At 39.3% G+C, this 72,089-nt stretch overlaps 1 long non-coding RNA gene and 1 pseudogene across 2 annotated transcripts; both read left to right on the top strand.

Moving 5' to 3' along the window:
• The first annotated feature begins 15,567 nt into the window (after positions 1 to 15,567).
• Positions 15,568 to 43,138, top strand: LOC311589991. Its single transcript, XR_014776713.1, has 4 exons — positions 15,568 to 15,651; positions 18,542 to 18,680; positions 20,673 to 20,875; positions 43,111 to 43,138. It is a non-coding gene; the product is annotated as an uncharacterized lncRNA (long non-coding RNA).
• Positions 43,139 to 48,349: 5,211 nt separating this feature from the next.
• On the top strand, positions 48,350 to 51,347 carry LOC311589989 (asparagine synthetase domain-containing protein 1-like; annotated as a pseudogene). Its single transcript has 2 exons — positions 48,350 to 49,035; positions 50,016 to 51,347. The product of its transcript is annotated as an asparagine synthetase domain-containing protein 1-like (transcript).
• The last annotated feature ends 20,742 nt before the right edge of the window (positions 51,348 to 72,089 follow it).

Below are 72,089 nucleotides of genomic sequence, written 5' to 3'. Positions count from 1 at the left end.
ACTTCAAAAACCAATGCAATTAAAATATACTGAACTAGACCATAGTGTCTAAAGTTTGTTGTAGAATTCTATTTGTCTACCATTGGTTACATCTTATAATATATTAGGAACAAATAAAAGTGCCAACTCTGAGCTAAACTAAGACATGCTAGAGTTTCACAGTGTGCATACCATGACTTTTGGTCTTATGTTTCTCATAGAGCATACCGTTTTTTTTTTTCTAAGCAGCAACCTACGTAAAAATGAAACTAAGCAAGTCCCAGAGAGTCACTAATAGTAACATCAGATACAGGTTGCTTCTAGGTAAGGAATGAGTGGCATCAGAAAGTAACTTGTTATAGAATCGAGCTGAGCTAATAGCACAGCTGACCACTATCGGCAGCTATCTATCACCAAGGTGCAACTTCATTTCATAAGGCATCCAGAAAGATTATCTTGTGCAACACAATAAAATGTAAAAGCATGAAATCGGTTTAGCTGGAAGCTATAAAATTGAACCATCCTCAGGGGCAAGCAAGGCAAGCTAGGCAAGCTCCTAACCAAAGCAGGACAGATCTTCTCTTTATCCTTAAGGATAAATAACGTGACAACACACTTCCAGTCCATACTGCTGAGGGTCTCTCACATCAGCTGAATCTGCTATGGTCGTTTTGTATTCCCCACATCTTCTTCTTCTTCACGTTGAGCTCCCATTTCTCAGTCTGAAGCTTTTCGTTTGCTCCCAATTTTTCTCCTTAGTCCCCTTGAAGGTACATCAAATAAATTTAACTTATCTCCTGTGAGAAAGTGCTTCAAATGTGTCACGTATTATGAATATCCTCTCTCCTTATCCCTTCCACATCTGTTAGAGTCATCTTCCCCAAGTTAAATATCCGTCATTCTGTCAAAGCTTTTCCATCTGAGTTGACCATGCACGTATCTAGTATGCAGAAAATGAGTTTCTAAACTTTGCCTTCAATGCAGTCTGAATTCAAAGTTGTAGATTCAGGAATTTTCTTTAAAATATACTGAATTTTTTTTTCAGTCAATATATTTTGGTCATGTATTTTTTTTTTCCTCTCCCAACTCCTCCCACCTCATTCCTACCTCCCCGCCCACACTCTACCCTTCTCTCTCTTCCTCTTCCCCTTCTTTTTCAACACAACAAGCAAGCCAAAAAGAAAACCCTCAATAAAACAAAACAAAAGACAGAACAAAAAGCCTTTCCCCACCAAACAACAAAAACAAACATGAAGTTTCTTTTATGTTAGTCAACTACTCTTAGGCATGGGTGTCTGCTCTGGAGTGTGGTTGATATGCCTAGGGATAGTTCACTGGCTAAAACTGGTTTTCCCTTTTCCAGCAGGTAGGGGAGTGAATATGGGGCCCTACATCTAGTCAAGAAGCTACTGGCAATTAGTTTTATTTTCTAAATTGTTGGTTTATTTATTTCTATTTACTTTGCCATGTCTAGGATAAAAGATTCTCCTATTTATTTTAGAGTTTCCTTTGAATACTAGTTTTTGTCATCTAACATTTAACTGTTACTATTGTCTCTATAAGTCACAGATTTTATTCAACTTTCTTTTCTATATTTGAGAGCTGTTGCTAAAAATGCTAAATAGGTAAACCAATAACAAAAGCCCTAGATAAATTATCATAGCACTAGACATTTTTCATTACACTTGGCAAGGATACATGCCCATTTCAAATAAGTTGTTAAAACTTGTAAGATGAAACTCTAATGTGCGTTATTAATTGACTTGATGTATATTTGTATGTGCTAGTAACTTTTCTAAAACTGTAAAAGTTAAACTGAATACAAATATCAAGATATTGTGCCATGGAAAAGTCTATTCGTGGTGTCATAAGTTAGAGAAGAAAAATGAACAACCACACATTTTATAGTTATAGAATTATAGTACTTGATACCCCTATTCCTGGCAGGCTATCTTTCACTCACTATATCAAAGAGAGCAGAATGCTTCTCCACTCTCACAAAGTTATTCCAGGAAACCTAATGTTTCTGTATTTCCCCAGATGATGTGAAGTAGTCTCTGCTGCTTGAATACTGTTGCTTGAACAGGGTCCTTAGTAAACACAGACTTACAGATAACTAATGGGGGGACTCTCCGATGAAGCACACTTTAGTTACTATTGACTGCAGAAGGCAGAATTCTTGGATGACTGCCCATGACCTGAGATCTTTAGTGTTAAGCTCTAGATTATCCCTTTCTTTCTCGAGTGTCTTGCTTCTGAGGACTTGATTACTGCAGGGATGATAAGCTCCCTATCCTTTGAGAGACTCCCATTACACAGCACAGTTAGTGGGATGTCACTTGCATAATGACACTGTGTCATACAAAATTCACCAGGTTGGCTTAAAAGACTTGATGCTTGTCTTAAGAAGGGACCAGTACTGTGGTGAGCTACCTTGGGTGACAGCTGTGTGCCAGAGAACTAGAGATAAATCCTCTAGGCTCTGAAAGTGGCCTCCAGTAAAAAGCCACGGACCTTAGGCATACACCTACAAATACACTCTTCTAAAGCTGTGAATGGGTTTGTTTCCAGCCAAGCCTACAGGTGCCAATGCAGGCTAGTGACTGCTTTCCATTTTTGTGAATACTCAACGTAAGAGCCAAGGATTTCTCTACAGAGTCTAGATTCCTGCCATATATTTGACTGATAACTTTCTATAAGATAAGAGAAAAATTATTTTGCTTTTGTTTCTTATATAAGCACACTATTTATTTCTTAGTCACAGAAACTACAATGCCAGAATGTCAATCTAGGTACCAGTAGATTCAGTGATGTCAAGTCTCATGATCATGTACTTATAAACCACGAAGTCTTGGCTAAACTGAGCCAATGATTAAGGACTTTAGAGATCAACATGGTCATGCATTAAGAAAAAGCATAATGGAGAGGAGACAGAGAGAACCACAGAGCAGGACAGAATAACACATGATAAGAAGCCCCTTGATTCTATTGACCTACTATTCACCAAGTGGTAGAAAAGTAAGGAAGATACAGAGCAATATGGGGAGTTTAGTGAACACTGACTGCCAACAGCACATTGTGTGGCCTCCTGCTGTGCACATCAGTAATGAACTCAGCATCTCATCCTCCTATGAAGAGTTAAAGATGGCACCTATAGGAATGTGCCTACTCAGAGGAGAGCCTAACTTTTCCTTCTAGCCTTGCAATCATAGTTCTATTTTAATCTGTATCTGATAACAGGTAAGCCAAAGTTCAACCTTGGTGTCTCTCTTAGGAAAAGCACTCTCTTTGTACCCTTCTTAGGTCTAGTGAAGTGGAAAATTAAGTTTTTGCCCTCTAAGTCCCTGATATAGGTCAGAACAGATATCAAACATTAGCTCGGAAGCACATTTAGCATGATGGCATTTAAATTTAAAATAAAAAATCCTGGGTTAAATTCTCCCTTGCTCTCCTGATTCTACTTCTAATCTCAATTTATGCCCATTTATATGCTCCAACATAGCACACAAGAGAGGGCTATACAAGGAGCACCATATTTTATAATCTTTTCTATTATAATAGCAGGATACCAGGTCTACTGGATTTAAGCAAAGAAAGGGATTTACTGCTTAATGTAATTGAAAATTTCAGATGTGGTAGCAGCTTCAGACACATGCTGTAAAGTAGGGCAGAGGATGTGGTCATGTTCTGTCTTTCTGTTCAGGAGCCCATTGTGTTGGCTGAGTTCCCACACAGGCCCTTCTCACCACACTGAAAAGACACGTAGTTTCATTTTGGTGTTGGCACCTCTCAGTTTTATTAATCCCAACAGAGAGCAGGCTCATGCCATGTATCCTGGTTGCTGTGACTCTCTTTGTCTGTTTGGTATTACTCACCCCTGGAACTGGGAATTCGAATCAAGCTTTCCTAAGCATGTGGGCTTAGAGACGGAGAGGGAGGACTCAAGACATTTAAACAGGAGTGCTTAGTCAATGAATGCACATTCATCAGGTCAGAAATAGTAGAGGCTACCATACTCACCCATGGGGAGGAACCATCTTCCCACATGTGAACACAACAGGCAGATAATTATTCGTGTATAATATCTGTGTATGTGTGTATGGAGGGTGTCTGTGTGGTGTATTTGCATGCGTTCATGAGTGCACATATTCATCCATGCCTGTGGGGGGGTCAGAGGAGCAGTGTACCTGCTCTATCATGCTCTTCCTTGTTCCTTTGAGGCAGGGTTTCTCCCTGAATCTGTAGCTACTGGCTGAGAGCCAGCCCTACCCTCCTTTCTGTCTCCATCACTTGACCCCTGGCATCCCCAGGTCTTGGATTATAGATGAGCACTTTACTTGTGTACGGAAGACTTGAACTCAGGGTATCATATGTGTGTTGCAAGCACTCTTATCCCTTAAGCTACAGTCTCAGCTCCACTCCACCTTTGTCATCTTTGTACATTTAGCTCTCTAAATGCTGAAGTCCAATCTCTTCCTCATATGTTTTCACTCTAGTTCCACTCCACAGATCACATTCTGCTCCTAGGCTAACTTTGGACTTTTATCTTGCATTATGAGTCCTGAAAAATAGCTCATATGATGAAATAGATAGTATTTTTTTTAACATGTCCAAAGTTGAATGAATCCAACGTAATGTAAGACTCCTGTATGGTTAGATATACTTAGTATATATATGCACATACCAGTAAAGCCGTCATGTGCTTAAATATCATAAGATGAAATGCACTTAAACTACCTAAGCAACCAAACACAGTAGCTTAATGTCACAGCATGCTACCTATAGGTGACTAACCTTGGTGCTCATATGGCAGCTATTGTGGCTCTCTGGCATGGCCCAGCACTCAAAGAGATCATTTCACCATGTGCTGCTCACCCAAGAAAGACTCAAATCCAAGCTGAATTTTTAATGAATACACATCACTTTCCTTTTATTAAACTTAAAAGAATCCTAAGTTAGGAGGTCAGTCCTTATATAATAGATTCTGCCTTCTGATAACATTTTGAGGACAAGAGCATCACCTACCTAACTGCACACTGTTGCACTGAGTAAAATTGGAATGCAGGGGTGTAGATGTCATAGGGTGGCCACAATCTCTGCCACAGGCCATCTTATTTATTTTCATACATGGTCATTAGGAGAAAAGTAAGGCTGACAGTGAGCAGCATTCCTGGCTAGCAGAAAATTTCACCCAGCTTTTAGCCTGGTTCGTTAAATACAGGCTAACTCTGAAAACCTAGTACAGTGGTAAGATATAAATGTAGTGAGAAAATTAAATTGGATATGATAAATACAGCTTCTAAGTCTATGATCAAATACAGTTTCCTGACAGTATGTTTTCTAAATCTGGCAATCAGAAGCCAGAGAAATGGAACCTGCTGCTCTTTCTATGAACCTGAATTATATTCCCAACATCCTTATGAGGCAGATCACTTGTAACTGCAGTTCCAGGGGATCCAGGAGAGCTTAGCTGTACTGCCATTTGCTCTCCCACAAGCCTAGAGAAGCCCCAGGGCATCTTTATCTCTCCATTTTTCCCCTGGGCATGTCCAAACTTGAGCTGAGAGAGATCCAATTGAAAACAATAGTGTTTGTCAGACACTTTTCCTCAGTCTTGCTTTTCCATTGAATTTAGTACCTGTGGCTGGGATAATTTCCACCATCCTGGGGTTCATATATAATGTTCCTTCTTAATTCTTATTATTTCATTTCTCTAGCACAGTGGTTTTCAACCCCGTGAGTTGAGATCTCTTTAGGAGATTGAATGACTCATCCACGGAATGTAAATATCTGATATTAGACCTTTGTCAGATATAGGGTTGGTGAAGATATTTTCCCGTTCTGTAGGCTGTCACTTTGTTCTGTTGACAGTGTCTTCTGCCTTACAGAAACTTCTTAGCCTCATGAGGTCCCATTTATTAATTGTTGATCTTAAGGCCTGGGCTGTTGGAGTTCTATTCAGGAACTTGTCTCTTGTTCCAATGTGTTCCATGCTCTTCCCTACTTTTTCTTCTAACAGATTTAGTGTCTCTGGTTTTATTTATGTTGAGGTCTTTAATCCACTTGGACTTGAGTTTTGTGCATGGTGATAAATATGGGTCTACTTACATTTCTCTACATGTAGACATCCAGTTCAACCAGCATCATTTGTTGAAGATGCTATCTTTTTCCATTGAATAGATTTGGCTTCTTTGTAAAAAATCAAGTGTCTAAATGTGTGTGGATTTATTTCTGGACCTTCAATTCTATTGTATTGGTCAGCCAGCCTGTTGCTATGCCAGTACCATGCTGTTTTAATTACTATTGCTCTATAGTACAGCTTGAGATCAGGAATGGGGATTCCTCTGGAGAATCTTTTATTGTACAGGATTTCTTTAGCTATTCTGGTTTTTTTTTGTTTTTGCATATGTAATTAAAAATTGAAAATTCAATGTCTTTAAAAATTGTGTAGGTATTTTGATAGGGATTGCATTGAATCTATAAATTGCCTTTGGTAAGATGGCCATTTTTACTATGTTAATTCTCTTGATCCATGAACAAGGGAGATCTTTTCACCTTCTGATGCTTTTTTCAATCTCCTTCAGAGATTTGAAGTTTTTTTTTCCGAACAAGTCTTTCACTTGCTTGGTTAGAGTTATTCCTAGATATCTTATACTGCCTGTGGCTATAGTGAAGGGTGTAGTTTCCCTAATTTCTTTCTCAGCATGTTTGTCATTTGTATACAGGAAGGCTATTGATTTTTTTGAGTTAATTTTTGTATCCAGCAACTTTGTTGAAGGTGTTTATCAGCTGTAGGTGTTCTCTGGTGGAATTTTGGGGGTCACTTATGTACACTATCGTATAATCTACCAATAGGGATAATTTGACTTCCTCCTTTACCATCTGTATCCCCTTGATCTCCTTTTGTTGTCTCATTGCTCTGGCTAGGACTTCAAGAATTATATTGAAGAGATATGGAGAAAGTAGGCAGCCTTGCCTGGTCCCTGATTTTAGAGGAATTTCCTTGAGTTTCTCTCCATTGAATTTGATGTTGGCTATTGGCTTGCTGTATATAGCCTTTATTATGTTGAAGTATGGAAGTATTGATTTTATTTAAAAGTTATACATTCACTTTATTTATTTATTCACTTTGCATTCTTATGGAAGTCCCCTCCTCCTCTTCCCCTGTTCCCACTCTCCCATCCTATTCCCTCCTTTCTCCCCTCCCTTTGTCCTCAACATCCTCTCAACATCCCATCCACCCCATCAAGTCACTTTAGGACTAATTGCACTCTCTTCCACTGAGGCCCAACAAGGCAGCCCAGATAGGGAAAAGTGATCCAAAAGCAGGCAACAGAGTCCATGGCTGAGACAACGCCCCTTTAATTGCTAGGAGATCCTCATGGAGACCAAACTGCCCATTATCTACATATGTGTAGGGGGTCTAGGCCCAGCCCATGCATGTTATTTGGTTGGGGGTTCAGTCTCTGTGAGTCACTATGGTCCCAGCTTCGTTTACTCTGTTAGTCTTCTTGTGGAGGTCTTGTCCCCTCTGGGTTCTCTTATCCTCCCCCAACTCTTCCACAAGACTCCCTGAGAGCTCTGCCCAATGTTTGGATTTGAGTTTCTGCATCTGTTTTGATCCGTTGCTGGGTAAAGACTCTCAAAGGACAGTTATGCTGCTCTCCTGTCTTCAAGCTTAGTAGAGTGTCATTAATAGTGTCAGGGGTTGGGGATCAGATTGAGGGAGAGTGGTGGTGAGAGAGTTGAGAGGATTGGGAGAGAGGAAAAAAAAAACAACGGATGGACATCTCTGGAACAAGCTGGAAACCAGAGATGCAGTAGGCTCTTGTGAGGATATTGGGGTGACTTTAACTGAGACTCCTAGCAGGAGAAGGTATGGAGACTAACATGGGTACGTCCTACAGCCAGGAAGGACTGCCAGGACCAAGTCACCCGCAGAAACTTTGACCCAAAATTTACCCTGCCCACAAGGTGTACAAGGATAAAGATAGAGCAGAGATTGAGGGAAGGGCCAAACAATGACTGGCCCAGCTTGAGACCAATGCCATGGGGAGAACCAAATTCCAGATTTTTATAATCTAAGACTGTTCACATATAGCCACCTTCTACAAAGATCAGCTTGTCTTGTGCCCTGTGCCATTCCTAATAAACACAATGACTTTCCAGGTTGCAGCCATGTAAGTGTGGCTTGCTACCAGAGCACATACATGGTCCCAGCTTTTCTCCTGTATTTCTGTGTCTGTTATTTCTTTAGTACCCAAATTCCTAGTAAGGTTTCCGAATCCAAGCTTTACGAGTCAGTGTAGCAGAACATCTCAGCAGAGGGGTGGGGGTGCATATGATAAGGACAGAGTCTTCAGGTTCCAGAAAAACTGCTATTTCCTAAAAGTCTATAGTGGCTTTTAATTAGCTACTCAGAATTTTAAAAATTGGGAGACTTTGGGGCTAGATCATTTGCTCATATTCAAAACCAGGCTTACAAAAACCAAGGCTGGGAACATCAGGATTCTAATTATTGGTCACAGGAATGGACTGAGTCACAGCTCTGCTCTGGGCAGGGGACATGACAGACATCCTGAACTGCCTAGAAGGCCATTAGTTGATAACTATCTAGACCAGGTTTCGGGAGCTTTAAGTGTTTTACAATTGCTGTAGAGCAAGAAGCTTCCCGATAAACAACAGGACAGGTCATTGTCCGTTCTGTAAGACTTCACCTGGATTTGAACGTTTCAGAGACATCACAGAGAGCATAAGGCCTTCTTATAAATGTAGGCTGGCACAAAGAGCTCTCTAATCTGGTCATGAGAGTGCCTTCCTTCTAGTGGCCCCTTCAATTGAGGCGAGCTCTTGAGAGTGGCTCACTTTGTTCTGTAATCAACCCTGTCCAACTTCTACACTGTGCTGTGCCTCATAGGAGTTTTTTGGATGGAGATCAGAAGGCTGAGGGAATCAAGAGAAATGTAGAGTGACACCATGTAATAAAGGCCATGTCGATCCTTTCTGTCTGATAAAGGTTCCTTGCCTTTGAACTATGCTAACAACTTTGCTGGTGCCTGGAGCTCAGAGTATGGCCATGACTTATGCTGAAGCCCAGATATAAGAGGAGATACTCTAAAATATCCCCACCCACCCCCGATCCTCAATCTTTGCAGAGGATCTTTTTCTCTGTCTACTGTTTGTGTTTCTTTCCCTCCAATAAATGCCTGTCTGATTCTGTCTACTGTTTTTTTTGTAGAGTTTGAGATTTCTCTGGTACTCCCTGTTGTGTTGGGTAATTTCCTTTCCTGTCTTTTTTTTTTTTAATGGGCAGAGAAAATGAACACAATCAAGACCCCTAGACTGTATCATTTTGTGCCTGCAATCCCAGAGCCAGAGAGATAGAGGCCAAAGGAGCCCTGAAATATCTGCTGAGCCATTTTATCTGAATCAGAGTTCCAGGTCCAGTGAGGAAGCTACCCAATCACACATGGGTACAAACACACACACACACACACACACACACACACAGACACACACACACACACGGGGGGGGGGGAGAGAGAGAGAGAGAGAGAGAGAGAGAGAGAGAGAGAGAGAGAGAGAGAGAGAGAGAGAGAGAGAGAGAGAGAGAGAGAGAGAGAGAGAGAGAGAGAGAGAGAGAGAGAGAGAGAGATCCAAGTATTAATAACATGATGTCTACAAAGGCCTTTCAGAATTGAGTTTATGGCCGTAGGTCACATTTACTATTTTGTTACCTTGGCATTGACATTGCAAACATCACATTTTAATGTGCTCCAGTCTTGCTTGGAAGGAGTCTAGTCCTGCAACAGACCTGAACTCATGCATGTATTATGAATTTATACTTACAATCCTAAACAAAGGGGGATACTGAGGTACAGGACGATTAACTACAAGGCACAGTTAAGGATGCAAATAGGGATTGGAAGGAGACAACATCCATGCAGAGTCCACACTAGGCTTATTGAGTTATGACACCTTGAGGCTCTTGTACTGATGAACAGAACAGAACAGCACACACAAGGAAAGGGGCAAAGAAGTTACTTTGTCAAGTGACTCTTGACAAAGAGTATGCATGTCAACTCGGTCACCCGTGCCTAACTTAATGTGCAGTAGCATGCACAGCTCCAGTTCCATTTGTAGTTCCAGTCCTTCTCAATAAATCTGTAGTCATTATTAGGAAATGCTACAGAACTTTCCAACTTCCTCTCAGGGTGTCACCTGTTTCACTGGAGGGAATGTTTGAAAAAGCTGATCTTCTCTTCTATTCCTGATATTGTTTTCATATATTATCCCTCTGTGTGGTTATGTGGACAGCTCTAAGAATGCCCAATGGATAATGTTGCACACTCATGTAACTCAGTGGAGAAATAAGCTCTAGAAGCTCAAATATAAATAAGAAGCACCACCCTTGCTAATGGAGCCACTGTGATGGGTCATTTGAGTTAAAAAGTTTGACTTGACATAGTTACATTAGACTATGGCAGACTGTCCAGTCTAAAAGCATAATTATATTTGTCTCTAGATGTATTAAAATGAACTCTCAGCACAAATGAGAATGTCTTTATTCATCATATGATTCTGATATTAAGTTACCATATTACTGATATTGAACTAACTATATTCTAGATTCCAGGCATGCTGTAATGCACCTTTAATCTAAGCATTTAGCAAGCTGAGGCAGGAGGATAACCATGAGCTCTAGACTAGTCTGAGCTCTGTAGAGTGCCAAGACAGTTTGCCCTAAGAGTAAGAGCCTGTCTGAAATCAATAAGCCAATGCAACAAAATAAATCCCAGGAAAATAGTATATTTTAATATATTAAACAACAAATTGCAAAATTTACTATCTACCTTGATTTGATTACTTGATTTAAGACATTTTATTTTGTACTTGTTACACATTTCAGACCTGTACTAAATCAATGATAATTTAATCTTCATATGTAATGCTAAAATTAAATGATACTCAATTAAATTAAATTTGATAGTGGGTCTAGTAAATCTTGTTGTATAATGTTTTTATTTACTTGCATATTTTATAATAAAATTTATAAAATTAAAAGAGATTTTTGAGTCAATATGCAAAGAAGGAGGAAGTGACTGTTGGTTCACATCTATAGCTGGACTTTTCCAGCCTGCATCTTTGCTGTCCAGTCAGGCAAGCAAAGAAAGTTCAACTACTGCTTTGCTGTAGGAAACTTAGTATAAAAATTAAATTACAAAAGGGTCAGGAGGGCTGGAGTAGCCAAGAGGAAAGTCAACAACCAGGCTGAAGCAGAAGAAAGTCCTGCTCCCGACAGCAAATGGCCCTGCCCAGCTGGTGCTCCCAAGGGCACAGTGCTTCTGTGACTTGGAGCCATTGTCAAATCTGCTTCACAGACATCCATGGTCCGTTTCCTTAGGGATAGTATAAAAACCCTGGGGCCCGGGTTACCTGCAGATGTCACAGAGCTGTGCCAGCTGGGACGAGGCAGGCAGAGTGCTGGCAGGCCTGACACCAGTGCTTCCCTATGCTTCATACATGCAGGGCTGTCCTGCATACATACTACTGAACTGGCAGTAAGTGCTCCGGCAACCACTGCTTAAGTCAGTGCTGTACAGCATCAACCTAAACAGAGAGAAACTTAACGCAACTCCACTGACAGCAGGCACAAGGCAAGGCTGCCCACTCTCTCCATACCTCTTCAATAGAGTAGTTGAAGTCCTAACCAGAGCAATAAGACAAGGAAAGAAGACCAAGGGGATAAAAAAAAATTGGAAAGGAAGAAGTCAAAGCATCTCTATTCACGAAAATATGATTGTATATGTAAGTGACCCCAAAAATTCTACCATGGAATTTCTATACCTGATGAACACCTTCAGCAAAGTGGCTGGATACAGAATTAACTCAATAAAAGGAATGAGCAGCCCTCCTTTATACAAAAGACAAATGGACTAAGAATGAAATTAGGGAAAGAACACCCTTCAAACAGCCACAAATGATATAAAGTGTGTTGGTTTAACTCTAACCAAGCAAGTGAAAGACCTTTATGACAAGTACTTCAAGTCTTTGAAAAGAGAAATTGAAGAAGATATCAGAAGATAGAAAGATTTCGCATCCCTACAGATCAATAGGATTAGCATAGTAAAAATGGCCATCTTACCAAAATCACTCTACGGATTCAATGCAATTCCCATCAAAATACCAACATATTTTTCTTTTCTCTTTTTTTTTTTTAAATACAGGATTTCTCTGTGTAGCCTTGTAGACCAAGCTGGCCTCAAACTCACAGAGATTCTCCTGCCTCTAGTGCTGGGATTACAGCCACACATCACAGTGCTCAAGTACCAATACAGTTCTCTATAGACCTTGAAAAAAACAATTCTCAACTTCATATGGAAAAACGAGAAACCCAAAATAACTAAAACAATCCTGTATAATAAGAGAACTGTGGAGGTGTGTCCATCCCCCATCTCAAGCTGTACTACAGAGTGATAATAATAAGACCAGCATGGTATTGGCATAGAAACAGACTAGTGGATCAATGGAATTGAATTGGAGACACAGAAATAAACCCACACACTTACAGACACATGATGAGGTTTTTTTGTTTTGTTTTTTGTTTTTTTACAAAGAAGCCAAAACCATACAATGGAAAAAAGATAGCATCTTCAACAAATGGTGCTGGTCTAATCGGATGTCTGCATGTAAAAAGCAAAACAAGACAAAACAAAAACAAATACATCCATATTTATCACCCTGCACAAAAATCAAATGCAAGTGGATCAAAGACTTCAACATAAAATCAGATAAAACTTCCTGCACAAAACACCAACAGCTCAGGCCCTACGATCAACAATTAATAAATAGGACCTTATGAAACTGGAAAGCTTCTGTAGGGCAAAAATCATGGTCAGTAGGACAAAATGGCACTTTGCAGATTAGGAAAAGGTCTTCACCAACCTTGCATCTGACAGAGGGCTAATTCCAAAATATATAAAGAACTCAAGTAATTAAACACACACACACACACACACACACACACACACACACACACACACACACACACTCCAATTTAAAAATGGGGTTCAGAGCTAACAAAGAACACTCAACAGAGCAATCTTTAATGGCTGAAGAGCTCTTAAAGAAATGCTCAGCGTCCTTAGTCATCAGGGAAATGCAAATTAAAATGACTCTGAGATTCCATCTTACACCTGTCAGAATGGCTAAGTGTAAAAATTCAAGTGACAGGGCATGCTGGCAAGGACGTGGAGAGAGAGGAACGTCCCGCCATTGCTGGTAGGAGTATAAACGTTTACAGCCACTTTAGAAATCAATCTGGCGCTTTATCAGAAACTTGGGAATAGTGCTACCTCAAGACCCAGCTACACCACTCCTGGGCATATACCTGGAAGGTGCTCCACCACACAAGGGCATTTGCTCAACCATGTTGATAGAAGCTTTATTCATAGTAGCCAGAAATTGGAAATAACCCAGATATCTCTGGACTGAAGAATGGAAAAAGAAAATATGGTTCATTCATACAATGGAATGCCACTCAGCTATTAAAGACAAGTAAATCATGAAATTTGCAGGCTAATGCAAATTCTAGAAAGGATCTAGAAAGGATTCTAGAAAGGATCATCCTGAGTGATGTACCACAGACCCAGAAAGACACACATGGTATGTTCTCACTTATAAATGGATATTAGCCATATATTACAGGATAACCATGCTACAATTCACACACTTAAAGAAGCTAAATAACAAGAAGGACCCAAGGGAGGCCTTCCTTAAAATCTCACTCAGATGGGGAAATAGAATAGACAATGGAAGTGGATGTAGAGAGGGACCTAGGTGGGAAAGGGTGTGGGGTGGATCAAATGTGGGCAGAATGGGGAGCAGAAAGGAAATGGCCTGAAGAGATCAGGGATAACCGAGGGCAGGGGCATCTCTGAGACAAGCAGGAGACTGCCATAGGGTAGGCTCCAGGGGAGAAACAGGGGTGACTCTTGCTGAGCCTCCTAGCAAGGGAAACATGGAGACTGAGGAGACCTTCTAGCCACACAGGACCTATAGTAGTGGAAGGGGAACACCAATCCACCTACAAAACCTTTGACCCCAAATTTACCCTTCCTGCAAGATAGGGACTGTGGGAATGACCAACCTGAGACCCCCCCCCACCATGGGAGAGAGCCAACCCCTGACACCATTAATGATACTCTGCTATCTTTACCGACAGGAGCCTAGCATAGCTGCCCCCTGAGAGGCCCCATCCAGCAGCTGACTGAATCAGATGCTGAGACTCACAGCCAAGTGTTAGGTGGAGCTCTGTGAGTTCTGTGGAAGGGGGGGGGGAGGGGAGGAAACAAGGACCTGGAGGGGACAAGAAAACTGCAAGAAGACCAGAGTCAACTAACCTAGGCTCGTGGGGCTTACAGAGATGGAAGCAACAACTAAAGAGCATGCCTGGGCTGGACGTAAGCCCCCTACACACACGTAACTGATGGGCAGTTTGATCTTCATGTGGGTCCCCTAGTAAGTTGAGCAGGTGCTGTCTATGACATAGATTCTTGCCTGCTTTCTGATCACTCCCTACCAGTGCCGCTTTGCCCAGCCTCAGTGGGTGAGAATTAGCTCAGGCCTGATTTGACTTAAAATGCTGGGGGGGATTGGTGGGGGGAGTTCCCCTTTTCAGAGTAGAAATGGAGTGGGTAGGGGGAAGAGGGTGGGATGGTGTGACCAGGAGAAGAGGAGGGAGGGGACTTTGATAGGAATGTAAAGTGAATAAATAAATAAATTAAAGTAAGAAAATCCAAACAATAAAAACATCTGCAAGGAGGAAGCTGATGGATGCACTTGGACCAGAGCAAAAAGGCTTTGCCAACTTCCCATGGCTCTGAGGTCTTGGTCCTCTTTACCTTTGTGCCCCGGTCAATAATACACATTCACTGGGGACTTCACTTGAGGCTTCCTCCCCTCCCTGCTCTCTGCTAGCCAATGGTTTGTTTCAAAAGCATGATTTGCTGAGGAGAGCTAGGACATGGAACAAGGCCAAGGGGCAAGCACAGAAGTATAGTGACCATGTCTCAGTGCTACTGTTGAAAAATTTGAGCTCTTTATTTCAATTTGCAAGCTATCCACCCCACGGAAAGCTTTTCAACTCCACGAGACTGAACTACACAGAGAAAGCCTGCCCATATTTCTAAGAAGGGAGCTGAGACAGAACTGGATCTCAGGGGGGAGCTTACATTTAGCATATATGAAATCTGGCATGTAAATCTTAGCACAAATAAACATAAATTAATAAATGAAAATAACAGGCCCATGGAACACATTGGACAAGTGGTGGGGAAATTCACAAGCACACATGTCTGCCAGTCAGACTCATAATGGATCATTTCAAACCTGGCACAAATAAAATCACTGCTTTAAAGCAATGTACATTAAACCAATTGTGGCGGTTTGAAAGGGAATGGCTCCCAGAGACTCATGTGTTTGTAAGCTTAGCTCATAGGAAGCGGCACGATTAGGAGGTGTGGCCTTATTGGAGGAAGTGCGTCACAGCGGGGGTGGGCTTTGAGCTCTCCTATGCTCAAGGTACACCCTGTATGGCACACAGACCCCTTCTGGTGCCTGAACTCCACCGTGTTTCCCACCATGATGATAATAGACTAAACCTCTGAACCTGTAAGCCAGCACTCAATTAAATGTTCGTTTGTTTGCTTGCTTTTTAAATAAGTGTTGCCTTGGCTATGGTGTCTCCTCACAGCAATAAAGCCCTAAGACACCAATCATATTCAATACAATGCGGCGGGGGTCTTCTTCTGGGGTCTCTGCCCTATGGCTCCTCTTCTCATTCTCAGCATATCCTTCCCCTGGCAGTGGAAGGCTGAGATGGAACTCCTCTCTCCACCTACCAGCTTTCTAAATTCCCAGTTCCCATATTTGAAGCATCAGGTATTCTCTGGCTACACCGCATTTATATTCCCATCGCTTCTCTCAATTATATTCTCCCCTCTGCCAACGTTCAGCCAAAGCGGTGACGTCTGTACCTTTTCTAGGTTCCGTGTCTCGTGTGTGGGTATCCTTCATCCCAAGTCTCCCGCTGGGCGATGCACACGCTGGGGTGAGGCTCACTAGGGGGATCATTGTAAATCACCTTTGGCAGAAGGAGTCGCTTTGTGCTGAGAACTGAACCGGAGAGTAATTCCTCATTGCAGAGCAAGATAGCATGTCCTTTTTACCATTAAATGTTCCCTTGCCAGCAGCAGCTAGGAGATGTTATCCTGTAAACGTTTCCCATTCAATATCTCCTGGACAGCAAGCGCTCTGTGTGCCTCCAACTAAACACCCTATATAGAAGTGATGGCTTTTCTCAAAGGCAATTCTTTCATGAAGATCAAAGATGCTATTTTTGTCTTGTTTGTCTTTTAACTTAAGATAAATTAATTACTATTCTACCACCTAAAATCTGTTACTTGCTATTGTGTTCTCTCTGTCTCTCTCTCTGTCTCTCTCTGTCTCTCTCTGTCTCTCTCTGTCTCTCTGTCTCTCTCTCTGTCTCTGTCTCTCTCTTTCTCTCTCTCTCTCTCTCTCTCTCTCTCTCTCTCTCTCTCTCTCTCTCTCTCTCTCACACACACACACACACACAGTTATGAGTGCATTGGAAATGCTTGGTCTGTAAGTCACTGAAGAGGTTAATTTCCTTGTTGAGGAGAGATGATCACAGAAGAACCAAGCTTCTGCCTCAACCACCATATCTGATTACCTCTCTGCAAGCAGTCAGAATGTTATTTTCTAAGCTGCAGAGCAATTAATGTCTAGAACTGCAGGAAGTATTTAATTGAGTATTGATTTAAGGCCAAGTCGTTGTTTAGCTGAGGAACTGCATTATAATTAATGGGCTTCAACCGGACTTTAATTTTTCTACACTAGGCTTGACTTTCAAGTATTGTGATTGTAATCCTCAGAGTATTCATAGAGGGAGCTATGGGCTTTGCCTACTTATCGTTTAAAGTGTTTGTGGGGGTGGGGTAGAGGAGCATATGGCTGCAAAAGCCAGAGGTCAACCACTGGTTTTGCTCCTCAGGTGTTCACAGCCTCGGTTACACTGACCTGCAGCTTGCCAGGTAGCTAGGATGGCTGCCTAGCTATCTGCCTGTCTCCACCCACATGGGCTGAGATTACAAACGTGCATTGTCATGGCAGGCTTTTTCATGCTCCTGCTGGTGTTAATGCTCAAACTCAAGCCCTCATGGTTTGCAGACCAATACCACCCACTCAGCACTCTTTCCAGCCTTTGACTGAATGTTAACATAACCAACAGACCTATGAGCAACAGACTTATGGGAGAAAACACCACAGTCTGCTGCACTGTGAATACACAATGAATGTTTTTCCCGGAAATGTGTTTTCAACTGATTAATGAATCAGTCCATACAATTTTAATATAGGCTAGTGACAGCAGCAAAATGTTTGCTGAGGAGCACTAAGCTTCCCTTTTCCCTGGAGCCCAGTGCATAGAGCAGGATTCTCATTTGTGAGGTGTGGGGCAACATTATGGATTGAACGGCAGTGGCCAGGGAACAGTCCTAGCATCTATAGTGACATCCAGTGACTGATTAGTCTCTATAGGGTGGCAGCAATATATGAGTTTATAATTTTTAAAATATCCATCTGGCCACTGTCTGATTGGGTGTGTTACCTAAATTCAAAGCCTTGCCATATTTAAGAGAATGACTGAAATGATTTTTTAAATCAAATTTCAGTATTCAATTAAGTATGTCTCATAGGCATAGCATCTTGGGGATCTATAGGGATACAAAGGTAAGGAAAGCATTGTCTTATCAACGTGGCAACCTCTGTGTGAGTGACAGCTGCTTTTGAACAGAGACACTGTAGATGCCGCTCAGGCACAAGGCATATGACGCTCATGTTACAATAAACGGGGACTTATTAATTAAATACGCTTACAAAACTTCAAGAAATTACCAACCCCCTCATTTTCTTCGTCCTACTTTTCAGTCGTTACCCTTTCCCACAGCTGTAATTTTCAGCGAAATCCCTTTAATTTTAAATCTTAGCCAGGTTACCCAACAGTTGCTGTGGCAGGTTCCGTGGAGTTAAGTTTTGAGCTCTTTTGGCTCATCTTGCTATTTTAACGCAACAGACTAGATATTTGCTTCTGCTGTGTTGCGGTTTGGGAATTTCTTCTAATCCCAGCTGCAATTTTGGATTTGGCAGGTGGTACTTCCCTCCCAAAGTGTGGACCAGCCACTCTGTGTCAGCTCCCAGGAGACCTGGCTCAGGGCTTCCCTGGGGGAGGGAAGCAAGGTAGCCCTTGCAGCTAGGCCTACTCTGGCTGAATTTTATAACACTTCGATACATTCAAGGCTCCAGTACTTTCTTAATGATCACAAAGCCTGGGTCATAACTGCTTGAATCTCTTAAGAAGTAGATGTCCAGATTCCATGTTTAGATATGAGTCAACTAGTGACCTTTGATACACTGTGTGTCTTCAAGTCAGGTGATATAAAGAAAAACAATGGAATTCAATGTAAGTTTGTTTCTATTTCAGGTCCACAAGGCCACCTGCATCATAAAACAGCAAAAACATTTGCCATGCTTCTATTTATAGCCACTGTGTTCACTGACCAGTGAATATGTGCTGTGGGGTAATCTTAATGGATGAATGAAAAGGCATCGCTTACCTTTTGGTGAACATTTTATTTGTCTTATACAGACCAAGTCTAAATGGCATTTAATATTGGCAGAATTAGTTCACTCAGGGATTACCCTTTTTCACATACTTATTTTTCCTTAGACATTATGGGAAATCTGTGTAAATCCCAAACCTTTTTGAGTACTTTTGACTCAACTAGATTGTCCATGAATATTGCAGAAAAAAAGCCTATTTATTTATTTTTTGATATATATTGAGCATAATTTATTCACTTATACATATCAAAACTTTTATATATTTTTACACTTTTATATTTTATACAGCTCTTTCATAGCTTCAAGCCTGTATATGAATATAGATATTCTATAAAATTTGCTTTATGTCCTATTGCTTTTAGCTCACATATTTTAATATATTTTATTAATTTATTCATATTACATATTAAGTGTTATCCCATCCCTGTATCCTCCCATTCCTCCCTCCCTCCAATTTTCCCCTTACTCCTCTCCCCTATGGCTGTGAATGAAGGAGAACACTTTGCCCTGTATATGCTCATAGGGTATCAAGTCTCTTCTTGAGTGAGTTAACCCAGAAGCAGAAAGAGTCAAATGGTATATATTCATTTACATCTGGACACATGCCCCATGAAAGTCTTCACTTACCAGGAAAGTGGGACAGAGGGGAGGAAATCCTATTGGGACTCTAGGTGAGAGAAGCATGGGAGAATGGGGAAATAGAAGGATCCAGAGGGTCCTAGAAACCTACAGCAAGAACATTATGATGGGCAGATCTGGCCCAGGGGTCCTGCTCAAACTATGGCTCTAGCTAAGGACAATACGTGCAGTAAACTTTGAACCCCTACCCAGATCTAGGCAATGGACAGGACATTCTTCACAGTTGAATGGAGAGTGGGGACTGACTTTCAGATGAACTCTGGTGCCCCATATTTGACCACATCCCCTGGATGGGGAGGCCTGGTGGCACTCAGAGGAAGGATAGCAGGCTACCAAAAAGCCTACTTAAAACAGGGTTTGTGACATTCACCTTAGCACATGGGAGGTGGAGGCAGAAGCACCAGAAGTTCAAGATCATCTTCAGCTACATAGTAAAATTGAGGTCAGTCTAGGAAATGTGTCACCCTGTTCCGATAAACAAACAAACAAAGGCCATTTTATTGAGAACTAAATTATTGGCATGTCGTTTCTGTACAACTGAGCTTCTTATTTTGTAATAAAAGATTTGCACCATGAACACAAAGAAGTACTGAAAATTGAAACAATAACGTAAAACAACTAAGTAACATATTTTAGTGGCGGGGAGCTGGGCTCTGCACTTCTTTCTATACTCTTAAGGTGTGGTGAAGAAGCAAGCCCTTGGAGGCAAGGTAAGCTTTGGATCAAAGTTTTTGTGGGTGGGTGGCTGTTCTCTCTCCACTAGGAGTCCTGTCTAGTTAGAGCGTGTTGTCTTCAGACTACATGGCCCTTGATGGAGTCTCGGTTATAGTCTCCCTCAGATCCTCCCAGAGGCCTATCTTGACTTAGGTCTCTAACTTGTCACAGAGAAGCCCCCACCTAAAGGCCTTCTGTCCTTCTGTCTCTACTCTCCCCAGGTCTGATCTTCACTCTTCTATCTCTCTGTGCTCCCTCTCCTACCTTGTTCCCTCTCTTCAACCACTACTTCTGTAAGGTGAACATATAAATGAAATAATAATGATAAATGATGATGATGATGATGATGATGATGATGATGATGATAATAATAATAATAATAATAATAATAATAATAATAATAATAATGAAGCAAATCATGAGGACATGGGCCGTCACAGGCTCATAGGAAGATGACTTCCTATGGGAAAGTTCTGGCTGTGCAACCTGGACAGAAGAGAAAAAAGACAAGGTATCTTGTTTAATGGCCAGGTTAATGCATGAAAGACACTACAGGGGAGAAGCCAGCTCTGCACTGCTGACCAGGTGCCTGAGTAACCTTCTGTTCCTCACCTCTGTTCCTTTGGTTTTCATTGCAGGCTGAAGACACAGAGATAAGGAGATATTCATGAGCAGTAGCAGCAGTAATGCTGAAGAGGAATGAATTTCAACACTTGCTGTGGAGGCCAGGGATGTAAGCACAGAAGCCTTCTGGCTCAGAAGCCACAGTATTGATGCACACACTGCATCAACACATGTCTTGCAAAGCTAGGCTTAGCATTGGTGTCTCCCCTAAGTACAGGTAAGTATCCTATGCCCACAACTGACTTTGTAAATCTGTCAAAAGAGGAAAATAATGTCCCCTATTAGTTTAAATAAAGTAAGAACATGAGATGATGCAAAATTAAATATACACATACAAAACTCTTTGAAGTTTTGATAGTTTTTTTCTGAATATGAGTAATTCTTGTTATGACTTTTTAGTTATTACTTCTGCTGGTCTTGGATGTGTATCGATTTTTATGACCTTATACTTTACTTTTCCATACATTATGTTCATCTGTGACTCTCATCACTAAATTCAAATCTGCTTTCTTATTTACACTGCTTTCTTATTTACACTGCAGCTGTCTGGTATTCCAGCCCTGATGTCACATCACTCTTCTTTTCCCTCTGTGGTCCCTGTCACTATTTGTGAACTGTCTAGTGGAGAGGAAGGGAGTCCTTATTTCTGCCAGACTTTAAGATAGGTTTATCTGGCATTCTCAGCTTATTGATAGTTTAATGAGAATTGTTAATCTTTCTCTCTTTTTACTTTTTTTTTATTGTGGATATTCCTACGAGACTCTTGAGGAATTAACTCAAATAAGTAAGTAAGTAAGTAAGTAAAAGCAGGTGCTCAGAATTTTGCAGTCACAAATTCTCTCATCTAGCAAACCTCAGTTTCAGGAGTGTTGATTGACAGTGAGAAGCACACCTGTGGGTGTGGCAGAGCGCCTTCCCTGAAACTCTCAGTTAAACTGCATGGTGCTGTAAACACCAATACTTCACAAGATCTCTTGCATAACTCCCCTTAAGCCCTCCTCCCTCTTCTGGACAGGGAAGAGCCATGGGCAGGCTACAGTCAAAGTCAACCTGGTAGACAGAGCAGAGCTATGTAAGCCTGCAATTCTGAAATCTAAGGAGACTGTGGCCACCCTGTCATGACACACATAAGAGAAAGGAGACCAACTTAAAAAAGTAAGGATGTGCTGTGCCCAGTGATGGTTTTCTGTAGAACCTTGTTGTTGAGTAACACATGGTAGCATGGAGAGATTATGCAGAGGAGTCATCCACTGTATGTTTAGCTTTTCTAACCAAGGCTCAAACCTTTAATTATTAACGAGACATTTTTAAGAGGCAGAGTGTAAGCCTAGTTAGTGACCACATGGGAGAAAATATGGTTTGTTCTTTTTAGTAATAAACATCCAATGGGTTTGCAGGAATGGATTAAGTGGACGATTCATTATTGTTAGAAGATTTTAGGGGGAAATTGCCTCCATTCAGTAGAATTGATTTGAGTTTTATAGTGGGGAACAGAGTACATAAAAGAGAGAAATTCCTAGTGAGGTAAAAATGATAACAACAACAACAACAACAAAAAGGCAATCTCTAAAACTCATAATAATTCTAGTTCTTAAAAGGAATATGAGAGTATGAAACACAAGGATGACTTGGGAGCAGATGCAAAGCACCGCATGTAGCATTCCCAATGCACAAATCATCACGATGCCCCACAATGTAAATGTTCAGGATACTTTCCTTGAATTACCGCCACCATAATAACATGCGATGAAAGAAAGGGACCCATATATATGCTAATTAAAAAACAGCAATGCACGGTAGCTATTGCATAAACCATAAACCATTCAGTGCCTGTCTGTTCTGAATCCCTTTACAGGTGCAATTTGGCTGCAAAAGAGGTGTGTGTGTGGAACAGATTGCTGGATGCTCTTTTACAGGTCCTTGCTGTTTAACTAGGTGCTCCAAACTGATGCAAGGCAAAGGCAGTGTGCATGGGAAAGAGTGCTAAATCATGTTGGTGAGTTTTAAGAAGGGTATTGACAACCACCCATACTAGCATCTTTGCTTTGCAAATCACTCTAATGAGAATAAAGGGCAAAAAAGACGATTTTCTACTCTGTGGACCAAAGTGATGGAGCTAAAGAGTTGGAATGAGTGGCTTTAAATTTGGTGGCACCTATTTTTTCCTTATCTTCATGTAAAATACATAATGGAAACTGGTCATGAGACATATAACTTATTCTTCAGGTGACTTAAAATGTAGCCCTGAAAACTGTCATTGTGTTTATTCTGTATCTAAGCATGATGACACATAACTGAACATGGCAGAATTCCATGTCCACTATCAAGGCTTAAGGTTAGATAAAGTGCTCAGACGAAACATGTCCAGTATATTCCCATTTGTTACATTTCTCTTTTGGAATGTCAGATTTGTTTCCTTCTTTCTTCAGTCATGCTGCAGACACTGAAGCAGATCCATGATATACTCTTTTAGTTCCCACCGATAGAAGCCCTTTTAAGTAGTGTATCTAAATTACTTTTGGTTCTATAACTTTGCGGATGATACCATTTGTGTTCTGATGTTTTAAGTTTCCATGTTGATCCCATGTCTTTCTTGCCACTAGGTTGGGGGAAAATGAGAAGTGGGTCAAGATACTATGCTCAGAAATGCGATTAGGCAAGGACTTGGCTTCCTCACCCGCCAGCAAATTCCTCACATCCCAGATCTTAATACTGAGGATAAGATGGACTAAAGTTCTTTAACTCAATTTTTTCCTATCTATCATAATCTTTCCCTAATAAAATCACTACTCTAAGCATAGATTACCTGATGGTGTGGCAGATCTTTCATCACACTAATGGTCTTTTTGGTCTCTATCAAATGAAAGCATCCTGTGCCTTAATTATGTTACAGAACTTTGGGAGGCTGGGAAAAGCACACAGTTTCATCTCTTTACCCAGATTAACCCACAATGCAAGTGGGAGAGAAATATATTTTGAGTCTGGACATATTGATATTCTGAAGAGAGGATTCTAAGGGAGAACTAGCAGAGGCAAATGGAAAATACTCATTGTATTTAATCAGGCCATTTTAATTAACACTGAAACTTGATAATAGGCACGGCTCCCTTCTTGGATCAGATGGAGCTGGAGTGGGAACGGTTTGAGTTAGAGCCAGAAGTTTCTTCTCTGGGCTCTCACCCTTTCAGTAGCTATTTCTCTTCTGCTTAGTCCTTTTAAGCTTAACAAACTTGCTTCAATGTCTTGTCTTCCCCTTATTTCCAGCAAGCTTATTTTGGTATGACTATCATTCCATTCAGAGTAGAGTTTTAATGATATTGTGGTGGCTTTGTAAAAATACCAATTTGACAAAAATTTGATAAACTATGGTCCTAAAACTTCCTCTTGGGTGAGGCCAAGAGAGACACTTGCTGGTGAGTCAGATGTCAGTGTGTGTGTGTGTGTGTGTGTGTGTGTGTGTGTGTGTGTGTGTGTGTGAAGCAGAGCCATCTGGTAGTTACAAGTGCTGCTGGAGCCTTGCCTCACTCTGTGCCCACCATCTGATTGTCTAGTACAGTCTTGGTATTAATTTGGTAACAGGAATGGTTTTAGAACAGAATCTAAATAATGGCTAATTGATTTTGTTTTTTATTATAAAATGGTGTCCTTGATTTGTTAAACTGTAAATGTCATTAATACTGTTCTCAGTAGCAGGGTAGAGGAAGAGGATACCTAGACAAAGGAAACATTACTATAAATGGCCACTGTTAGACACTCTCAATTGTGTACCCATGAATGCACAGCTCTAGGTGACCAGGTGTTTGCTATCCTGGAAACTTGTATGGAGGCTAGGGTGCTGTTCAGTGTTTGAGTGCTTGCCTACAGTGCTCAAGGCTGTGTGTTCTATCCCCAGCACTATAAAAATCAAAAACCATATCCAAACCATATCAAACCAAACAAACCCATTGATTGGAAATATGGCTCTAACAGGTAGAGCCTCAGTATGGAGCCTAGGCTAGCCTAAAAACCATGATACCCTTGCTCCTGCTCCATCCTCCCAAGTACAGAGACTATCAATAGTAGAGAGGCATCACCACACCCAGATCTGCCAAATATGTCCTTGAAGATTTTATGATGACTGAGTACACTTATCATAGCAAACAGCAGAGCCAAAAACATTGCCAGGATAACATGACCACAGAGCTTTGTCCACTGGCTAATTAGAATTGCTGTTTCCTAAACAAGAACACAATCAACTCTTGTTAGTCACACATTCTACATTTAAGAATTTACACATTGTAAAAATCTAATGCTGAAATGAAATCATGCAGTACCTTTCACACCCTTCATGGATCTACAGTTGCACAGAATGGCAACAAACAAACTAACTAAAAAAAATTGATGTATAAATTTACAGCTGTGGTCTCGCAAGGTAATATTTGTTCTTATTCCAGCTGTCACACTGTAAACACACGTTTCCCCCATTTTACATAATGACACATTTTCTGCCTTTTTGTGCTGAAGACTGGGTTGAGTGTTCAAAATGGCCCCTAATCACAGTGTTAATGTACTATATCTTGAGTGCCATGAGTGGATGCAATCTGGCTGCAGGGTGCCTTACAGAGAAGATGCATGTGCCAGCTAAGCACAATCCAGAAAGGAGTAACAATGCCCTGGGCAATAAATTCATCATAAAGGATGAACAACGTTTATTAAATAAGGTATCCTTTAAAGAGAAACACAGATAACACATGTTTCTGAGTTGAGGGGTCAACAAAAAGACCCTAGGTACAGGCTCCTGGAACTGGCTTGGACACTCTGGGATTTTAGGCAACTGGATCTGAAATTGCATTGCTTCCTAGAAACTCAAAATGCCACTGCATTTTTTAATTTGGATACATCCTGCTGCACATCATGTGATCTATAGATTTTCGCTTAGGTTCCCATATAGTGGGCTCAGTGAAGTTTATTCTTGAAGATATATTTACAAATGGTTCTCTACCCTGAACACACACACACACACACACACACACACACACACACACACACACACACACACACACACGTCTCTAGAACCACTTTTCAAGAACTGAATATAGAACAAGAGAGTTCTATATTGCTGGAAGGATTACTGAGTACTGAGTACTGATTACTCCAAAGATGTAAGGATAGAAGGGGCTGGAGAGAGAGCTCAGTGGCTAAGAGCACTGGCTGCTCTTCCAGAGGGCCAGGATTCAATTCCCAGCACCCACATGGCAGCTCACAACTGTCTGTAACTCCAATTCTAGAGGATGTGACACCCTTACACAGATATACATGTAGGCAAAACACAGATGCACATAAAATAAAAAAAAAATCATTAAACAAAAAGTTTTTTTTAAAAGAGCATTTCTTGCTCCTGCAGCCTGGGTTGAGTTTCCAGCATTGATATGTGCCTTACTACCACTCCCAACTCTAGTTCCAGGGGATCAGATGCATCCAGCACTCTATTAATATAAGACACAATAATACATGCCAGCAAAGCACTCCTAAATATAAAGTAAATAAGTCTAAAATGTTTCTTAGATGTAGGGATTTGCTCCTCACCAATATACACAGGGTTTGGCTAATTTGGCGAATTACTGTAAATTGAAAGAGATGGAGAGTGCTGTTTGAGATGGCATCTCATTAAATACATTTGTGCTCTCTGGCATATGGCTACTGACCTGCATAAAAGCCACAAGAAGCAGTGTATTTTCAGCTGGAAAAGCAAATAATATGCTTTGTTCCTATTTTAGGAATCAATCAACTCTCTACTCTGAAATAATACTCACAGTTAGGTGTGTGTGTGTGTGTGTGTGTGTGTGTGTGTGTGTGTGTATCATGAGTGTGTGCATATTTGCATGCACACGTGTCTGCACATGCATGAGGAAACCGGAGGTTGATGTCTGGTGTCTTCCTTAATGTGCACCATTCTATTATTTCGGACAGGGTATTTCTCTGAACCCAGAGCTCAGAAATTGTATTATACCGGCTGACCATTTAGCTTCATGTATCCTCTTGTTCAACTATCTTGAGGTTCTAGAAATGCACAGATGTTGGGCATTGAACTTGGGATCTCATGATATTATCTACAAAGTATTATATACATGATATTACTTTAATGGACAGAGCCCTTTCACTAGCACCAATCCATTTTCCTTTCGTGGTTCTCCTCCTCTCTTTTCCTCTCCTCTCTGCTTCTCTTCTTTTCCCACCCCTGTCCTGTAAGCTCCCCCTCTCCCCTTTGCCCTCTTTTCTCTATCTATATCTATATCTTGTTTTGTTTTGAGAGATTCTTTCATGTACCCCAGGCTGGCCTGGAACTCATCACACAGCCTAAGATGACCTTGAACTTCTGATCCTCTTGCTTCTACCTTTAGAGCGCTAAGGTTACAGGTATGCACAGCTGTGCCCACTTTATCTGTAATTTGGAACTGTCCTAGTCTAAGCTACTATTTCTGTGATGAAACACCATGACCAAAAGCAGTTCAAGGAGCAAATAGTTATTTAGACTTCCATATCAGTCCATCACTGAAGGAAGTCAGGACAGGAACTGAAGCAGGGCTTCCTCCTATGGCTTGCGCCACCTGCTTTCTTATAGCATCCAGGACCACCAACCCAAGGATACCACCACCCACAATGCCTGCACTCACCCCCATCAATCACTAATTAAGAAAATGCCAACTGCTGGATTTTTTTAATGATGTATTTATTTATTACATATACAGTGTTCTGCCCGCATGTACATCTGCACACTAGAAGAGGTCACCAGGTCTTACTATAGATTGTTATAAGCCATAATGTGGATGCTAGGAATTGAACTCAGAACCTCTGGAAGAGCTCTTAACCATTGAGCTATCTCTCCAGCCCCTACTGCTCGATCCTATGAAGGCATTTTGTCAATTAAGTTTCCCTCCTTTCAGATAACTCCAGCTTGTGTCAATTTGACAAAACTATTCAGCACAGGGATTGAACTCAGGGCTTTGTGTATGCTAGGAAAGCAAAAAAACAAAACAAAACAAAACAAAAAAACAAAAACAAACAAACAAACAAAAACCCTCAATCAATTGAGCTATATAGCCAGCCTTAATCTTAGACCATGCTCTCATTCCTCAGAAGAACTCACTTCTCTAATACATTGATTCTATAGACTTGTTTGGGTTCACTGTACAGGACATATACTTGCATTGTTGAGAAACGTGACAGGTGATGAGACATAAATCCACAAAAATAATATGGTTTGCTCACTCAGTGAAATGTCCTGTTCTGCACTGGCATGGGCTAGTCTGAGATATGCCTTTTTAGGTGAAAGCAAGTTCCTTGTATGTGATCTAATCAACCACAAGGAAAAAGAAACAATATCTTTGACACCTTTGAACTTTGAAAGCAGTGTATATCTCATAATATGCTTCTCTGACCTGTTACTTGTGACTCAGAACTTAATTGTTGTCTGAGAACAATCGAACACTCCACAAGAGGTCCAGCTATGATGCCATTTGCCACTGTGATCATAGGGTGTAACAAACCCAAATGTTAATGACATACAGGGAAATTATTTGAAACTTTACAGAACATAAAGATGACACACAACATAGTACATTAGATACTAGAACAAATCAGATTGTCTTTTAAAGTTTTATTTTTTTGTGTGTGTTCTTTAGGTTTTTTTTTTTTTTTAGACTAATCTCACTGTAAGCTCTGGCTTCCCTAGAACTTGTTATGTTCAGCAGGCTGACCTAGAACTCAGAGATACCACTGTCTCTGTAGCCTAAGTTCTGAAAGTAAACGCCTGTTTTACTATGCCTGCCTTCAAAATTTCCTTTGAAAAAGATTTTAGTCATCTTTTGAGAGTGGCTTTTGGCTTGCTATTAGATCTTAGTAGAAACCAAACACCTAACTGTGGTCTGTCATGTGGTCATGTGACCTGATTGTTTTAAGAACAGTTTGCTCCCATATCATGCCGCAGTTTGACCTGAGCATTAGCACTGCATATCAAATGGCCCATGTCCCTGAGGCCCAGTTCAGTTAGACACCTGTGGCGTCTGCTCCTGACATGTCTTCCCCTCCTTAACCTTACCCTGAAGACTTATGGGAGAGTCACTGTACTCAGCTGCCTGAGGAAAGAAAGTGGAGAACTTCCCTCATTGGCGATGGTGATGACTACAGTACCACAGCTTCACTCTGCCAGTCTTGGGGAAATGCACAAAAAGAAATCACCCTGAGGGTAGAAATTCCAAACCTAAGTGTAGGTTTACATTAATTTAGAAATGAGGGATTTTAAAAGAATATTGCTTTATGGCAATGTATAGGCTGTAGCTAATATATTTGGCTGTTTGAATGGATCAGGAGACATTGGAATCCTAGGTGAATGCACACCAAAGAATGGCCCACAAATAAGGAATAGGATGATTGGTTGGTGGCTACCTGTGAACACATAAGCACAGTGTCTATGGGAACAAGGGTGGACGGGATGCATTTATTTCCACTCTCTTAGGTCAATCTCATTAAATTTGTGGTCAGAAAAGAGATAGGTCAACAATAAATTTAACATTTATCATGGAGATGTGGCAGGGTACCTATGTAAGATTGTTTTCTCCATGGAAGGGAAAGTGTCTTGAATTTCTTTTGTGTTCTTTCTCAAACTACATATTCAGACCGACAGTCCATTTTAATATTCCTTCCCTCTTTTATGGTAAATTGATTTCCTACAGCTTAGCCTCTGCCTCTGATGGAATAATAAAACCCCTGTTCTTATGTTCTATCCCAAATCCTTGTAGTTCTCAAGAGCCTTCCTTGCCTTTAGCTTTCTATACTTTATTGAAATAAAGTTAATTCCTCTGATGAGGCCTTCAGGAGTATGATGCCTCCTGCTGGTGCACAGCTCTGTGATGCTGCTCCAGATTTGATAATGGCCTCCCAGCTGGCTTCCCTGAGAGTGAGTTTTAGATTTGTGAGCAGAGACCTGATGGGCTTGGTTGTTCTGGTCTCTCTTCTTCTCCTCATTTCAGCTTCTACTTTAATCAACATTTAGTAGGTTTCCCTGAATGAAGGTTTCTTCATTTGATGAATATCTTTATGGCAATTACCCAAAGTTTAATGTTCAAAAATTATTTTTACCGATACATAACCATATGGGAAATGGTTTCTGAACACGTGTCTTCAGGGTAACTTGACATGTACAATTCTACTCAGGGTATGTCATCTTTCCAGGCAGTCATAGCTTATTGTTTGGTGATGTGTACAGGTGCCTAGTTGAAAAGAGGTTAATTGTGGCCATTCTATGTCATGTACAGTCAGCTAGGGTGAATGCACGTCCTCATGTTCTTTTTCTGCATGTTTCTGATTGCAAGGGCGCATGAGGGATTTTTCTGGAATCATTTACAAGACAAAAATATAGGCACAATCATTTACTCTTATTTACCTTGTGAGGCAAAATTAGGCATGTAAGTGTTCCAGACTTTTCTGGAAACTCACTTTGTTCGGTTTCTCTAACTGCCAGAATAGGTGTGTGTCTAAGAGTGAGTGTTGTTTCTGTAGCTACACCTTCGATTAAGGCCAGAGCAAAGCATAATGGGTTTATGTTCCTCCCCATGAGGTGGAGGAGGGTCCCTGTTTGTGGTGGCGGGTTCCTGTGTTTTCTGTTCTTTCTCACCTATCTCTCCATTCTGGCTGTCTGGCTTCTGGACATTGAGCTGAAGTATCAGACAGGAAGGCTGAATTATACAGAGCTGCATCCCCAGGTCCTGTGACACACATTTTGATTTTAATAAGATACCAGTTATGTCCATACCTTTGTGCTTCTGCTTTATCAGTGAATAATCCAATGTTCTAAACAGGGCGAATACAGCAAAGGGGGAAGGACTTTCATGGGTGTGGTTGGACAATAGCTTTCTGTCAGCCAGTTGTAGATGGTGCTTTAGGACACTGGAGTCAGAACATTGTAAAAGCCAGGAACTTCTGTCTGGCTTTTATAGCCACTCTAATAGCCATAGCCATTGAGGGACACTAAGATGTTTTATTCTAAGGTGTAAGTGGAGTGTTTAGAAACTAAGATGGTCTGACCATGGGAATACCGATGACAGAAAGAAAGGGAGAACAGGAAAATGACAGTGAAAGTCAGGCTCATTGTTCTAGATCCTTTGGTGCCATTGAAGGCATCTTATCACAATCTATAACGAATGAGAACACAAACTTAGGCACTGTTTCCTTGAAGACACTGGGGGAGCAACTTAAACAATTGGGTTTGCATAATTTGTCAAGCTGTTCTAAAGAATATACAATTTGTGCTAGCTATTTTCACTGTTAACCTTTTATGGGTGAGAAGCCTGTTGGCAGTGAACAGGTTGGGTATTGGCCCTCCCCGCCAAGGATCCTGCTTTCATAGGGTCATCACGCCCTCTGCTGGGAAGAGTAGAAACAGTAGTAAAGGCTAAAGCCTACAATCTTACTTGGGCATGCTGCTACATACAGAGTCACCTCTGCCTGGCAAATGTCCCCATCAGCCTTTTCTACAGTCCAGGGAACTGGTATGTAGCCACAGAGCTGTTGAGCCACCACTGGACCTATGTGGCCTAGCTCTAGAACCCATCTGTATTCTGCAGAAATGGCTACTAGGAGATCTGTGAGTGCTAGGTTAGGAAGGTCTACTACATGTCATAAACCTGCGTTTCTTGTGTGGCATCCTCAAAGGAATTTAGAGTCACATGTTCAGATAATATTACCTGCCCCAATGGAATGCAGCCAAGGATCTTCTAGGATTCACCCCTGTAAGGCCTCTTACCACTTCAACCTAAGGGCCTGAAAATTCCCTACACTCCTGGAGATTCTCTTTGAAGAGCTAAAGACGCTTTTAATCCCCTCTTACCTTACAAAATTAAGTGCCATAATCTTGGCCTCTCATTTTAATTCAGCAATTTCTGCTATAGTTTCCTTCCCTGGTGCCACTATTCCCACCACAAGACATGGCAGGTTTTAAGACAAGTCAGATCTATGAGTAGTTAATTGCTCAAGTATTTCAGGATTAACAATTATTCCTTTGTTCTTCAGTCCTATGTCCCCATCTATAAGATTTGGCAGTGTAAACATTCAGTTTTGTTTGCAAATCCCTTTAAGTACAGGTGTGTTCCTGTGCAAACGAGGTGATTCATTATTCCTGTCATTTAGATTAGTGGTATTACTGAGTCATCTTCACTGGTCAACAGGAAATATGTTCAACAACACATTAGCTGGTAGATCAAAATTATTTGCCATATACATTTTTTTTTAAATATAGAAGGATTTCTTTTCTTTGTTTTCAATGCTGATTCTGCTATACTTAAGTAACTAACTGCCCTATGCTTTTGCCAATTTAAATGTTTTGTGAAATTTAAGAGGATTGGATTCATTTATGCCTAAGCTTCATTTATCCTAAATTCAGTCACTTTCATGCTGAGATCTCATCATTCATATATATTGAAGAATAATACTATAGTGCTAATGGGTGTCTGTAAGATTGAGACTATTTTTCCTATCTAGCTTGAAAGCTATATTAATTATATAAAAGCACATGGACAGCATGTTTGCCTACATTTTGCCATGCTTTTATTAGCAGTTAACCATCGATTTTGATGTTGAGATATCAAGGTTTATCATTTAATAAAGGATTTATGTAGTTGGTAGGGGTCAAAGTTGGAAAGTATGGGATTTACATATATACGTTAAAATTTAAATGTACACCATTTTTTTTTTTACTGTAACTAATTGTTCCAGATGTAGCAATTTTTTGTGTTTACATGCTTGTGTGAATGTGTATGTACATAGTGTGTAAGCATGTGTTTGTGTGTACTTCCAGGACTGTGCCTACTCTCTTGCCTTATTATTTTTAAGAGGGTCTCTAACTTCACTTACAGTTAAGTTGTGGCCAGTGAGCTCTATTAGTCCCTGTTTTTACGCCAAATTGTGGCCAGACCCAGCTTTTTTGTTTGTGGGTTGCTTTAACTTGGGTACTGGAATCTTGACTGAGGCCCTCACACCATACTTGAACAGTCAGTTCTCTAATCACAGAGTGAGCCATTGTACCAAAGCCCTAGTTGTTGACTGCTGAACACTGTGAGTTGACTCTACAGTACAGCTTAGCCAGCATGTTTTAAGTACCTCCTCCCAGATTGTTGGAGAAGGTTGTTCTTCATTGGCCTATGGATCTATACCTCAATCCAGATCATTATGAATAAATAAATAATAAATGTCAAAGAATTGGTGGAATAATTTTACAAAACATATCAGAAGATATTCATGTGGTAATGTGATTTGCCTGTAACCAAGGGGCTCACGGGAGTTATTGCTTTTCAGGAGTGTAACAAATACATTTGACTACTGCTTCCTACCTATCAGAATTAAATGCTGTAATTTCTGAAAAGCTCAAGTGTATTTCATCCTTAATCATTTATGTTTTTACTTGCTGGTACATTGGGTGGCAATTAATATGCAGAGAAAATATGCATATGTCCACTGTATGAATCCTTGCACCTGTTCCATCCTGCCTGGCTCTTTCGACTGGTTACATGAAAAAACAATATAAAATACTTTTTCAATCCAAACTAGCCAGATTGGCAATATGGCACTGCTCTGCTAAGAAATTATTCTGCACCTAAAAGCTAATAGCCTGAAATAAAAAGGATCCGTCAGTAATTAGAATAAAAAGTGTTAGCAGATTTGTGTGTCACTCTTCTTGCATGGATTCCAATCTGTAATATTTTCCACTTGGCTTGTTTATTGGAAAAATTAATAAAATGTTTAATAATTGAGTTTGCATGTTTCAGGGGAAAGCAGGCAGACTTTACTTATATTGAAAAGATAAAAATAACTAGATAAGGACTTCCAGATCTCACTGCTTACTATAAGTTATAAGAGAACGCGACCCTTCCAAGGCTATTCATTTCCCTCCCTGGACATGGGACCTAATGTTCTGTGGCACATTTATCATGCAACAGAATGATTTATACGTCCACCGATTAGAATTCTCTTGCTTCAAAGATAATACAGCAACTGAATGCAAAGTCATATACTTGGGGTGAAAGTGGAGGCAGACATAAATAGTCAAAAATCTTAATATGATATTAGTATATGTATGACCAAAACAACAGATAGCAAAGACTAGGGTTGAGTTAAAAGTTGAGAAAATAAAATAAAGCCGTAAAGAAGTCATTTCATCTGAATTTCTGAGGCTACCCATAATTCTTGTTATAAGTCAGCATTTGCTAATCTCTGTCTTGATGCAGTTCTGACGGTAACTGTGGTGAATAATAATTCCGATCCTCATGAAGAGGAGTGGAGAAGGAATAAATAGACCTTCCAGAGAACTGCATCAGCCTTCCCCACCATGCTAGCAGTGTGTTAGCATTGCAAGTAATTTCCCCTTTTTCTCCTCACAGAGAAAAATCATTTGATGGTTTATTATACTGGATTAAAGGGTGCAGACACTCAGGGAGTTAAAACATGACTGAATGGTAACCAGGCATAAAGGATGCCCGAAGAATGGGTGGGCTTCAATTTCTCCAAAGCTCTTAAATTTCTGTTTTAGACCACTTCCCCATAGACAATCAGAAGATTAAAATGCATAATTTACATAAACTATAGATAATGACTGCTTTGTATCTACATTCTCGAATTGAGAAAGCCAGTAGTCTGCGGGAAGCTTTCGTTTTGAGGTTTCTGTTGCATTGGGTAATCACTTGTCAAGTGGGTCCTTGAATGTGCTACTTATCTCAATGCCATTAGTTGTCACTGAAGGTGACAGCCTGAGGTTTTGGCAGTATTCTTACAACAACACAGAAAAGTACCATCAGAATGAAGCTCTAATTTTCTCCTTTGTATTGCATAGGAAATGCATAACATCAGTGTATTTATTCTACTTTCTAATTCTCTGCATGCCCCAAATAAGGGATGGGCTTCGGTCAATGTTAGAAATGGAATTTGATTTCTTGTTTCTTAGTATATAGCTCCTTTCCAGATAAGCAAGTTAATGACTTTATCTGCTTGTTTTCCATGCATGGCCTTTTTGGTTAAGTAAACAGAAGACGAGGACTTTGTGAGCTTTAAATTGCAAAGACCAAAAAAAAAAAAAAAAAAAAAAAAGTTTACTTTTTTCATATCTCACAAGGAGACTGGAATTTTTTTAATATACATTCCTAAATAAATGAGATATTTAAATATTTAATGGTTCCAGTAGGAGACTCCAGCCAGCTCTACTCTCCACACAGCAAGGTCTATCAACACTTTTCAACGGAGGACTCTGTAAGGAAATGGACTACAGCCGATTTTGTTTTGTAATGGAATGAGATCATTTATCCTAAGAATTGTAGCTACTAGGTTTGCCTCACACATATTTCCGTACATCATTTGTACACTTACTGAAAACATAATCTCAAAAGTGATTTTAAAACAATGAGAGCAAAGACCAGCATACCGTCATCACCACCAGACAAGTCACCTTGACCACAGAAACAATGGTTTTGCAGCCTTAATCTGTTCTCCAAGTATAGTTTTCAAAACAGTGAAAAACTTTATTTTTGCAAAAGTTAGATGAATGTAAATAGATGATCCACTTAAGCCATGAATGGGGCAGCAGTTAAGAAGATACAATTGGTTATGAAATTATAGGTAAGACAGTAGTCTTTGTAGTCATGAGTGACAGACATCTTGGTGTAAGCTTAAGCTAGATAGAAAATTAATCATGTGCATGAGGTATTTGTGGCTATGGCTTTTGTCTAAGAGAATAAGCTTTGGTTTGATTCCAGGAAGCCACAGCATTTACTGGATGCGTTAAGCCAACTTCACTGTGATGGTGCTAGGACTGAAAAGAAAAGGGAGGCGTTGTCAACAACCCTCAGGAATGACTCTGTTAAAATTTGTGCTCTTTCCCATAAAGAAAAAAAAATATGGGTATTTGTTTTTTAAGTCATATTTTATTTCTCTTGTGTGTAATAGATTTACAATAAACAAGTTGTTGTAAGTAAATTTATGGACTCTAAATATCACTGGGTTTGATTACAGATGTAAAAAGTACTTACATGAACTGATTATCAGAACTCAACTAACTGCACTTGAGACAAGTGATGAGCAACCCTCCTGTTGGCACCACCTCTGATTTTTGAGCTTATTATGCCTTAGGCTCAACAAATAATAAAAGACACGGAGTCTTTTTTTTATTGGATTTAAGTAGACAAATAGGTCTCTCTATGACACACAAACATAATCTACCATAACATGTGTTCTCATAATAGCTATCTGCTGACAGATTAGTTTTTGAGGAAAAAAAAGAATGACTCTTCTTATTAAATGATCTGAGAGTTTCATTCTTGGTTATAAGCACACATTTGCCAACGGCTGATAAGCAGGCATTGCCAGGTTTCTATATTTTAGGAACAGTCTACAAATTTGATTTAAAGGACAAAAATTCTCAAATAACACAGATCTTATATCAGTAAAGAGGATGTAAGAAATGTCTATATTAAGCTAGAAAAAGGGGAAGAATTCAAACTACAATTTTATTTTTGCATCTGTAGAAAAACAGAGTGATGCAAGGTTTGTTCTGCTAGATACTACTATGGTATTAAAATTTAACTATATTCTTGTTACATGACTTATTTTTAGTACAGCAGAATGTTCTGGCTAATATTTTGAGTATTGATATTGTGCTAACTTTTTTGACACTCCATTTAATTTTCAGCATGGGAAAATTGTTACTTTTGTGATGTTATCTTTGTCTCTGTACTGAGAATAAATAAGAAGGTAGAAGCCTCTAGAAGCAAAATAAAGCAATAAGAGAGAAAAACAACTATTGTTTGCAGCTATCATATAAGGAGATTTACATATGGAGACCACACTTTAATACCTTTATGTCCAAATGCCTCATAGGCTGCACTTTGTTTTCCCATAAACTTGAGCTTTGCTGCATTGTTACTACCAACGGAACATATGAAGATGGCCACATCGATGCTAGGTTAGCTTTGCACTGCACTCTGAAAGACCAACGTTCATCTTTTCTTTATTTCCGCCAATACTACTGATGACAGCAACCACCGTCATCTGCTCTTTCAAATGTTGGCAACAAAGACACAGGAGATGAAAAGCGTTATTTGACCTAAGTTAATACACAGGCTCAGACTTCTGAACTGTGGAAACACACAAGCTTTCTCTTTGCTCCTGCCCTAAGATTTATGAGTGAACCTTTATAACTCCTTATGAGAACACCTCTCAGCAAGTAGCAAAGACCGGTGGAGTTTCCCAGCCCAGAACTTATTGGAAGAGAGGCACGTTGCTTTCTGAAGTCCAGTGAATTAGGTCTCCCTTGATTCTGCTTCCTGATCCTTTCTTTATCAGGACACTTTGTCCAAGATGTTTAATGTTCAACCAGGATCAGGTCAGGCTCTATTAGGCTGACAGTCTCAAGTACATTTGAACTATCTCAAATGATGGACATCTGGAGTCCCTCATAGTTAATTTATTCAAAACTTCGACTATTGCAATTGAGCATAGGTACTGGACGCATTCTATACATTAGGCACTTGGGACTATAATAGTGGCAAATATCATTTAGTTATAATATTACATCACTTCCTCTTCCTTTCTGTTCCTCCTTCATCTGTTCCTTCTCTGTTTTCTTTCTGTCTGCTTTTTAAAAAAGTTGAACATGTATACAAATACATCTTACAATACAATTTTATATATGCAATATATATATACACATATACAGCCTGATTAACTTCAATTACACACACACACACACACACACACACACACACACACACACACACACACGTTTTCTCTACATGCCTCCTTTGCAAATATGAACTGTTTTAGAGATTTGTAAACATATCATTCTAGAAATTTTGAATCATATAACTGTCATAGAGGCCCATCCAGTGTCATTAAGGATGCGACTTCACTGTTGTCTTTCTACCATTGTCAGAAGTAGAATCCACCTGCGAATTTGTGATAAGCCACAATGTCTCTAGACAATGTCCATTATCCCTGGTCACTGTGGGAGCATCATTGCTCTGCACTGAATATTATGGGAGTCCTTGTTACAGGTTGGTCTGGTTGATGCCCAAATGAGCAGATTCATGTAGCCCAAAATGTTTGTAGCTTTGCCTAAAAACTTATTCCTGTTTGACCAATAAGAAGCCAACACACCTGGGCAGGCAAATGGGATAGGTGTGGCTAAGACTCATAGGCCTTTGGGACAGAAAGGTTCTTGGGAGAGGAAGCAATCAGAGACCAGAAGAGGATCTTGGGAAGGAGAGAGAGAGGAGGAGAGAAGAAGGAGGCTGCCAGGTGGAGTAAGAAGCACATCAGATGTGGATGGAAGATTTGGCCCCAGTATTTGGGATTATAGATGGGGGGGGGGTAGCTTGATAGAGATTATTAGAAGCAGATGACACGAGACTGGAGCAGAAATGGGAGGTAGTTTAGGGGATTACTATCTGCCCTGCCTCAGGTGAACCAAGGCTATTTTAAAATATAACAGGTGTCTCAGTTTTTAATTGATTGATAGCGGGTTAGAAAATACCGCTGTACTAACTACAGCCTAATAATAAGCATTTATTAGCTCATACTTCTAAGTTAACCACAAGAAATCCTAGATAATCATGTGTCTTTGGATAGTTTTGTTTGAAGGAAATCCTTAATTTTTTGAAAAACTTGCATTTATTCAGTGTATGTGCATGCTATGCCGTGCAAACCAACGTGCAGACACGGAGGAAGAGAACCACTTTTAGGAGCTGGTTCTCTCCTTCATCATATGGGTCTTAGAGATGAAACTCCAGTTAGCAGGCGTGATTGCAAGCACCTTTACCTGAGGAGCCACCCTTTCAGTCTATTGAAATGGATTCTTTACAAAATGCTTTAGCTTTGTAGATTAACCTTGACCCTGTTCCGCAAATAGCCTTTATAGATAAGCTGACTTATCACGGTAACCTATCATACTGATGGGAGCCATAGCCATTAGACATGATCTGCCCAAGTTTGCTTGTATGGCTGCCTAGCTCCTGGAAAAAAAGACTGCACACTACTCAAACAGCTTCAAAAGACCAATCAAGAGCCTTATATGAAATGGCAGTAGAACAATTAAAAAGAGGACATTGCTGAGGAGAGGCAATGTTAGCCCTGCTCAACACATTACAGAGGAAAAGCTGAGAGATATGGAGGACATCCATCCTGGGATGAACTTTATGTTCTTCAAGGTGTTTTCACCATGTATAATTACTCTATATGATAATTATATTAACATAGCAAAATAAGTGGTGTCTAAGATGTATATAAAAACTAAAGGTGATCATAATCATTACATTAAGAGATATGGGGTCCTTAGAATGTGAATGTGCATGTTTTGTTGTAATATATGTTCCATACCCTATAGTTCTGTTACTTAAAATACATAGTTTGGCAGACTTTAGTATATTTTTAGCTGTACAAGAATTGCCATCCTATAAATTAATTTGATTCCCCAAACACAAGTCCTAAATCATTGGACAGTCACTCCCAATTTCCCTTAGGCTCATTGTAAGGCATCCATTTCTACTTTCTGCCTACATCTGTTTGAGTTTTCTGGACATTTCATGGAAATGGAATCATGTAGCATTTGGCCTTCGCTGTATTTACTTATAGCATGAAAATGCCATGAATTACTCATGCCACGGCTTGTATTACTTTTTTACATGCCTTTATATTGCTGAAAGACATTTAATGGTATAGATAGTTTTGTTTATCACTCAGTTGATGAGAGATTCTATTACTCGGTGCTCTGAACATTCATATACAAGGTTTTTTGAGTGCACACATGTTTTCACTTCTCTCAGACCTACATGTAGGAATGTGCAACTCGGTCGTGATTTACTTTCTGCAGACTGCCAACTCGCCGTGTAATGTAACTGTATCATCTTACCACCCCACAGTGACGTATGATGACTGCAAATATTCCATTCCATCATCACCACTTGTTATTATCTGTCCCTTCTTCAAACCCCAAGCTGCTCTTATAGAGCCTACGGAGTGGGACTGCCTTAGTTATGAGACTAATGATGCTAAACGTATTCACAAATGTTTCTGAGGAACTTGCCTCTCTTCTTTTTAAACACACCCATTAGGATCTCTTTTTTTTATCATGCTTAAATTGGGTTCTCTTTTCATTTTTTATTACATCTTAAAAGGTCTTTCTATTTGCTAGCTATAAGATTCTGTTTGTGGAATGTTGTAGTAGTCTGACTGCCTTCAGTCTTACCGTTTGATTCCTGGTAGATTTTAAGCTCCATTATGATGCCTTTTCCTTCTGCCTCACAGCTGACTGAGCTTGTGAGAAAGTCTTGGTTCTCCTACCTTTGGTGTTGGAGCAAAGTTCCAAGCTTGTGTAAGGACCCTGAGCCCATGGAGCAAGCTTCAGTAAATGCAGTCTTCCTCCCTGCTTTCTGCAGTCATTATGGTGTCCTCTTGGTGGACATCTTTCTAACTGGAAAGCTCATTGCATGATGGGATATATTTTATAACGTATATAGAATATGTTGTATTCAGTATATATGTAGTGCCTCAGTCTGGCTACTTGAGCCAGTGGGGACAGGGGTAGTCTATACACTAATGCACTGAAGCATTACAAACCAACCACAAAAGAATGCATTTGGTTCAGTTCTTCACAGTACGGGCAAACTTACTCAAAAAAGACCAGGGTTCTAAACATATTAGCTAAACCTACAAAACTGTTTAAAAAAATAGAACTAAAGGCCCATGACTCTAAGCTCACACTTTTTGAACAGGATCAAAAGCATGAACAACTAAAGAAAATCAATGATAAAAATCAGATTTAATAAAAATTTAAGATTTTTACTTAAAAGGGTGTCAGCAAGAAATTGGAAAGATAACTCAAGAAATGAGAAAATATATTTCCAAGTCATGATAATGATTTTATATTTGGATTACATAAAGAAATTTTACTACTCAATGACAAACAGCAACACAATAAAAAGTAGATGAAGAGCCAGATGCGGTGGCTTATGCTCTTAATTCCAGCTGTGGGGAGGTGTAGGTGGGTGAATCTCTATCTGTGAGTGACAGACCAGCCTGCGGTACATAGTGAGTTCCAGGCCAATTAGGATTGTACATAGTGCAGGTCTGTCTCAATACATAAGTAAATTGTAAAAATTAATAAAAGTGCAGGTAAGAGATTTGAACAGGTATAGGTATATCTGATACCTTAGTAAACAGACGAACAGAAAATTAAAGTGGAGAATAATAACAAATTCTGGTATCTTTCACCCATAAAAATCACTGAAATTCTTACATATGTTACAATCAACTTGAATCCCAGAAACATTTCAAGTAAAATAAACCAGACATGAAAAGAGAAGGTGTGCACCATATCCACCTCAATGGATATTTATCATAGAAAAGTCATAGAGTTGGCTACAGGACACCAGGGAGAGAAGACAATAGCGGCTGATTGTTGTAGGGTTTCTCTTCAGGATGGTGGAGTTCTAGAGATAGACAGTGGTCGTGATAGTTAATGGTTAGCGACGACTGTCACCTTGGTGGAATCTAGCCTCCCTGGGGAAACCGACCTCTGGGCATGCTGTGGAAGATTATCTTGTTTGTAGTAATGGATATGGGAAGTCCAGGCTTGGGACCATTCCCTGTGCAGGACGTTGTGAGTTGTATAGAATGAGATAGTATGAAGAAGACTACATTAGTCCCTTGGTGTTTCCTGAGTATGGATATCATGCGGTCAGCACTTCAAGCTCCTGCTGCCTCAACCCCTCTGTCATTTCTTTTCTTTCTTTTTTCCTGTTTTGATTTTTAGTATTGGAGACATACTTATGCTTAACTGTTTTTATTTTGAGTTTAATACTTAACAGACTTCCCACATTTTAAAAATAAAAACACAACTAGTATCATTCTTAATATTTTAATACCCTTGAGTTGATAATATTATAAAAACATTACTCCTTTTGAAATAGAAAATGTCATGTAAACACTGTTCTTACTTGAAGATTTTTTTTTAAATGAGAAGTTCCCTAGGTAACTCTTAAAATATTTTAGGAGATCAGATCCCTATTATTAGAAGGATATGTTCTGAGTTTTTCCATAATAAAGGACACATTAAAATTACCCCAAATGTAGCAATCCTTCATATAAAAATCCACAAAATATTCTTATCACTGTGATTATATGGCTATTTATTGTACAGAAGCATGTCCATAAAAACAAGAACAATAAATATTTTTATAAACTAAGATCTTCTACCATAATGTACATGTACATCTATTTTGAAATCATTATTTTCTCAAATACGTCTTTTGGAGCTAAAAATAAAGTGATCCATAGATCATTCCATGTGCTCTCAACATGTATGACGTAAATACAATTTTACTGCCGACTCTAAAGCCCTTGAGAAGCAGGCTTTCCAATGGAAACTGTGAGAGGCTGCTCACTGCAGGGACCCCAGCAGGCACCATTATGATAAATGGGTCTGTGGGAGACATGATACAGGGTCACAGGTAATTAATGGCAGAAGTAAAATAAAATCCAGGCAGCCATCCCACTGAGAGCATGATGCAATGGGAGAAATCTCTAATAAAACACAAAGAATGTCTATTTAGCTAAGAACAGCACAGAAAGACTTGTAAAAGAAATCAAAAGCTGGCGCTATAACTTTAAGAAGTCATTTCACATTACCTTATAATTGGGAGTTTTAGAAAAACATCATAAAATTCTTCCTCAGCTACACAATATTACTCCACATAGTAGACTAGGAAGGCAACGAAATATGAACTTGAGTACTCAAGCCAGTTAATGACATCCAGATTTTTCTAGTTGGAAAGTCTAGCTGTAAGCAGTCAAAAAATATGACTCTTTGCTGTACAAATGGAATGAACATGCATGATTAGAACAAAGAATCACCATAATGCATCTCCACTTCTTCAATGTCATGACATGATTAAATTCGGCTATGTACACACACACACACACACACACACACACACACACACACAAACACACACACACACACACACACACATACACACACGGAGGATGGAGGGGAGAGAGAGAGAGAGAGAGAGAGAGAGAGAGAGAGAGAGAGAGAGAGAGAGAGAGAGACAGAGAGACAGAGAGAGAGAGACAGAGAGAGACAGAGAGAGACAGAGAGAGAGAGAGGGAGGGAGGGAGGGAGGGAGGGAGGGAGGGAGAGAGAGAGAGAGAGAGAGAGACAGAGAGAGACAGAGAGAGACAGAGAGAGACAGAGAGACAGAGAGACAGAGAGAACTTATATATTATTTTTGTAGATCAATAATGTTTGTAAAAATTTTGGTCACAAATCTTTTGATATTTGAATACTACAGTAACTCAAGTTATTTAAGTTTTCTCTTTTATAGAATGAATAATTTCCACTGTGTTACTGAAAATCACTTTAATTTCCTTTTCACACAGGAATTCACTTCAACTACTATGTTCCAAGCAAATCCAGTGTTTGTGAGCCTATTTTATGGTTTTATAAAATAAATACATCCTGGTGATTTCTCTCTAAAACAGATGCCCAAGTATTGATATAGTTGTCATAAGGGTGTAGGGTGGGAAGCAAAAAGTGAGAAAATGATTATGACAGATTATTGACTTAAAACTTCGAAGAGATTGGCATCAATCCTGTCTTGCTTCATGGATTTGGGATGGCAAGAAATTAATCCTATATATTAGAGGTGATGACTGAATCCCCAAGAGTTTCAGTGACCGGCTGTGTTCTCTTAGTGAAGTCACTGGAGGGAGCTGTGATAAATAACACCCACCTACTGATGTGCTAAAGGTTTTTGATTGTTAACACATGGCCCCTGTAATACTAGGAATGACGAAAATTCTTGCTCGAATGAAAGATGTTCTCAACTGCTTTATCAGGACAGGGTTGGGCTGAGCGGCTGGGATGAGCTTGCTTCCGCTAGGAATGCCAAGCAAACATCAGCATCAGATGTAAAATCAGCCTCATTATTTTCTCACTCCTTATTTGAAGGTAACACTTACCTAATGGAGTTACATATGCCCTTTTCTCCCAGCTAAACTTTGAAAAATGCCTACTACACTTTCGAAATGAGTAATTCTTCTCTTCTTGTTTGACCCAGGCAAGCTGTTGCTTTGAAAAAAAAAAATTGAGCCGGATTTTCCATGCTGAGAAAAGAAAAGAAAGCGACTGGAAAAATAATGAACAATTAACCTTGGATTCTAAAAAGCACTTCCTTAACTCTCCTAGGGACATATTTCAATTCTGCTTGTTGACTAAGCAACTGATATTATCTGCTTCCAATTTCCAGGTTAGTGAGTTTATAATTTTATAGTTGGGTTGTAATAATAATTAAAATTTTCATATTTTTGTCTTAAAGATAAAGTGGAAGTCTGATGGTCTAGTAGTTTTATGTTCTGTTTTAATGGTATTTCTGATTTTATGCAGAAGTAAGGGAGATGCATTAGTATTAAAAAGTTGAATCTATTAGTTTAGGGATATGAGCAGATATAATTAAACCATAATCCTGGGGTGTCTTCGCTTGCTTTGTCCTGCTGTTTTGATAGCCATATGAAGATGGTACAGAACATACTCTAAAACAGCAATCACAGTAGGTTAGAATGTTACACATGTAACAAAAGAAAAAACTAGAGCCATAGGTAACCAAGCTTATCTATTTCCCAGATAGAAAAATTAGTTCCTATGTAGTGAAAATTACAAGGTAGTTTTTATCTGAAAGTTTATAGGCTTTGGGGGTCAAAACTCCATCCATGTTCACATATCAGTAATTCTGATGAAAAGACTTAAATTATTTTGCTACTATATCTCTAGGTTCTGATTTACTTACATCATTGTATTTTCATTAAAATATTCATAGTCAGCAAGTTAGTCTCTAGCTCATAAAATTGAGCCCCAAACATGCAATAATCTGTATAAAAATATTTATAAAATCTTTCCTTTTGAATTTTTATTGCAAACTAAATCTAAGATAATATTTCCTATTTAGTATTTATGTTTTAATTGTTAGCTAAAGTAATAGATTTATCTTTATTGAACGCATTTATTTTGAAATTAGTGAATATAATTACTTAAAAATACTAAAATGCCACCAGGCGGTGCTGGCGCATGCCTTTATTCTCAACACTTGAGAGACAGAGGCAGGGGGATCACAGTGACTTCAAGGCCAGCCTGGTCTACAAAGTGAGTCCACGGCAGTCAAGGCTACACAGAGAAACCCTGTCTTGAAGAACCAAACAAACAAAAAAAACAAAAAATTAAGAATACATTAAAATGTCTTCCGTTTATTCCTTGATTAACTCAATTGTTTTGACTGTTTAAATGTGTAATGCATAACAATACTTACTTTTTAAATTTCGTAGATACAGTTTAAACTGTAGCTAAAGAGCTGGTCATTTAACTCTTTTTTAATGATTTTTGTGTGATAAACTATGTTGGTTACTTTTGTGATGCTATGCCCCCAAACAGCACATAAAGGCAAACTCACATCTGGGCAGAGAAGGCTTGGTGCTGGCAGGTCTGCGTCTGCAGCAGTTACATGTTGGTGGACAGAGAAGCAGGAAACTGGGGCTGAATGGGGCGTGGCTATAAAGCACAAGGCCCCATTCCCCACCTGGGCAACCCACTTCCTTCAGTTAGGCCCCACCTCTTAAAGGTCCTAAAAAAAAGTCTCCAAAAGTACCTCTACTGGGGTTCCACATGTTTTCACACAAGAAAAAAAAAAAAACCTCCCTGTGGGGAGGGCATTCCACATTTAAATTACAATGAAAAATTTAAAAGAATCATAAAATATGAATATTTTCTCACTCTTCAAATTTAAAAAAATTGAGACATCATAGTTCAGATTATATTTCAAACAAGATATAATTCAATAGTCTGAGATAATTGCCCTACACATTTAAAATGAAGTCAGTAGCTTAGTTTATTGTTTAGCTTTTAAAGATTAAAATAATTTGTTATGGATATGTGTGTGTGTTTGTGGGAGTTAGTGCTAAGTGTGGGCAGCTGTCCATGGATTCCAAAAGAGGGACCCAGATCAAGAAGGGGAGTTACAGACAGTTGTGTGTCACCCTGATTGGATGTTTGAAGTGGAACTTGGCTGTTCTGTAAGAGCGACGTGTGTTCTTCACAGATGAACCATCTCTCTAGCCCTGAGTCTACTTTAAATCAGTTTTTTAAAAAAATTCAACGTGGGAAGTGTTTAAATGGCAAAACAGAGGAATATGAGAATGGAAAATGCATAGGCAATTTTACTTTAAAGATATTAACATTACTCTCATGTGTTTCATGTTTTTTTTATATTTATTTCTATGCCCTCTGTTTTGTCCAAGTCAATTAATATGAATAAAATGGTTGGAGTTAGAATTTTAAAATGGTTTATATTTCTTGGCTTTAGACTTGGTTCCAAGACTCAGTTAAGATTTGGAGTATGAGTCAAGGTTCTGAACAGACATATGGAATGTGGGCTTGAGCACCTCAATAATCCCACCAGAGTGGCAGCTTATGTTAGAATGGCTGCTCCTGGAAATAGGTCATCTACCTTGAAGGAACTGGGGGAACACGGAGACTTAAAGTAAAAGGATTCAAATTAAACTTTCAACTCAGTAGGTGAAGGTTTGGGGTGTTACTTCAAAGACTCAAGGTCCTCCCATTTGCTCTTCAGCTCTGTAGCCTGCTAAGCTTATTTGGAAGATGTAACTGAAACCCTATGTTTCAAGGAATCTTCTTGCCAGTCAGATTATAACTAATGGATTTATATTCTAGATCTTAGCAATAGAACTTTTCATTGCTCAAGTAAAGGATAATTGATTTTTTTAAACGTTATTTATATTTTACTTTTATTGACCTGGCTAACATTTTATACATTAAAACCAAATTGCTAATTATATTTTAAAGATTACTGTCAACATGAGTGATGGTTGTGTATTTCTTCTTTCTGCACTGTTTTGTACTTGTGGTGTTTGAGAAAGGTCTATATATCGGCTGTCATTAGAGTTATTTCAGGTTGAATATTCAATATAACTTATTCACAGGATTGGCAAAGGATGGGAGTTAATAGTGGAGACATCAGCAGAGCTGAATACACCATAGCCTTTTTCAGTGGCGGCTCATGGCACCACAGCCATAGTGTAGATCAGCTTCTTATTTGGCAGTATACTGTTAAAGCGAGAATGACCCAATAGTGTGTAAGCTACATCTCCTTTATGACTTAGAACTAGGAAGTTACATAACTTTACTTTTTTCTGTGTACAACTGGTGAAAATAGTTGCAACTTCACATAGATAAAAGGAGATCACAGAGAGTACATCAAATTGAGAAACATTCTTGTCAAACAGATGGCATTTAAAAGTTCTCAAGTATATATATTAGCAAACTGGTTATGAGCTGGGATCAGTGGTGCTCATCTGTAATCATAGCACTTAGGGAGGCAAAGGCAGGCAGATCTCTGTAAGTTCGAGGACAGCCTGGTCTACAAAGTGAGTCCAGAACAGCCAAGGCTACACAGAGAAGCCCTGTTTTGAAAAACAAACAAACAAATCTGGTTATGTATAAATTAATGGTAAATTTATTAGTTTTTCAATCTCCTTAGTTACTGTATTTCCATATGGGATATTTTCCTTTTAGCTAAAGTTAAAGTAAACCTTTTATTTCTTGGAACTGTTTCATTTATTAAAGTTAATGTGCAAAAGTATATACTGTGGCTCAATTTTACTTCTAATATGGTAATAAACTGGTATTTCCAGTGTAAGATAGAAAATTCACTTTGATTTGCTCACACTGCATTTTCGTTTAGAAACATTTTGTTTTAGGGAATTATTCTTAACAATTATTTTCTTTCTACTAAAAACAAGGCATTCTTTAATTGTCCAATATATCATTGAATGGCTTCCTTATATACAATGTTACAAAAAATTAATCAAGAACATAAAACAAAACAGAAGTTGGACTGAAAAGTACATCAAGTCAGACATACTGTATCGGGAGCCAAGTGTTTTAGGTAGATGCCTATTTGGACACTTTAAGCATCAATGTTCTGATTTGTGGTGAGCACAGTATTATGTATGTATGTATGTATGTATGTATGTATGTATGTATTTTTGCTACATTTACTCTTTTATTGTTATGATTATGACTTTTTAACCTTTTTACTTTTATTATAATTTATCTAGGCTACATCCCAATTGTTATCTTCTCACTCATATCTTCCCATTTCCACCCTCCCCCCTCCCTCTTTCACCTTATTTCCCTCCCCTAGACCTCTGACAGAAGGGGACCTCCTCCCTTACCATTGCACAATATTTTAATCTGTGCCCACAGGCTGCCATTTTCTCCTCTGGTGTGCAGCGCAGCGTGGAGATGCCCAGCAGTGGGGTGTACTCTCACAACCTTACTGCACCATTGCCCACCCACACGTCAACTGCACAGGCCAAAGCCCTTAGCAGTAAGATTAAAGAACAAAAAAATTATCATGGATGAGTTTTCTAACCTAAAGAAGAACCAGAAAGTATACAGGCAGCAACAGAACAGCAGCACATTCTTTCTTGCAGATCAAACAAAAGTGTTTTCTGAAAGCAAAAATACATTAGATGAATTTAAAAAAAAAAGAGCACCAAGATTTGAAAACCAAAGTCAAGACCCAGTCACCCTGGCTTCACCATAACCATGTGTGGCATTTGCTGTTCTGTGAGCTTCTCTGTTGAGCACTTCAGTGAAGATTTAAGAGAAGATTTACTGTACAGTCTTAGACCACAGGGCCCCAATAGTAGCAAACAGCTGTTAAAATCTGATGTTAACTATCAGTGCTTATTTTCTGGTCATGTTCTTCATTTGAGAGGTGTTTTGACTGCCCAGCCTGCAGAAGGTGAAAGTGGCAACGTGTTCTTATGGAATGGAGAAGTTTTTCATGGAGTAGAAGTTAAAGCAGAAGACAATGACACTTGAATTATGTTCAATAGCCTTTCTACCTGTAGCAATGAGTCTGATATTTTGTCACTCTTCTCTAAAGTCCAAGGACCTTGGTCTTTTATGCATTGTCAAGCTTCTAGCCATTACTTGTGGTTTGATACGGACTTTTTTTTAATGGTGTAGCTCACTTTGGCATTTTAGTAATCTGTGCAAGAGTTTCTGCCTTTCCAAATATATGGAGTTGCAGAACAGGGGCAAGAAGTCCCAGCATGTGGGATTTTCCAAATCGTTCTCAATTCTGCTCCTGTTTTCAGGTGTGTGATTTTAAAATTATATACTTGGAAACATGTTTCTAAGCAGAATGCTGCTGAAGAGTGTGGTAATGATCTGACTCCAGCAGAATTGCCAGCATTTGTGTCAGTGGTAGCAAATGAAGCCAGACTGTACTTTTCTTTTTCAATGTTTGCCTTTTTATTATTATTATTAATTTATTCATATTATATCTCAATGGTTATCCCATCCCTTGTATCCTCCCATTCCTCCCTCCCTCCCATTTTCCCCTTACTCCCTTCCCCTATGACTGTGACTGAGGAGGCTTCCTCCCCCTTTATATGTTCATAGGGTATCAAGTCTCTCCTTGGTAACCTGCTGTCCTTCCTCTGAGTGCCGCCATGTCTCCCCTTATTTCAGAGAACAACAGGCTTTGGAAAGTACAGTTTAAAAGGAACCCAATTATATACCATTTGAGTCTTTCTGCTTCTGGGTTAACTCACTCATTATGATCATTTCTAGATCAATCCATTTATCGACTTATATCTGCATATTAGCCCAAGGGGCATGTCCCACGAAAGCCTTCACTTACCAGGAAACTGAGACAGAGGGGAGGACATTCTAGTGGGACTCTAGATGAGAGAATCATGGGAGAATGGCAAAGTAGAAGGATCCAGAGGGTCCCAGAAGCCTACAAGTAGAACATTATGATAGGCAGATTTGGGCCCAGGGGTCTCGCTCAAACTAAGGCACCAGCCAAGGACAATACAGGCGGTAAACATTAAACCCCTACCCAGATCTAGACAATGGACAGAACACTCTCCACAGTAGAGTGGAGAGTGGGATATTACTTTCTCGCATACTCTGGTGCCTCACCTTTGACCATGTCCCCTGGAGGGGGAGACCTGGTGGCACTCAGAGGAAGGACAGCAGGTTACCAAGAAGAGACTTGATAGCCTATGAGCATATACAGGGGGAGGTAATCCCCCTCAGGAACAGTCATAGGGCAGGGGAATAAGGGGAAAATGGGAGGGAGGGAAGAATGGGAGGATACAAGGGATGGGATAACCATTGAGATGTAACAAGAATAAATTAATAAAGTAAAAAAAAAAGTAAAAAGCTACACAAGGACATCATTTAAAAAAAAAAAAAGGAACCCAATTAAACCGTATTTTTCAAAGCCTGTTGTTCACTGAAATAAGAAGCCATCTCAGGTTCCATTGGAACTCACTGTAGAAACAGGTCCAGCATTCCAGGTCCAAGACAGACACTCGAAGCATTTCTTCCAGATGAACATACAAAAAAAGTAGTTCAGCAGTTCACTGAGGTCCTCAATGTTGCAGTCTAGAGACGAGTCTTACATTTAGGTAGGGAAGAACACCTGGCATCAAAGGAAGTTTTTGAAAACTTGTGGTAAGAGAACAAATGGTGCAATCCCGTTTTCTGGAGGGGCTGATGCCGTGGTGATTGCAGCCCTTGCTGACTGTCATCTTCTGAATGTGGCCTTTGTAACTAAACAAAAGACCAGGCCACCTATTCCTAAAATAAAAAGAAAACAGAAAACCCCCATGACATCCCTTCTGAAGAGTTTTATCAGAGTACTGCTGTGGCTCAGGGTCCCAATGACTCTGAGGTGCCAGGCCAAGTCACAGGAAAAGCAGACTAAAGGAATTACAGTCTGTCAACCCTCCTCAAACTTAGACTTTTCCTGAAATTAATATTTCCCTTGAAGTACAAAAACGAAGAAGAGCTCAACTATATCACTTAGTCCAGCCGTTGGACACAGTTCTGGATGCCAGCATTGCCTGTGCTGTCTGGTCGGCTTCCAGAGGAATCAGTTGCTTGGCGACCAAGGATGCTGTGAGATCTTACAAGAGTGGTGTAAAGGCAATTCTCACTGGAACTGGTGCAGTTGAACATCTGGCAAGTCACCCCGGTGTCTGCTTTCAGTATCTTGGTCTAGAAGGATTGAATAAGGAAATAGAAATGGAAATGGATTGAATTTCTTCTAGAAACCTTGGTCATGATGACAGTTATTGGTAATCATCAAAAGGAAACAAGATTTCCTGTCCTGGATGTCTTTCCTGAATTCCTTGCTAGTCTGGGAAAAGGCAGACCTAGATTTTCCCCATGGAATTGGTGAGAAGCTAATTCTATACCTTGCAGTTGCAGAATTTGTATCCCAGCCTCTACTCTTCTGATGAAACGGCCATACAGTTTGAATCTAGAATTGCAAAACTAGAAAAAAACTAATGAGAAAGAGTTTGATAAATATGGAGGACTCCAAATCCTACCTTAGAAAACCTCTTAAGAGTACATCATAATATGATTGCACTGTATAACAACATTTTGTGATAGTTACCTAAAAATAAACAACTGCTGCCTTATTGTGGGAAAAACAATATTTTAATCTGCATATCATCTAAAACTTGGAGAGTTTGTTCAGAAAAAGAATATTTTCCACCACCTTCCAACATCTCCAGAGCAGATTCTGACACTATTGCTGAGTTGCAAGGTATCCTAGTTACAGGAGAAACACAGTCCTAACAAGGGACAGCTGGGAGGAATTAACGCCTCTTCACCTTAACTGTCCCTGTGATCTCTGAAAGTTTCTCTCTCACCTGATTGAATTACTTTCATTATTAAAGTCATTTTTAAAAAGACATTATTTTGAGATAATAGATTCATTATACTTATGAGAAATAATTCAGGTAATCTTCATCCATTTTTCTCCAATGATAACAATTTATAATATGATAGCACCACGTACAGCTGGCATATAACATGTGGAGAGTTTATACTTCAGCAATTGCATGTGTGTTTGTGTAGTGGTGTGGTGGTGGTGGTATTTATATATGTGTGTGTGGTGTAATATGTTTTGTGCATAAGTTAACCAACACAGTTTAGATAGAAAAAGTTTTGTTGCTGGAGGAATTTCTGTTTCTTTATGGTTACTCCTCCACTATCCCTGTTAATTTAATATCAGACTTTCCACACATATGTAACATGTTGCTCTATACAATAAGCATAATATTACTAAAATGCAGGGTGTGGTAGATTGGATGAGATGTCCTCCATAATTTCAGGCATTTGAGCTCTTAGTCTCCACATGGTGGCACTGTTTGGGCAGTGGAAAAGTTGTGTGTAGTCTTGCTGAAAGAATTATGGCACTGGGTGCAGCCTCTGAGATATTTATGTCACCTACAATATGTGCAGGGGTAAAGTTAAAGCCGAGGTTGATGGTCCATTGAAAGCCTGGTTCAACCTGAGACCCACCTGATGGGAGAAGCCAACCACTGACACTATTACACTGCTATGCTCGCAAATGGGAGCCTAGCATAGTTATCCTCTGAGAGCAGATGGAATCAGATGCTGAGTCTCCCAGACAAACATTAAGCAGAACACGGGGAGCCTTGTTTTGAAAAAGTGGGGGGAAGGATAGAAGGACCTAGAGGGGACAAGAACTCTACAAGAAGACCAACAGAGTCAACTAACCAGGGCCCAGGGTTGGGGGCATATGGAACCTGAAGCACCAAACAAGGACCAGGTATGGACTGGATCTAGGCCCTCTACACATATGTGCCAATGTGCAGCTTAGTCCTCATGTGAGCCCCCTAGTAAGGGGAGCAGGGTCTGTCTCTTACATGGACTCTGTTGCCCGCTTTTTAAAAATCTCTTAATTCTGGCTGGGATCTTTTGCTTGGCCTCAGTGGAAGAGGACGTACTCAGTCCTGATGTGACTTGATATGCCTGCGGGTCCCCTTTTCTGAGGAGTAAGGAAGAGAAAATAAGGGGAAAAGAGAGGGAGGGTGGGATGAGGGAGAGATGACAGAAGGGGCTATGATCAGGATGTAAAGTAAATAAATCAGAAAAGAAAAAAAAGAAGCCACCCTCCCCCCCCCCCCCAAGAAAGAGTCATACCATTGCTAGTTAACTTTCTTTGCTGTAACTTGAACCTCATCCTTTCAGGATGAGTCCTAAAGCCAGGGTTGGTGGATCAGGCCTCTAATCCCAGTGCTGGGAAGGTAGAGTTATGTGAATATCTGAGTTTGTGGTCATTCTTCTACAGAGTGAGTTTCAGGACAGCGAAGGCCACACGGAGGAACCCTGTCTCGACAGATGTGAGTCCTCAGCTTTCAACCCCAGCTGTCATGTCAGCTGCTCTCCGCTATGCTGTCCTTGTCATTATAAACCCTAATCCCAAACACACACTCTCTCTCTTCTTTTTTTTTGTCTTTTTTTTTCCTTTATTAATTTGTTCTTGTTACATCTCAATGGTTATCCCATCCCTTGTATCCTCCCATTCTTCCCTCCCTCCCATTTTCCCCTTATTCCCCTCCCCTATGACTGTTCCTGAGGGGGATTACCTCCCCCTGTATATGCTCATAGGGTATCAAGTCTCTTCTTGGTAACCTGCTGTCCTTCCTCTGAGTGCCACCAGGTCTCCCCCTCCAGGGGACATGGTCAAAGGTGAGGCACCAGAGTATGTGAGAAAAGCCTTCACTTACCAGGAAACTGAGACAAAGGGGAGGACATTCTAGTGGGACTCTAGGTGAGAGAAACATGGAAGAAATCAAAGTAGAAGGATCCAGAGGGTCCTAGAAACCTACAAGTAGAACGTTATGATAGGCAGATTTGGGCCCAGGGGTCCGCTCAAACTAAGGCACCAGCCAAGGACAATACAGACGGTAAACCTTAAACCCCTACCCAGATCTAGCCAATGGACAGAACATTCTCCACTCTCTCTCTTCTATAAGTTGACTTGGTCATGGTGTTTTATCACAGCATCCCAGCACTTGGGAGGCAGAGGCAGGTGGATCTCTGTGAGCTCGAGGCCAGCCTCATTTAAAAGATAAGTCCTGTATAGCCAAGCCAAGGCTACATCAAGAAACCCTATCTTGAATCCCCTGCAAAAGGAACTAATACACAGGAAAAGTAACAGACATATACAAACAGTACAGCTTTAATTGAAAGTGTTCTTAGAGATAATTTAGCAGCAAGCTTACAACTATTGGTCCATAACTATGGCTAACAGACTATTTATAAGCAACAGCTCCTCCTGTTTAAATGCCCCTTGTGAATACTTTGAAGAAGTGCTGTGCATATCAATATATAAAGTTTTAAACGTGACAAACTGTTCTCTTCTTGCATGTTAGCTTATATGCTCCAAACCTTTCAATTGTGTTGTTTTAACAGCACCCCTTGTAGAGGAACTATTTCCCAATGGCATGTTGAGGAGAATTAAACAAGAGATTATGAAACAATTTAAAAGAAGCTCAGGGTATGTGTTGCTTTGTTGTAATAAGGCAAGCAATAGTATCAAAATTCATATTAAAGCTTTTATCACTTGTCATTTCTAGTAGCTTTTCTTTAGAGCTATTTTAAAATGTAGATGACCTTTAATTGAATGAGGGACTTTGGGCCCATGATCTCATCTCTTTAATCCATGCCCAATGATGATTTTTAATTCATAAATTTGTTGGTGATATCTATTATAGATTTCAGACTCCCTTACTTTGTATCACTGATTATGTGGGGAAAACCTCTATTTTGTTGGAAAATGAAGTTTTCTTTCAGTTCTTCAATCCTAATAGGCCTGCTATTAGAAATAAATTTGACACGTTTATCCTTTATTTAGAAGATATATCTTTTTAAATTCCTCAATTTAGTTAATGTATGTTCAAGGTTGTCTGAACACAACACCTTTAAACATCTGAGTACCTTGTTTTCAGACCTGATGGGGAGTCAGTCCAAATCCCATACACTTGTCGAAGCCTTCCTCCCTTATTTCTCCTGAGTACCACCGTGGCATAGTGGCTGCCTCAGACCAGTTTTTACATCAGCACATGGCAAGGAACATCATCTCCAATGCATTAACCCCCTCAAAACTCCCCAACCAGTTTTTAAAAAGAGACTAACTTATTTTTATATGTATTAGTGTTTGCCTGAATGTAAGTATGTGTGTATACCATTTATGTGTCTTGGTGTCTGCAAAGCCAAAAAGAGGGCAGCTGATCCGTGAAAATGTACTTATGGATGGTCGTAAACAACTATGCGGGCCTTTGGGACCAAACCCTGGTTCTCTGCTAGAGGAATAAAGAAATTTAAATTCTGAGACATCTCTCCAGCCTTACATTAAACAAATTTTACTGAAGTGGAAAGTATAATGTTTAATTCAGTTGAATAAATGGCTGGTGGGGCTGATTTAAATCTAATTCTCTTTATCTAAACATCTATTCACAAAAGTTTCCCCAACATTCAGATTTCTTGTGTCAAAAACTTGAACTCCAGACTATGCATACTCTTTGCATATTTTCTATTTACTGTCAAGTTGTTAATAAATATTATTTTAATTTATTCCTCTATCTGAGAGGTGAAATCAGACTGGATGAATGTGAAAGTATATAAATGCTTTGGTTATTCACTAGCTGTGGTTTGTAGACCACAAAAGGAGTAACTTTACTGATAATGATTAGTTTTAATTGTCAATTTATTAGCTTGGAATTATCTAAAAAGTGATCAAATGGACTGTTTAATTGGATTAGCCTTGGGCATGTGTATGCGGGATTATCTTAAGCATTCATTTATTGTTGTAGGAAGACACAGGCAACGGTGGGTAGCATGATGCCATAGGCAGGAAAGATGGGACTGAGCATGTGTGAGCATGCATGCATATATTCTTTTCCACTCTTGACTATGGCTATAATACTACTGGCTGTCTCCAGGTCCTGCCACTGTGACTTTCCCTGAAGTGATGAACTGTAACCTGGAGTTGTAAGCTGAATAAGTCTTTTCCCTTGCTAAGCTGCTTTTTGCCAGAGTATTTTATCATGGCAGCAGAAATGAAAAATAGGAAATTGTTTTAAAACCTTTTCACCATGGTAACTTAGCTTTTGTATTTCTCCTAAGAGGGGCAAAAAGCTAAACTATTTCACTTGCATTATTCAAGTGATATTTGGAATAGAAGGATCTTTTTTTTTTCCTCCTTTATTAATTTATTCTTGTTACATCTCAATGGTTATCCCATCCCTTGTATCCTCCCATTCTTCCCTCCCGCCCATTTCCCCTTATTCCCCTCCCCTATGACTGTTCCTGAGGGGGATTACCTCCCCCTCTATATGCTCATAGGGTATCAAGTCTCTTCTTGGTAACTTGCTGTCCTTCCTCTGATTGCCACCAGGTCTCCCCGTCCAGGGGACATGGTCAAAGGTGAGGCACCAGAGTATGTGAGAAAGTCATATCCCACTCTCCACTCTACTGTGGGGAGTGTTCTGTCCATTGGCTAGATCTGGGTAGGGGTTTAAGGTTTACGGCCTGTATTGTCCTTGGCTGGCGCCTTAGTTTGAGCGGGACCCCTGTGCCCAAATCTGCCTATCATAATGTTCTACTTGTAGGCTTCTAGGACCCTCTGGGTCCTTCTACTTTGCCTTTCTCCCATCTTAAAACCATATGGGTTGAACTATCAAAGATGATGAATCTGAGAGAACATATATGTAAAGTTTCCTATGCAATAAAAAGTCTGTAGAAAAGTTTACCTCTGATATCACCCACCCACAGGATATCTCTTCCTTTCATTTACATACTGAAAAGCCTGTCGGAAGAAGACTAGTATTTCTCAAAAATTTCAGTTTTATGTATGTTATTTTAACTTTTGTTCTTTTTTTTCACATTTTAGGCTGTCTTAACATTTGCCAATGTTCTGATTAGTTTCTACTGGCTTAAAATATAACCCGATCAACTTGTAATTTATTATATGCAACCCTATTATATGCTGATTTTATTATAAAACTTGACATACTTTAAAACTGGTCAAGAAAGAAGAATACACCTTTAACTCTGCTTAGATGAAATAGAGATAGTGGTACATAGTAAAGTCAGCTGGTATCCTAGGCAGAATAGAAACTCTTAGTTTTGAGACTTCTAAAGTTGAGATCATAATAAAATTTTATAGTTTCATTTGGTGGTTATGTGGGCTTTGAATTAGAGACAATTAATGGTATGTGGGAATCATTGTTTAGATGCTTTTTTTCTGAGCACAGTAGTTTTATGTGTGGGCAGATTAGCAATAAAACCAATCTATAAACAGCTCTCCTCATGTAAGTTTTGATTTTTACTCTTCCTGCTACTTAATAGAAAGCTTAGTATCTAATGACACATAGAGTATATACAGTAATAATATCCTTGGCTAGATTGTGAGAATTACATTACCTGGTTCAGTGGCTTCTTGCATATAGCAGTAAATTTTTTGAACTGTGAAAATTATGAAGGCTTTATGCCAATCAGGGTATATCAGTTGTAAATTTGAGCATCAAAGTATAAAATGCCAAAACGCTTGAAAAATCATACTGATTCCATTCCACATGGAAAGCCACAACATTTTAATATTTCATGAACAGCTCCTGAACACATATCTACCCTTTTTATTTATTGCACTTGAAGTTCTCAGATTGAAATGTTGCCGAGTTGCTTATTGGGATAAAATGTTTGTTAGAAGTATGGGAAACCAACTGTAAGGGTATTGCATCAGAATTTGAGATCTTTTATAATTTAAATTCATTTTATAGAACAGTTTTGCTCATGCATGCAGATGGGCTAATGGCACAGCTATAGTTATTAACCCAGTGTCACCTCCAGAACGCAATGCCATGAGATTATTTTCTATGATTACAGTCTTGCATTTTTAGTTAGACGGCCTATTTCTAAACATGTCGTCATTTTTCTTCTGTTAGAAAGACACAGATTTTGCTAAAATGAATTAACTTCATGGTTGATTGCCTCCCAACTCTACAGTCTCTCAGGCGAGACTGTTGCCATTGCCTGCGCACAATGCACTGCTTCAGGTTTTGCCCTGGTAAGTCTCTGACATATCTCTATATGCGTTTGCCTCCATCACTTCATTGGATGGAGCTCACATTCCTCATTGATCCCTTCACACAACCAGCCTTGCAAGTCTGAATTCAAATGAGCCAGCCCTCTGTGCTGAGGAAACATCTATCTTGCACAAATTTCTCTGTGAAGCAGTCCTCCTATTTCATGTGATAACGGCATGTGAATGGCACTAGAAAAATTTGCTAGAATTTGCAAATGATGTGTTCCATTTTATTGTTCTACCCTTCATTGGAATTTGGGCCTATACTATTTTTGCAGACATAGGAAAACATGTTTTGCATGCATGTTCGTGTGTTTGCACATGTGTGGAGGCCAAAGAGTGCCATGGATGTCTTCCTTGATTTCTACCTTATATGAGACAGTGTCTGCACCTGCACCTGCTGTTTTAGCTAGTACGCCCCAGTCTTTGTCTCCTCAGTGTGGGGACTGCAGATAGGCCAGTTGCCTACTCATCTTTTACAGCACTTTACGGAAAACCAAACTCCTCGCCTTACGCATGTGCAGCAAGCACTTTACCTACTAGCTTTCTCCACAGGCCCTGTATATTTGCTCTCTAAAACATACATGCATCTGAAATAATATATTTTGCTGCCATATCTCTATGCATATGAAATGATATCTCTGGCTGTAATTTGCATATTCATGCCTACATCATCTGCCTGCATTGATATATAATCATTTCTTCTGAAACTTTCTAGCATGGTTGCTATTAGCACCCAGATGTGAAGGCAGGGATCAACTGCTCCCTTTTCATTCTTTACTCTATCAATCTTTGTTTTCACATGTGCTCCTCGGATTTCTCATTCTCCTGTATTACTGTATTTAACTCTTCATTAGCCATCCAAAGCAAAATCCTTAAAAGGTGAGCGTGTTTTAGAGGATGTCTATTCTCTCTCACCTTGCCTCTTCAACCACAGGGTTCTCCTTTTCAAATTCTCCTGCACAGTCTGAACACACATCTCTCCTTCTACTTTGAATTCTTTCTCCCAGATATTTTCATGGCAACTACGCTAGTTCTGTTGAACTTTTGTCCAAATGTCACTTTCTTCATCACATCTTCCTAAGACGCCTTTGTAATATGTACTCTTGACTGACCCTGTAGCTCCTTTTTTGTTTGTTTGTTTGTTTTCATTTTTTTTTGAGACAGGGTTTCTCTGTGTAGCCTTAGCTGTCCTGGACTCGCTTTGTAGAACAAGCTGGCCTCGAACTCACAGCGATCCGCCTGCCTCTGCCTCCCAGTGCTGAGATTAAAGGCGTGCACCACCATGCCCAGCTAAAGATTTATTTATTATTATGTATACAGTGTTCTGTCTGCATGAATACCTGCAGGTCAGAAGAGGGCATTGGATTACATTATAGATTGTTGTGAGCCACCACGTGGTTGCTGGGACTTGAACTCAGGACCTTTGGAAGAGCAGATGGTACTCTTAACCACATGAGTCATCTCTCCAGCCCTCTGTAGCTCCTTTTCATGTTCTGGTTTCCTCCCCTAAGTTCATCCCTTTCTGTTCATCCGCAATATAACTATTATTCATAAAGTCAATAATTGGTTCCCATCTGTGATGTTCAGTTGTAATTGTCAACTTGGCACAAACTTGAGTCCACAAAGGTTGGGCTTTTGTTTACTGGGTTATCCTGCATTCTCTGAGCAATGCCTAGCATAAGGAATGTGGCCACCAAGGAAGTATTTAATGAATACAAATTCTTCAAAAGTAATTAATATTCAATACCTAATTTCCCCTCACATAATTCCTAGATTCCAAGAAATCACAACTAAAATGAAGAGTCTATCGCTGTTGGAAATCCTAAGAGTCATATTGAACCAGGTAGGACTTAAACTAGGTGCATTAATGAAAGCAGAAGACTAATTCTCCTCAATTGTAAGGATAGCGTAGCTTTTTCAGTCACCAAGACAGTTACATATTGTCTTAGAAGACACAGATCAGTGATGTATATCATAGCATCCAGAAACAGATCCATAGGAGTACTAACAATTGATTTTCACAAAAAAAAGTATAAAGCCAATTTCTTGGGAAGAAGGCTTCTCAATATACTGTGATAGAATAGTACGGTAGTAATAATCAATAGTGAGCTATATATTAAATCACATGTAAAAAAAATCACAGACTTGCAAATATAAAGCATCTAAGAGGGATCATAGGAGTTATCTTTGCTGCCTTTCATGAGGTGGTTCCCAACCATCCTAATGCTTCAACCCTGTAATATACTTCCTCATGTTGTAGTGACCCACACAATAAAAATGGTTTCATTGCCACTTCATAACTGTACTTTGCTGTTATAAATTGTAATATAAATATATGTAGTTTCTGATGCTCTTAGGTGACCCCCAAAGGATGCGTACCTTAGAAAGTAATGTGTTTTCTTTTTCATTCCTGAAATGACACTCACTACATACACTTAAGCATGCCATGGAGAACTTTTGGCTAAATGAGCTATGGTAATTAAGCATAATTATATTCCTTCTGCTTGTGGTGCTTGTAGCTCATCCCTATAGCCTTTAAACTGAACCGTCTCTGACAAGGAATTCAAATGAGGTAGGAAGTAAACAGGCGTCACCAATGCTGCAGCCTTTCTTCCCAACCACTGAGTGTTCGCTGAAGTGTTTTTCTGGTTGGGGCATAAGCACATGTAGTGAGGTATTTCCTTTCCAGTAACATCACAAATGGCTTCCTAACTCCTCTTCCCTTTTCCATGTTGTTCATGGACCATGAACATTCTTTTCTTCAGTTCATTTCTCAGGAGAGCTGAGCTGAATATAGGTGAGCTGTGATCATTTCTGTGAGGTGAGTGTTCGACATTAAGCACCCCAAAGGGGGAAAAAAACAAACTAAGCAAAGCAAAACAGGCAGGAATGCGACTACCCTGATATATCTAGTTCTAGAGTGAAAGATAAGGCATTTTGTTACTCTGAGTCTACAGTCCTGATATTAAACCCACACACCATGGAAACAAAGTCAATGTGTGATCAAACCATCATCATGTTTTTTTTAACATTAAGTAGATATTCTCTCAAGACTCTTAAATAGTTGGTTTTGAGGTTTTTAAAGGTTTTATGCTCTGGGACATAAAATACTTTTAGGAAGAGGATTTGAGCTTAGGCAACATGTACCTATGAGTGACTCATTCATTCTGAGATACATTGGGAGTTTCTCTTCCGCCCCCACCCCCAGCTTTTGTTCTCCGAGGCCATTCATAGGTGCGGAACGCTCAGTTTAATCTCTGTTCTAAATCCAATAATAGATAAAGCCTCAGGGATAAAGACAGCTCAGCCATATTGTCTTAAAGGTGTTCTTCAGGGAAAATCTATAGCATTGGAGTGTCTAAAAATGTGTTTTCTACAAATTTAAGGGCCATGTTATTGTAGCTGAACACTATAAAAAGGAGAAGGATTGATTACCATCTCAAATGGGTAGATATAATCATGATGAAACACTTGGCAATGTGTGCTTGGTATTTTAATATGTGCAGAAAATACTAGGAATAGCCCAATGCAATTGCTATAGCACTAATATTAAGCTAAGTGTTTAACCCAAATGTGAGATCTGAAACTTTATGCACAAAGTAACTCCTCTGTTAGCAAGGTCTGGATAGGCTTTTATAAAGCTGCCAGTGAAATAGAGAACTCAATTTCCTGACTTTGGACATTTGCAATTTGATAGATCGTCCAACTTCCTGACGCTCTACAGTCCAAATAATTCAGCGTATTTTTCTTAATAAAAAATAAAGCTCTAAACACAACAGTTATTTAAAATAGCGATTTCTTTCCAACATAGATCAAGACAGCTGTAAAAGTAGAGGGAAAGAAAATAGCATATTTCCCTCTAAGTGGCAAGTGATTTGTATAACTGACCTTGCACTTAAGAGGTCCCATCAAATCAATATTTTAGGTGGCTTTGTTTTGTTTATAGAAATTTGCTTTCAATTAATGTTTGTTATCTACACAAAATTACCGAAGTGTAAGAGGCATAGGGGGCAACATACCGCAGACTTACATTAGTTTTGGTTGAGTAATAAGTAAATAAAAAATATAATTTAACAGCTTAGCACCAGTAATCCCTGACACACGCCCTATTCTGCCTTGTGCTCCCAGCAATTTCCCCATTTACCATTCCTCTTTCATTATTTCCTTTCCCTCTTTATATCACCTGAATTCTATCCTCCTGCCCTTGAAATCACTTCCTATGACCCTTTCCTACTTTGCTGCCTTCTGTCGGTTCAACAATTTAAGCGTATATATAAAGATTCAAATCTAGCGTCCATATGTAAGAATGAACACATGAGGTTTGTGCTTCTGCATATGTGTTTCCTCACTCAGAATGCTTATTTCCAGTCCCATCCACTTTTTTTCCTGCAAGTTTCACTTTTCTTTGCAGTTTAATAACATTCTATTGTCTATATGTATAACATCTTCAATATTTATTCATCAGTTAATGGATACTTAGGCTGCTTCCATTTCCTGGCTATTGAGAATAAAGTAGAAATACAAATTAACGGGCACATATCTCTATGTACAGGACAGAGTTCTTTGGCATGATTCACAAGTGTGGTCATGGAGATTTTGATGAGATGCCACCCATAATTCTTGAGCATTTGCATACTTGGTCTTTAGTTGGATGCTGTTGGGAAAAGGTTAGGAAGTGTAGCCTTGTAGTAGGTGTGGCACTGAAGGCAAGTTTGAGGCTTCCCAAAGTCTCTTGCCTCTGGTCCAAGATGTGAGCCCTTGGCTGCTATTTTTGCCATGCCTTCACTATCATTGTGGACCCTAATCCTCTGAAATTGTAAGCCCAATTGCACTTCATTTTATAAGTTCTTTGGTTATGGTGCTTTATCACAGCACTGGAGAAGTAACTTGTACAGTGGTGTATAGCTTGATCATGTGATGACTTTATTTCTAGCATTTTGAGGAACTGCATCATGGTTTTCGTAGACTACACGGGTTTTCTGGCAACAGGGTAAGAATATAGAATGGAACTCACCATGGGAGGTTCCATGCTTGAGGAGTCCCCTTTGACCCTCCATCTCATATCTTTCCTACCTTCCATACCTTCCCCTTCCTCTTGAAGGCTGACCAAGGTGAGTAACATGACAAGTTTCCAGTTTGGTTCTGATCAATGAAAAAGCCATACAACAGACTTGAGAGGGATAGGTGCATGTCCTTGGAGTGACAGCCACAACTGGAATGACGTTGCTTTCTTGTAGCATTCTCTACTTTGCAGTCCTCGCCATGGATACATGAGGACACCCCTGGGCAGCCCCTGACGAGTTCTCTTTAGTATGCCACATGCAATGGTTTATGGGAACATTGTAAAGCATTCTAAGGTGATCATAAGTAGCGTTTAGTTTATTTTCTACTCTACTCACACAAGAACGTTTTCAGTAAGATTTATGAAAGTGTTTCAATATTAAAATGCAAATAATATTAAGTATAACTTTAGATTTGGGGAGAATATAAATTAACCACCCACCCTTCCGACCTCGTCCTCTCACTCCGCCTCTAGACTGATGCAGGATCCTGCTATATAGACAAGGTTAGTCTGGCTACTGTCTGACTTCCGCCTCCCTCATGCTTGGATTGGAGGCATTTGTGACAATGTCTAGCTCTGCTACTTTTGAATGCTCATGTCAATACTCATGCCCTAGATTCCAGGTCTGAGGATATAGAAGAAAATAAACCTTAAATACTGACTTCAAATGAAATGATCTGTGTTCTCCTGATGTCGGCCTAGGGAGAGCAAACAGTTGAGAAAACAAATATTTCGCAGAGTTATTCTTTTTTTTTTTCGCAGAGTTATTCTTAGTCTTAATGTAGTGGTAGCATTTCATAAGCCACCACTTGCAATGCATTCCAGTTGAATATTACTTTCTATAAGATCGACGGGGGGCAGTAACTTCTGTCCATCTGAGATCTCAGTACACTAAGGAAAATATGGCCAGGATCGTCAAAGAAATTAGAGAATATCTCTTTATTTTCTTCTCCTTACTGTTGCATCAAAACATAAAACTTCTGCAAGAGATTGCAACTTGACGTGATAATTTTACAAGCTACTTGAGAAAAATAATAACACCTTAAAGACTGTATTTTACTCTAAGACACATTTATTTTTATTATTTCAAATGAAGTGATGGAAAGGCAAAGGAATTTGTCATCCAGTAAAAGATTTCCCCTGTCTTTTTGCTACAAGTGCATGTATCAAAAAGAATGCATTATATGAAGCCAAATATTACAGTGGAAGATGCGCAGAGATATCAAAATTAATGAACAAAATATGTCAATTTCAAAATGCTAGACTCAATAAAATTTTCAGAGAAATAAAATCAGGTATGCTTTCTAAAACAAAAAGTGACTAATACGAGTGGCTGAAGCTTTGACCATAGATTAAAAAAAAAAAAAGCCTGCATCCTAACAATGAGTTCTATGTAGTGTTTGTCTATGCATAAGCCAAACTGGTTATAAGAATTATTATTCCCAACAGACTTTTATTTGAGAGTGTTATCTGTCCTTTAGTTGGGCTGTATAAATCAAAAATACTCATGGTCTTGGAGCAAGCACGTCACACATTCATCTTTTTTGTTACTTGGTGTTTTCTTAATGTCTGTGGCAGAGTCTCCTCATAGATCATAAGCGCTTGTTTATGGCTGCCTTGGACTTGTTTTCTAGTTGTTTCCCAGAATAAAAATTTAACTGAACCGGGACTAGTGCCTTTGTCTCATGCATAGTGTTGCATCCTTCTTTAGGATTCCCATAAAGCCATGTTAGAGAATTCTAACTCACTCTAATGTTTGTTGATAGATTCCAGTGATTAAAGCTATTTTGTTGCATGTGCTGAATTCTCTGATTATAGTGTTCCCAGGGAGCGTAAGAATAGTTATTTGAATTGAGCTTCAGAAACATGAAATTTTTGTCTTGAAAGAGGGCTGTCCTGTACTTAGCTCTCCATACAAATGCATTAGCAGTCTTCAGATACATAACATAGTGAGTTTTGTCTTGCTGTGTATCTGTGCCAAGACCTGCAGTGAATTTCTAGAAATGCATAGAATTGAACCTATTCATACTTGGTTGATGAAGATATGCGTACATGAATGCACGTATGTGCATATATGCATATATACTATGATACAGTTTAATTTTTCATTACTCACGTGAATTAAGAAAGCTGAAAATTAATTACCTTATTCCTGATGTTTGAACAGGAAAAGATCCATATTGTAACATCATGAAAAACCATCACAATCAGGACTATAAAATACATAGAATGTTAGAGATGCTAAGCACATTTTGTAAGCCTTTCATACTATAGATTTAATAAAAATTATTTCAGGTCATTTTAGGGTAATTTTCACTGGACCTAAGCTAAATTTTTAACATACACCTTACCAAAATGATTACCAATGACATAAAACATTAAAAAGTTATTCGAAGCAAAATGTTTAGACGTGACTTAAAATGTGTTAAAAGTTTTTAACATAGTACAAATCTTAAGTGCAAAGTTGTTTCTTTACACTATATTGTGAAACTCCACCTTCTTAATTCCATTTTGGGACTTTCCTTTCATATTTATAGCCTGAGAGTGACTATTGTTAATAGAAACTCCGAAGGTCAGATATGGGTGAGTGGAGGCACTGTTGTATGACCAACATGTCTTTAAGCAGATAAAGAAATGGATCCATAACCTTAAAAAATTTACAATATATATTTAAAGCACGATGAACAGTTCTCAGAAAATGTAGTTTCTTCTCCTTGGACCATTTTAGGATGTAGGCAGAGGCCTGGTGGAATAAGCCACTTTAGAGGTCGAGGCTCCATTGCCCACCATATTGGAGCTGAGAGAAGTAAGTTTTATTGCAATTGCTGAAGGTAGAAGCACCCTGTCATTAGGCTTTGGAATTGGGACATTCGAAAGAAGCATATAACAGGAGACAACTTCCTGAACAGAACACCAACAGCCCAGGCCTTAATGTCAACAATTAATAAATGGGACCTCATGAGGCTGAGAAGCTTCTGTAAGGCAGGAGACACTGTCAAGAGAACAAAGCGACAGCCTACAGCCCTACATCTGACAAAGGTCTAATATCCAAAATGTATAAAGAACTCAAGAAACTAAACACCACCAAACCAAATAACCCAATTGAGAAATGGGGCTTGGAACTAAACAGAGAATTCTCAACAGAGGAATATCAAATGGCTGAGAAACACTTAAAGAAGTGCTCAACCTCCTTAGTCAGCAGGGAAATGCAAATCAAAACAACTCTGAGATTCCATCTTACAACCATCAGGATGGCTAAGATCAAAAATTCAAGCAACACCACATGCTGGTGAGGATGTGGAGAGAGAGGAACACTCCTTCATTGCTGGTGGGAATGAAAACTAGTACAGCCACTTTGGAAATTTATCTGGTGCTATCTCAGAAAACTGGGAATATGGTTTCCACAAGACCCAGCTATTCCACTCCTTGGAATATACCCAGAAGATGCTCCAGCACACAACAAAAAAATTTGCTCAACCGTGTTCCTAGCAGCCTTATTCATAATAACCAGATCATGGAAACAGCCTAAGTGTCCCTCAATAGAAGAATGGATAAAGAAACTGTGTATATAGTATTCCATATACACTATGGAATACTATTCAGCTATTAAAAACAAGGAATTCCCAAAATTTGTGGATAAATGGATTGAGCTAGAAATGATCATAATGAGTGAGTTAACCCAGAAGCAGAAAGACTCAAATGGTATATACTCACTTATATCTGCATACTAGCCCAAGGGGCATGTCCCACGAAAGCCTTCACTTACCAGGAAACTGGGACAGAGGGGAGGACATCCTATTGGGACTCTAGATGAGAGAAGCATGGGAGAATAGCAAAGTAGAAGGATCCAGAGGGTCCTAGAAACCTACAAATAGGACATTATGAAAAGCAGATTTGGGCCCAGGGGTCCCGCTCAAGCTAAGGCACCATCCAAGAACAATACAGGCCGTAAACTTTAAACCCCTACCCAGATCTAGCCAAAGGTCAAAGCATTCTCCACAGTTGAGTGCAGAGTGGGATATGACTTTCTCACGTACTCTGGTGCCTCACATTTGACCATGTCCCCTGGAGGGGGAGACCTGGTGGCACTCAGAGGAAGGACAGCAGGTTACCAAGAAGAGACTTGATACCCTATGAGCATATACAGGGGGAGGTAATCCCCCTCAGGAACAGTCATAGGGGAGGGGAATAAGGGGAAAATGGGAGGGAGGGAAGAATGGGAGGATACAAGGGATGGGATAACCATTGAGATGTAACAAGAATAAATAAAATTTTAAAAAAAGAAAGAAGCATATATGTAAGCCAAGACATGAAGACGAAGGACAAATCAAGGAAGTTTCTGGAAACTTCTTGCCACCTGTTACCTAGCCTCCCTTGAATCTTGTTCCGACTCGAGGATCCTACGAATCTATTTTCTGCTGACATCACTTAGAATCTAGTTCCTCTGCTCATAAACTTAAACTGAGGCATCAAAAAGAAGCTAAAGTATAAGGCAGCGTTTCCAACCCTTTGGAGAGGCGTCACATACCAGATCATCCTGCATTTCAGATATTTACATTACAATTCATAACAGTAGCAAAATTGTCATGACGAAGTAGCAACAAAATAATTTTATCTTCCAGTCATCTGTGCTAAAGAGTCAAAGCATTAGGAATGTTGAGAACTTCTGGATATCAGGGGAAGAGATGCTGTACAAGTGTGAGGACCTGAGTCCAGATCCACAGGGCATGCACGTGGACGTGCATACACACACGCACATGCACACACAGGTGCACATGCACATGACACGCACCTCCCCCGGTCCCATGCCAAACCCAAATGCAGCAATGCTGCCTGCACTCCTAGGGCAGGGGTCGGGCCAGAGAGCTCCCTGGACACCCAGGCTAGGTGGATAAGTGAGTTCCTCGTAGGAAGCAATTGAGGAGCATATGCTCATATAAAGGAACACATATGCTACATACATATAAACTCCTCAAAATACATACAAAAATTATGAAGTTTAATGTTAGCCTAGGGGCTTTATGCAGATAACTGTGAGTGACATAAAGTATGAACATGTGTTTTAGGTTTCATCAAAGTTTCCACAGATGAGAAACTATTTCCTTTTCATGTTAGTCTTAAGTATCACATTCCTGTACATGTAACCTCTGTGGGCTATTGCTTTTATGTGCTTGAATGAACAACCAGGAACAGACTCTTAAAGTAGGTTGTAAATGGTGTACCCATGTGTGTTACTGTAGTAGCATTCTCTTTTAACAGTAACCAGGGAGTGGATCCAATGTACAGGTCTACCATCAGATTTGTAGATATTTAAAATGTGCCTTATAACCAGACAAGAACAATACATGCAGTAAACTTTGAACCCCTACCCAGATTTACCCAATGGACAGGACATTCTTCACAGATGAGTGGAGAGTGGGGTCTGACTTTCACATGAACTCTGGTGCCCCATATTTGACCACGTCTACTGGATGAGGAAGCCTGGTGGCATGCAGAGGAAGGATAGCAGGCTACCAAGAAAACACTGGATACCCTATGAGCATATACAGGGGAGGAGGCCCCCCTCAGTCACAGTCATAGGGGAGGGGAGTAAGAAGTAAATGGGAGGGAGGGAGGAATGGGAGGATACAAAGGATGGGATAACAATGGAGATGTAATATGAGTAAATTAATAAAACATATTTTAAAAATAAAATGTGCCTTATATATGTAATGGGATTTTACTAAGTCATATGAAAAATAAACTTGTAAAACTGTCTGGAAAACAGATGGTTTTGGAAAACAGGCTGTTCAGCCAAGTGACCCAGGTTCAAGCAGAAAAGTAGTGTTTGTACTCTCATGTGTGGGTCTGAGCCTCCAAATTAAGTATATGCATGCACATAATTGTAGATCTGGGAAGAGACTAAAAACTGGAAGAGGGTCCATGTGCCTGAAAAACAGTTTCAAGGGAGGGCTGCTGGGAAAGTAATAGAAGTAAATGGAAAGAGGAAACACTGAGGGCATTAGCACAGAGCAGAGAAAGGTAATAAGCAAACGGCGGTGAACCAACCAAAAAAGAAATGTGTATTAAAACCCCATAGGGAAACCTGTCAGTTTGCATGGTAATTTTTAAAATTGTAAAATAGAATGATAAATATAATTAGTAATCCATAATTTATATTTGTGCACTTGACATGTTAAAGTCATAAAATTGTGGTATTTCAACTATAAACATTCCTTTATAGCTATTTAATATTATTGAGATATGGTGACAAATGTTAGTATCAAAGATGAAAACAAGTTACTATGGTTCACTATTGATTAACTTGTGAATTAATTTATGATTCCCTCAAATGGCATGCCAATTGTCTTCTGATTTGTTACATTGTGAATTCAGAACTATGGACTTTCTCGGCTGATTTTCTGCATATTTGGGAAACCAATTCACTGTTTGAAACTGTTTGTGATTTCAATCAGTATGAGATAAAACTACCATGAAGTAAATGTTTATTTAGTTAACACAATAAAACTGTCCCCTCAAAGGGGGGGGGGCGATCAGTGAGTCAGGGGTTAACCACTCATTTAGTGCCCCAGCTCCCATCTGACAACTCACAACTGCCTGGTCCTCAGTTCTTAATGAGCAGCACCTTCTCCTGGCCTCCACAACACTCACATACATGTGTGCTCACACAGACACAGACAAAGATACACATGCATAGAAAACAATAAACTTTGTTTCAAAAAGTGAGTATGATTATCTGCTTATCATATGATAAGTAAATCTTAAAGAAAACTTAAATATGATTATCTACAAGTCATTTAAAATATGAAAAAAACCTTCCACATATATGTTATACAGGATCTCTTTTCACTCTAAACTAGCTTACTGCATTTTCAGAACAATACAGTGTTCAGCACAGACACAAAGTTCAGCACTTCAACCTCTTGTTACAGTAGTAAGACTCATACACGTAGGTACAATCACATTCGTTTTTGTGTATATTTTTTCTGAAGTAATATGCTGAAGTTTAAAACAAAAATAAATATTTTAATCTCCTCTCCCTTGGTTTGTATGCATTATTATTTCATCAAAGCTGCCACATCATTGTGAAATGGCATTGTCATCAATAATTGAAGACCTGCGTCTCACAGAGAAGCTGAGCAAGGTGTCTGATGGCTCTGAGACTTCTCACATTTGGTGTTTGTTCACTAAAGAACCACCTGTTCTGCCTGGTTATGGTTCTAGCACAGACATGCACACGTGAGTAGTAGAAGACTAACAAAAATAATGTTTGTATACTTAATTAAGAATGTTGAATTCATTCTTGGTTATTAGAATAGTACTTAACCTATTCTTTTTGTCATGTTTCATTGACAAAATTTAAAAACTTTGTCATTATTATCTTCATTCATAGCTTTAGAACTCCTAAAAGGTGACCCTTCATGGTAATATATATATGTATATATATATATATATATATATATATATATATATATATATATATATATATGCATATGTGTATGTACATAGTGTATGTGTTCCAAAATGTTTGTGTATAAATATGTAATATTGTATGTCTTTATATGTTTGAATGTGAACACATGTGTGTACATATTGTATGTGTCTACATGTTTGTATATGAATACATGGGTGTAGGGATGCATGAAAGAGTGTGTATATACCTGTGGAGACTTGAGGTTTTCTTCATCACTAATCCCTCAACTGCTGTCCACCTTGTTTTTTGACATAGTGTCTCAATAGACTTAAATCAAAAGTTTGTCTAGTTGGGCTCACCAACAAGCTTTAATGGTATGCTGTGCTGCCAACAGAACTGAAAATACAAATGTATGCCCTTGCTCCTGGCCTTTTATATGGGCATAATCGGGGAGCCAAATTCACGTCCTTGGGCTTGCACAGCAAGCAACTATGCCATCTCCTCAGCCTCAAGGAAACTTCTGATTATTTTCACATGCTGTAGTGAATAAAAGAATTAAAAGGACGTTTGAATTAGATAATACATATCCATATCATTTGCAGCAAGACATGGCCTTTGTAGTAACTCAATGTAACATAAAGATGATTTTTAAATCTTAAATGTCTTGAACAATATCTTTTTATACAGTAGAATTTATAAACTCTTCTTGAGGAGAAATTAGCTTTCTTTATAAGATTCTTTAAGCAAATAAGAATTTTATGGAAATAAGATCTGTATTAGGAAACTACTGACCCACTAGTTGATTCTCAGTTGACTGAGACACATTACATATCTTTCAAATGCTTGGCTTCTTTTTAAATGTAAGTTAACAATGACTTCAATAACTTCTTTATCTGAGAAAATGATCCCACCCAAAATCTATATTTGAATTGATCTTGTAGTGTTGCTTTTGGTTTAAATTGTACTGAAGAAAACACAAAAGAGCCAAGTCAATGAAAGAATGGCTCGATTCTAAGGGTTCAGAATTCAAAACTAATAATAAAAGTTCTTATTAACATACTTAAAATTAATCCATCCAGTGAAGTCATGCCCATTGGCTGACCTCACTGGTGAAGTGGGGAGGGCAGAATCATGTATCAACCCAGTGCTTTCAATAGTGCCTTTATCAATTGATTGGCATTGCTAGTTTAAAATTTTAATTAGAGGATTACCAGTTATTTTAAATATCTTGTAACTGATCCACAAATCTTTTTGCAGTTTTTTCTCATGTAAGTGTTTTTTGTTCTTCTACTCAAAAAGTAACCCCTTCTTTGTAATCATAAATGTATATATTAAAATAAATATTAAATAGAAAGAAGCAATCCATTAGTGATCTAAGATAATTTTTAGAAAGGTAATAATACATGTGTGAATATATTTTTATTAAATTTTTCCTTGGAATAAAAGACAACATCCTAGTGCATTGAAATTGTGTTTTAAAGAATGTTTAAATTACGTTTCATATATTCCTCAGGAATAAAAAGTGAGTTAGGTTAATTTCAATATTATCTAAATTTTACACTTCCTAGTCAAGTTATAAGAACAGAGATCACTGATAGCTTTCTGTCTAAAAAGAGGTTTAACGTCCATAGGAAGCATTTAGAAGGCTATATTTCTACTTCTCATTAACACAGGAGGTTATTGTATATGCTGACAAGTAGAACTTGACCTTGACTGGTGATGTACACCCTTATTTTAAGCCCAATACCATGTTTACTCAGCATGGCTTTGGAAATGACATGGCTCTCCACAGGCTCCTTGGCCAAGGAACCTTCAGGGCACTTGCACTAGTTTGAAACAATAATGAGCTCTCTATAAGGCCAACACTGAAACTTATCTG

The sequence above is a fragment of the Acomys minous genome (genome assembly GCF_964271855.1).
Source record: "Acomys minous genome assembly, chromosome: 19".
Taxonomy (NCBI): domain Eukaryota; kingdom Metazoa; phylum Chordata; class Mammalia; order Rodentia; family Muridae; genus Acomys; species Acomys minous.
This window is presented reverse-complemented; position numbering and strand designations above follow the sequence as displayed.